The sequence below is a fragment of the Babylonia areolata genome, chromosome 1, assembly GCF_041734735.1.
Source record: "Babylonia areolata isolate BAREFJ2019XMU chromosome 1, ASM4173473v1, whole genome shotgun sequence".
In the NCBI taxonomy this organism is placed as follows: domain Eukaryota; kingdom Metazoa; phylum Mollusca; class Gastropoda; order Neogastropoda; family Buccinidae; genus Babylonia; species Babylonia areolata.
Window position 1 is genome coordinate 43,966,503 of NC_134876.1, and position 72,089 is coordinate 44,038,591.

At 40.8% G+C, this 72,089-nt stretch overlaps 3 protein-coding genes across 4 annotated transcripts in view; all 3 read left to right on the forward strand.

Annotated features, from left to right (window-relative positions):
- Positions 1-12,666: 12,666 nt before the first annotated feature.
- On the forward strand, positions 12,667-42,864 carry LOC143283233 (uncharacterized). 2 transcript variants are annotated; one of them, XM_076589410.1, is made up of 10 exons: positions 12,667-12,815; positions 18,296-18,342; positions 19,329-19,440; positions 20,463-20,710; positions 21,356-21,508; positions 22,134-22,281; positions 22,903-22,982; positions 27,892-28,078; positions 30,234-31,211; positions 32,020-42,864. In XM_076589410.1, exons 1-10 carry the CDS (start codon positions 12,689-12,691, stop codon positions 32,400-32,402), a joined length of 2,463 nt encoding a protein of 820 aa, XP_076445525.1. In that variant the 5' UTR covers positions 12,667-12,688; the 3' UTR covers positions 32,403-42,864. The 2 variants fall into 2 exon arrangements, with proteins under 2 accessions (XP_076445525.1, XP_076445530.1); XM_076589415.1 differs by having other exon boundaries at positions 12,667-12,806.
- Positions 42,865-48,326: 5,462 nt separating this feature from the next.
- On the forward strand, positions 48,327-50,897 carry LOC143282441 (outer dynein arm-docking complex subunit 4-like). The gene is made up of 5 exons (XM_076588116.1): positions 48,327-48,405; positions 49,177-49,278; positions 49,963-50,079; positions 50,456-50,520; positions 50,808-50,897. Exons 1-5 carry the CDS (start codon positions 48,327-48,329, stop codon positions 50,895-50,897), a joined length of 453 nt encoding a protein of 150 aa, XP_076444231.1.
- Positions 50,898-69,247: 18,350 nt separating this feature from the next.
- Positions 69,248-72,089, forward strand: part of LOC143282520 (aquaporin-8-like) — a 5,306-nt gene continuing 2,464 nt past the window's right edge. Inside the window, exons 1-2 of the mRNA XM_076588226.1 lie at positions 69,248-69,558; positions 70,343-70,469. Of these exons, the coding sequence (XP_076444341.1) occupies positions 69,248-69,558; positions 70,343-70,469 (438 nt within the window). The remainder of the gene's footprint in view (positions 69,559-70,342; positions 70,470-72,089) is intronic.

The window sequence follows — 72,089 nt, forward strand, 5'->3', positions numbered from 1 at the left end:
AGTGATTTCTGTGCACAGAAACTCAGTAAACTGAAATATAACAGCAACAACAAAAACACTAAACAAATATGCACGTCTTCCTGTTTTTTATTCATTAAGAAGAATTAAACCATGTCTTTGGTTTGACTAGTACACGTTTTGTGTTTTGGCATGGACTGACAACCCACTGTCACGTACGACGGAGTCCGACACCCCACTACAAGCCTGCCGGTCACGGTAGGGCTTAATGGACTGATGCATAAATAATATGTTATTTATTATGTCTAAGAAGTGGAAGGAGCGTCAAAGAGAGAGAGGGAGAGACAGACAGACAGACTGAGGAGACTGAGAAACAGTTTAGCTTTTTAACCGCATTCAAGTCAAGTTCAGTGATCAGCGCTTGCATGCCGTATGGTTTGGCCGGGGTGTGGTTTTAAAACTTCTCAGTAATTTAACTTAATTTCATTCCTTTGATGCCCAGAGTCAACTGTCTGACCGTTATTGGCATTTGGGGTTGCTAACCGGTGTAAAAAAAAAAATTAAAAAAATAAAATTAAATTAAAATAAAAATAATTTTAAAAAAAGAAGAAGAAAAAAGCTGGCTCAGTGGGGATTTAAATGTGTGCTACCACCCTCTGCCTGAAGGTGGCAGAGGACTGGGCACAGACCACATCCTCGGGAAGCACGTTCCAGTCACAGACTGTCATCGAAAAGAACGACCCGAGTCTGCGATCTGTTTTGCACACAATACGGGCAAAAGTGCGGGAATGTGCCCTCTTCGCTCTTGATGGCTGGTGTAGGAGGTCGCACTTTGCTTTCATGGCTCCCTCGGTGATCTTATAGAGACCACACAGACAAGCAGATTTTCTGCGACGCTGGAGAGTCGGCCACTGCAAGAGCTCAATCATTTCGGAGACACTGTCCGTCCTCTGGTACCGGTTCAGCACAAAACGAGCAGTTCTGCGCTGTACCAGCTCCTGAGTCTGTCGATGTCCCTCTGTGCTGTTGGACCATGATCCCAGACGGAGCTTGCGTATTCCAGTATGGGTCTCAGTTATCAGTGACTTGTGCGCCATCAGTTGCCTTGGCGCTCCCTTGACTGAGGTTACGACTCAGGAAGCCGAGGGTCCTGTTGGCCGCCGGTGAAGTAATAATATTATCCATATGAATGTCAAATTTTGTATTGCTCTGGATGCAGTGGTAACTCCGAGATATTTTGCAGAGAACACTATCTTAAAAGGCTGTCCGTGCAGAGAGTAGGTTGACGGAGACACTGGGGGAGCGCTTGTTGGTGCAGGTCAGGATTGCACATTTATCTGGATGAACTACCGCATCTCCCACTCCTCCTCCCGTCCCGGCACCTCTCCAGTCAAGCTCAAGGAGATCTTCCCGCAGGGTGTCATGGTCTTCAGGGGCGAGGATGAACCTATAGATGATCGTATCATCGGCAAAGAGGCGCCGCGTGCGCGACTGCACTCTGACTCGGCAGATCGTTTATGTAGATCAGGAATAGTAGGCAAGGTCCTAATACCGATCCTTGGGGAACTCCTCAGTGATTTAACTGCCGTGTAGGACGATCTCACTCCATCCATCACCACTGACTGCCGCCGGTCCCGCAGGAAGCTTGCCACCCAGGAATTAATGGACCCACGGACGCTGCAGCGACTATGCTTATGGATGAGCAACGAATGATTCGCTTTATCGAAGGCTTTCGCAAAGTCCATCACCACGAAGTCCGCCTGTCCACCCCTGTCCAGGCTGGCGGTTAGCTCCTCAAAGAACTCAAGGAGTTGGGACTCACAGGAGTACATCTGCGGAAGCCGTGTTGCTCGTCTCCCAGGATGCTGTTTTCTTCCACTACATCATATGATATGTACTCAGGCTCACTCGAACAAACAAACAAAAAAATCCCAGCAGCTGGGCAGAGATCTTTATTATTTATTTATTCATTCATTTATTTTATCTCAGTTAAATGTGTCTCTTAAAAACCAACATCAGCAGACAACTGAAGTTGAAAACCTCAGGCTGACAATGTTCAAGACACGGATACCAGACACGGACGTAACTGTGAGGGCCAGTAACAAGGGACTGTGGTAATAGTCCACAGGGGACTAAAAGGAGTAACGAAATTACTCAAATTACACTGCAATGCACATTGAGCATTACTGGCCAGTTTCCCTAACCAGAGTGCCGGGGAAAATTCTTGAGCACATCATCGTCAGCCATATTATGGCCCACCTCAACAATGCAGATCACAGGCCGGGTAAAAAGTCCGAGAAGCCGGCACTGCACAGTGCGAAACAGCTGTCACTTGCTGCGCATACTAACCGGCCTCCCTTCGGACTGGGGTGTGTGTGTGTGTGTGTGTGTGCGTGTGTGTGTGTGTGTGTGTGTGCAGTGTGTGCGTGCGCGCGCACGTCAGTGTGTGCCGGCGTGATTGACTCGAAGTGTGTGTGTGTGTGTGTGTGTGTGTGTGTGTGTGTGGTGTATGCGTTTGTTCGTGCGTGTGCTGTGTGTGTGTGTGTGTGTGTGTGTGTGTGTGTGTGTGTGTGTGTGTGTGTGTGTGTGAAAGTTTCAGCGCTCTGAAACAATGTGTCCAGTAGCCTCAGAGCCTCGCCGATGATGGACGCCGCCCTGCTGGCGACCTTCCCCAGCCTCTGCATGTCGGCCTTCTTGGTACTTTTAAATTCTGGTAGCACAGATCGAGCCGGCCGGATGAAGGTCAGCACACTTTTGATCGGGGATTGGTCGGAGAGATGGAGATCCGAGTGCTGACCTTAAACTGTACGTCTCAGCTTCTAAGTAGCTCTCTTGCATACAGCTCCCGGCGGCGACGTTGGGCCGGGTCACCAGTTAAATCGGTTGTCGATCAGGGTGCTCAGGTACTTGCAGTACACACAGAATTAAGCCTGATTTTGAATTGCATGCAGATGTTACTGTTGTCCTTCCATGCAAGTTTCACTGAATGTGGACAGTACTGCCCTTGAGAGGATTCCTGGTTTGGATCCCTCATTGCTGCTGATGCTGCATTCATCATCCGCACCTTTGACGAAATGTCGCTAAATCTTCGCACAGTGATCATCGGTTAAATCAGTGCGCGTTGTCAAGGCCAGAACAGAAAACGTTTGCCGTGGTTCTCTCTATACTTTTCACTTTAACATCTGTTTTCAGCTTCATTTTCGGGTGGGGTTGACTGCACTAAATCACCAAAAAGAGACCAATATACTCACGTGGGTGCAGATAAAAATATAAATGATAAAACATGTATTACATTTCATAAGTGGATCAAATATGTCTCTTTTTTGTTTTCATTTTCTAGCGACTTGATACTGCACACAAACATAGTGTGTGCGTGACAAGCTCCAGCCACTGCCCGCTCGCCAGAGAATAGGCCACAACCAGCAGCTCAGTCGCTCTGCCTCAGTGCCGGACCCAATAACAGCATGCGTCCTTCCTACTGCGGACCACCAGAGCCCAAGACCATTGACGTTCGTGTCACGGGCCTCCAGTCTCCCCCAGCTTTGTCAGTGCGTATCCGACCTCCCTTCAAAGTGACAGAATAGTCAACAGGATGACTGTGGTCACTGCAATGGAAGAAGAAGAAATGTGTGTGTGTTATGACCCAGTTCAGGTTCCGGAGATGGCGTTAATTACATTCAAACGGTTACTTCCCGGCTTTAAATATATACCCAGTTAACGACATCTCTGCGCTATACCAATCACTCGTCCTCAGTGTGATCGACTACGGACTTGGGCTAACAACACCATCTCAAAGCAACCTCCTAAAATTAGAAAGAGTTCAAAATGAAGCTATGAGGCTGATCCTTGGAACAACAAAAGACACGCCCACAGAAACCATGCGATACCTGCTTGACCTTCCTTCAGTGCAGGCCAGAAACAAGTTAGAACAGGTTAAGACCTACTTCAAAGCATTAGAAAAACCCCAAAACCCACTGCATGACGCAGTCGAAGAACCAAAAGGCAGCCATCTAGGACGAGGAAGATCATGGATGGGGCAAGCAGAAGACACAATCCAGCTAGTATGCCGACAACAAGACCTGAAAGAAACAAAAGAATGGGAGAAAAACCCCGAAAACCTCAACCATCTATTCAACACAGCCATTTCACCCACTCTAGGAAGACATTGTCGGGAACGGCCAGAGGGCAAAACTGATGCGGAAGTGAAGCTACTCATAGAAGAAAACAGTAAAGAAGAGGACATCATCATATACACAGATGGCTCAGTCACCAAAGACCAATCCGGTTGGGGATTCACTGCGAAACAAAATGGAAAAACAATTAGGGAAGAGAATGCTGCCTACAAAGTCACAACCTCCAGCATAACGATGGAAGTTGAAGCTGTGACACATGCCCTCCAGTGGCTATCGTCCATCCATACCCGGCGCCCGGAAACCAACATGCCATGATTCTAACCGACTCAATGAACCTCATACAGAAAATTGAAAACGGAATGGGAAGCCCAGAGTGGCATAAGGCAATGCGCAACTTTCAGATTAAAAAACTCATATGGTCATACTGCCCGGGACATGCAGGTGTTAAGGGAAATGAGCGAGCTGACAGACTTGCTGGTAACGCAACACCAACGAGCGGCCTACATCTAGGAAAATCGGAAATCCTCAGAAAAGTCAAAGAATATCAAAAAGAACAGGTACAAGGCCATCACACCATTGATTGCCTCAAATAAATAAAAGCAGAGAGAGGGAGCGGCCGTAAGTCTAACATGAAAGGTAAAGCACGATGCTTTGCAAATCAAACAAATATCGGCATAATTTCCAAACCAACATTGCGCAAATTTCTTCAAAACGGAACAGTCTCTGTGGGCTTTTCCAAATACAACAGACTGAGCAACACACTAGACGCCACGTTCTTGGCATCAGAGATCTTTTCCCATTCCTCTTGCGGCCAGTCCGTGGCAGCCTCTGTGCGTGTGTGTATGTGTGTGTTTGTGTCTATGTGTGCGTCTGTGTGTTTTAGTGCGTTTGTGCATGCGCGAGGGTGTACACAAGTGTCAGCGGGAGAGTTCTGTGCACGTGCGGACGTGTGTGTGTGTGTGAGAGGGAGAAGGGGGCGTGTGGGGGAGGGAGGGGGTATAGAGGATGAGGTATGTGAGTGTATGCATGCCTACACTGTGGGAGCAACGGGATATTGGAACGTGCGAGTGTGTATATATATATATATATCTTTGTATATATATGTGTGGGATTGGGGGTGGGGGATATGGGCGTATGTGTGTGTGCTTGTACAAGTAAGTGTTCATCTGTGTGTGTGTGTGTGTGTGTGTGTGTGCCGTGGAAGCTGCGATACGTAGCCAAGAAATGAGTGTGTGGAGGAGGGGGGTAGAGGATGTGCAGGGTAATGTGTGTGTGTGTGTGTGTGTGTGTGCGCGCGCGCGCGCGTGTGTGTTGGGGCTCATGTACGTTTATGTGTGTATTTGACTGCTTTCATATCTGTGAAACTGCATGTTTGGTGCATATCTGTTATGCATATGTGTGTCTTCCTGTTTTACATTTATTTGCTTATTTATCGTCATTGTTGTCTTATTTATTCATTATTATTACCTTTTTTATATTATAATTCATTATTTTATTTACTCATGTACGCTTATCTATTATTTATTCGCCTTTTTTTTTCTCAAGGCCTGACTAAGCGCGTTGGGTTACGCTGCTCGTCAGGTATCTGCTTGGCAGATGTGGTGTTGCGTATATGGATTTCTCCGAACGCAGTGACGTCTCCTTAAGCTATTGAAACTGATCTGCGTGTGCTTGCTATCGATCCGCATTATTTCTTTTCAGTATTCTACACAAGGTCAGCTTATCAGTAGTATCAAATACGTTCCCACACAAATATGTTATAGGAACGAGACAAAGAAAAAGAGTCATCGTCGACTCCGAAGGACAACCACGATAAATGAATTAAGATTATAACATTGATTGCTGAATAATTAAAATGTTTATAACAAAATTCACTTTTAATACCTTAATATAATATTTTAAGCAATTTATTCTGAATGTAGCTTTAGTTATGGGTTTATGTAAAATTTTCAATACAAAATTGTCTTTAAATCTTTTTTTGGAATTTATTAATCATAAAAATAGAGTATCACCGCACGAAGACCTTTTTATTTCCAGTTTTAATCTTAAACGAAGGGGAAATAACTTTTGCCTGGCAGAAATGTCCCCTGTTCACCGAAAATATCTAAATATGCTATTCGCTTGAACTTTTGTAAATGATTGCCACGTAAGTCCCAGATGTGTTTTCTGTGTATAATTGAAATGTTTTTCACAGTTGATTCGATCCAAAGATGTGTTTCACGAATATACGCTTAAAAACGGAAACAGAAAGTATTGACCCGAAAGACTCCTGTCAAGGGTCATCTAGAAGACTGGAACAAACTTCTGTGATAAATTGCTACGCACATCTTATTTTCACACACAAACACGGAGTTCCTTGATGTCACGACATCAAAAAACTGTATTCTACGCCATTGTGTGAGAATGCTCCTGAGATGGTGCGGAAGAAAATAGCCGTTCTTGTGAGCACAAACTGTGTGTTTGTGCGGAGGGAGTAATCATTATCACTGTCGATAACGCTTGCACGTGGGAAGAGGAAGAACAGAATTGCAAATTATTCTGCTTTGATATGCTATTCTATCCTGAATATTCTGAATAAATGCTACATACATATAAACATTTTCGTTTTGGGGTTTCTTGTGAGCTTAAAATAGTTATTTTATTTGCGCCAGCATCTTTTCAAGCAAGAGTATACATAAAGCATCTGCGCCTAACTAACCAAACTGCACCTAGTGGTGTAAAGCGAGAATTTCACAAGAATTAAAAAAAGAAAAGAAAAATAGTTAGTTATATAACAAATGGCACTGTTTGCTTCCACGCTTCAGTGTTTTTTGTCTACACATGTTGATTTTGAAGTACCCCTTTTCTTGTATGTATGTATCTATCTATCTATCTATTTTATAGTTTTATGTCTTTTAAGTATTTAGTAATATCAGGTGATGTATTGTCCCTCTTGTACTTACATGTGACAAATCATTTTCTCATAATTTTTGTTAGGGTACTAGAAAAGTATACAACGCACAACTGCTCAGGCACGAGTCTCGACTATTTGCGAAGGGAGACTACTCTCTCTCTCTCTCTCTCTCTGCCCTCTTCCCATTACGCTTCCCTGGTGACAGTAAAACTACTCGACCAGTTGCTTTTATCTATTTCTCTTACTGTACGCGAGAGAATGATACAGAGCAGGGGGGATCCTGAGCATGCGGGTGTCAGAAGAAGAGCTGAGCTGGCGCGAGGGTATATAAGGATGAATGAGATCAGAAAGATACTGTGGACCAGAAGCCTCAATGGACTTGAAACAAAGAGAGACGACTTTGTAAATAATTCTTTCTTGTACTGGGAGCCAGTGTTAAGCATGAAGAAGAGGAGAGGCATAATTAAATTTAGAGGAACGAAAAACAAGACGAGCAGCATGGTTCTGGACTTTCTGAAGCCTAGCAATGAGGTAGCTGGGTGAACCGACAAGCAGGGAATTACAATAATCCAGGCAGGACAGCACAAAGACACAGAGGAGAGTTCTGGTTGCATCTTCAGTCAAGAGATGACAAATGGAAGCAATTCTGTGAATTTCAAAGTAACACAGTTTGCATATATTTGCAACATGCTGCTGATAGGAAAGAGGCTGGTCGAGTATGACACCAAGATGGCAGACAGAAGAGGAAAGAGGAATGTCAGTGTCACTGATGGAGACTGAGGAAGGAAGAGAGACTGAGTGGAAAAGTCTATACCATGCCACCTGTCACACACCACACACTGTGGGGAATACACTATACTATACCACCTGTCACACACATCAAACTGTATACTATACCACCTGTCACACAACTGACAACACTATACCATATCATAAGATCAACAAATACACGCGCAAATGGCTTGGTGTCCCACCTGGTCTCACTGGCGTGGCACTCTACTGTCATCAAGCAAAGCTAAAGCTACCTCTGAAATCCCTTGTCGAAGAATAGAAGGTAGGGAAGGCAGGACTTCTCAGCATGCTTGAAGAGACAGTGTTGTGAGATCCAACCAACCCAAGCTGAAGAATGGCAGGAAATGGCACACACAGTGGTGTGTGACAGGTGATATCATATAGTGTGTGCCCCACAGTATGTACCCCACACTAGTGTGCCCTGCAGTGTGTACCCCACAGTATGTGGTGTGTAGAAGGAAGGTGGCAGAATGGTTAAGATGCTTACCTGCCAATACAATGTCCGTGAGGGTGTGGGGTTGAATCCTGTTCTTGCCTTTTCTCCCAATGTTTGACTGGAAAATCAAACTGTGTCCAGTCATTCAGATGAGACAATAAACTGAGGTTCCATGTGCAGCATGCACATGGTGGACTGAAAAAGAACCCATGGCAACATAAGTGTGTTGTGCTCTGGCAAAATTCTGTAGAAGAAATCCAATCTGATTGGTACACAAACATACACTCAAGGCCTGATTAAGTGCCTTGTGTTATGATGTTAATCAGGCATCTGCCTGGCAGTTCTGGTGTAGCACACTGTATTATACCACCTGTCACACACACCATACTGTACTATACCACCTGTTTGTCTTGAACAAAATCTATGAACACCTAGACAAATCAAATACCTGTGTCCGCTTGATGTTCTTTGATTTTTCTAGTGCTTTTAATACAGTTCAACCTCACCTCTTAGCAAAAAAGCTGATGCACATGGGACTCGCTTTTCCGACGATTTTATGGGTTTTAGACTATCTTACTAAAAGGCCTCAGTTTGTAAAATTTAATGATTTTATGTCTACTGTCTCTTTCACAAACACAGGTGCACCACAAGGCACAGTCCTCTCGCCTTTTCTTTTTACCTTGTATACGGCTGAATGCCGAAGTCTGACCAATTCGTGTCCCCTCGTTAAGTTTGCAGATGACTCCGCACTGACAGGACTTATTACTGATGACGATGACACTGACTACCGAAGAGAAATTGACAGGTTTGTGAACTGGTGTGAAGAAAATTTCCTTGAGCTGAATGCTGGCAAAACCAAAGAGCTTGTAATCGACTTCAGAAAAAAGAAATCAACTTTAAGTAAAATCATCACAAAAAATGAAGTGGTCGAACAAGTAGACTCATACAAATATCTTGGTGTGATAATCGACAATAAGCTGTCTTGGAATGAAAACTCAACTGCACTCATTAAAAAGAGCAACAGTCGCATGTACTGTCTTAGAAAAATGAAATCTTTTAATGTATGCAAACAGATGCTCCAAATGTTTTCCACATCTGTTGTCTGTTGTGTTTTAACATACGGAGCCGTGTGCTGGGGGGGAAACGTGACCAAACATGACAAAGACAGGCTGGAAAAAGTCATTAGAAAAGCGGGTGGGGTGGTGGGTATAAGACAAGACACCTTTAGTGACATGCACAATAGAAAATTGACTGACAGACTAATAACAATTTTGACCGACGAAAGACACCCACTACATGATGACATTAATAGCAGAAGGTCAGACATAAGTGGTAGGTTTAGAGCTCCACGCGCAAGAACATTTCGATACATTAATTCATTTATTCCTACAGCCATTCGCGCACACAATCAAAACATCCAATACACTAAGTGAACCCTCCCACCCCCCAAGCCCCCTCGCCACAGCGACACCTGAACTTCACCAGCAGACGAGTGTCTGGGAGCAGACATTATGCGTGCATGTGGGACTGAGCGGGTGAGCACGGGCAAGCAAGCATTTCTCTGTGTGTGTGTGTGATCGGAAGTGATTTTTAAATATTTTCGTATTTTACTTGAATTTCATGTATCTTAATGTTAATGTTCTAATCTTATTGGCGTGACATATGTTATGTGCATGGATACGTTGTTTGTGTGTGTGTATGAGTGTGTGTGTGTGTGTGTGTGTGTGTGTGTGTGTGCATTTTACTTATATATACGATTTATTCCCTTGATGTTTTTATTTATGTATTGTTGTACAATACCTCATGGTCTTAACGTGTGTGTGTGTGTGTGTGTGTGTGTGCGTGTGTGTGTGTGTGTGTGTGTGTGTGTGTGTGTGGGTGTGTGTGCGTGCGCGCGCATGTAATTTTTAGTAATCTTATACCCTTTTTTTGTTGGATGTTTTCATTTGTTAATATTGTTGTGCAATACCCTATTGTCTTAACATGAGTGTGTGTGTGGGGGGGGGGGGGGGGGGGGGGGGTGGTAGTATATCGTCAGCTATTGGGAATTCTTATTTGACTAGTTTTAATCTCTTCTTATGTTGCACATGATTTTATGCCAGTGTTTACAATGAGCCTGTGATTGCACAACTTAATTTCCATGTGGATTAATAAAGTGTTCTTGATTTGATTTGATTTGATAGCATATATGAATTTGTCCAAATGCAGTGACACCTCCTTGAGCAACTGAAACTGTGTGTGTGTGTGCATGCAATAGACTCTGTGTGTGCATATACTAATCAAATTAGAATCTTTCCACTCTTAGTGATATTAGACATGTGTGTGAGGGGGTGGGGTGGGGTGTGTGTGTGTGTGTGTGTGTGTGTGTGTGTGTTGGGGGGGGGGGTCAAAAGAAACCTATCACTTACCTCACTAATTTGAAACTTCATAGATAATGAAACCATGAAAAATGATTGTTCACATATTTTGTGAATGCAGTTTCTTTCATTTCTTGCATCTGTATGCATTTGTTGCTTTGATACCACAACATGAGCAATGTGTTGTGTGTCCTTGTATTGTATTTTCCCTGGTGACGATTGATCTTTGGTTGTTTTCAGTTTTCAGTTGTTTGTAGTTGCATTTCCTGTTTGTTGTAACAGTCCTTGTAGTGTGTGTGTGTGTGTGTGTGTGTGTGTGTGTGTGTGATATATATATATATATATATATATATATATATATATATATATATATGGAGAGAGAGAAAGAGAGAGAGAGAAAGAGAGAGAGAGAAATCAAATAGATAAAAACTTAAAATAACATTGGGAAACCAAATGAAAAATATAGGAGTAAAATAAGATAGAATAGAAAGATACAGAAAGACAAATGATCAAAAGAAACAACAAAAACCCAACTGTGGGTGGGTTGCATTCAGTGAATTTACACACACACACACACACACACACACACACACACAGAGATACATAAAGCAAATGCATTAATTCCTGGGCTCCACACTTCATCAGTAAACACATATACCCAGGCCCCACCCTCCACAGACATTCAAACACATATACTGCCCATTATTAACTCTGGAGTTTTGGGCAATAATTAAGAACCACCACTCTTGTCTGTTTTGGGCCAGTCTCTTAATTGTACCACCATAATCTTGAGTTCTTTCACTGTTCTGTGCTGGATGTTTTTTTAGCCTTCCTCTCATGCATCCTCTTTGCTTATTTATCATCATTGTTTTTTGCTTTTTTGTTTTTTTTGGTGCGCTTAGAGTTCACTTCATCAAGATTTTGCACCTTATAAATATTATTATTTTTAGTAGTAGTATTTTTTATCTTTTTTTTCTTCTTTTTAAAAATTTATTTATGAATTTATTTTATTTTATTTTATTTTTTTCTCAAGGCCTGACTAAGCGTGTTGGGTTATGCTGCTGGTCAGGCATCTGCTTTGCAGATGTGGTGTAGCGTATATGGATTTGACCGAACGCTGTCCTGTGCACATGCATAAATGTACACATACCTGTGTGTACATTGTCATCTTTTCACAATGCATTGCTCAAATAAAATGAAATGATAAATATTTCAAGAAGATGTGTGTGTGTGTGTGTGTGTGTGTGTGACATTGACACAGACATATCTTGTTGTCCATTCAGCAATTAAGACTTTAAGACTAAAGGAGCCAAATTCAGTCTATTTAGAGATAATGCAAACAGAACTAAAACTCTTAAATATCACATACACCGATGCGTGCATGCATACATGAATGAAATGCATGTGTGTGTGTGTGTGCACGCAGGTGCGCACACACGTGTATATGTGTCTGAGAAGGGGAGACTCAGGTAAACAGAGACCCTGGGGACATTCAGAGACAATGTGAATAGAACTGATAACCTACTAAAGATCATATACACTGGTGCTGGCATGTGTGTGTGTGTGTGTGTGTGTGCGCGCGCGCGCGTGTGTGTGTGTGTGTGTGTGTGTGTGTGCATGCTAATATGTGTGTGTGTGTGTGTGTGTTTTCAGAATGGGAGACTCAGGGAGAGAAATATACAGAAAAGATTATGACTACAGATAAATCAGGGTCCTCAAATATTTTCATTCACATTTAATCAATACTTTCATTTCATATCATTCCTTTTTTCAAAATGTATTAATCATTGAAGTGTTTGTTTTGTTTTGTCATCTATACACAATGCATTTTGTTTTGTTTTTTCTTTGAAAACGTACGAAACTGCTTTGCATATAAACTTGTGTTCTTACTTTCTAAACTTGATAAATTTATTTTCAAGCCGAGTTCCCATGATATGAATGAACAATACATAGCCAAACATTTTTGTATTGTGAACTGTCTGCTGTACATGATAAATCAAAGCTGAATATTTTTCTTTCTTCTTTTTTTTTGTCTATCCATGTCAAATAGTCACGTGGTGATAACGAACACTCCACCACCGCACATGCGCAGTTGTCATTAAAGCAACGAGACGGGAAGATGGAGTCGGACAGCGAAAAAGATGTAAACGAACCGCATTTTAAACGTCAAAGGCTTGATATGGAGAACGGTGAAGCTGCTTCATCATCTAGTCTACCAAAAGAACCAGATGATTTAGGTAAGAAAGGTAAATACCTTTCGTTTCATGAATTTTTGATGCATTACTTCCACTTCAAAATGGCCGAATTTCTCACTTGTGAAACGGAAGTCTTGGTTTGCCGATACTCTTGGTAAAGTTACCGTAAACACATGGGAAACAGAAACAAGGGAATGACGAAACGCACATTGTATAAATCACCCATTTTAACACCCCCCACCCCCCCTTTTCCCCCCAATCCACGCACAACGTCTGGCGTTTTACTTGTTAAATTCTTACTGGAGACAATTGCGGAGACCGCTGAACATTGTGTAAAGATTCAAGTTCGGGTTGGAAACAATTTTAGTAGCATTTAGTTTGTTTCGAATGGGCGTAGAAAGTGCAGACTTACATTCAGAACAATACATTAAAGCAAAGCAAACAAGGCATTGCTAAGATCGCTCGTGCAACCAAACCCACATTTTGGTTGACATCACTTTCTGTTTGCGTTGTCATTATCAGTGAAGGCTGCTTGGCTTATGTCAGTTCTAGAGTTTACAGCACCTCATTTCTTTTCTGACAGGACATCCAGAGCACTGCATTCTGGGAATGGCCTACCTTGTTGGTTGGGAGCAGTCCAGTATCTAGTGTAAACAAATGAATGAGAAATAATTTTTGATAGTGTTGTTCATTGTTAGTACTTATCTGGGGTAAACGTTTCGACGTTACCCAGGTTGTTCAAATCAGAATAGCTTGTTCGGCATCATGTACTTCCGGATAAAAGTTTTCAGGACTAGAGTTGATTTCTGGATAAGAAAAAATCAAATTTTCTTTGGGTTGTTTCTGGATCACTGAATAATGAGCAAAAATAGTTTGGCAGACTCCAGTTTGCAAGCTAGGGATTTGTCTGCTGATCCATGATTTTTATTGGTTAAAATTTCTTATTAAAAAAAAAAAAAGGTTTCTGCTGGGAAGGGAAAACACCCATAAAGAATCAGTTGTTCTCATTGGTTATTCTCTCTTGGCTGACTCCTCTCAAATGTATCTTTCATTTTTAGTGGTCAGCATTGTTTTCACAGAAATCAGCATGTGGTGTGAGTTGTTTTGTCATGTCTTCGCTTGTACAGATTGCAGATTGAGGAGATCCGGATGCTGGTTACAGATCTGCTTACCCTTCTGTTCTTGGCAGTCAGTTGCCTTTAAGCCTGCTCTTGCCAAAAGAACATTCTGCTATAACCAAACAAAAAAGGAAAGAAAGAAAATGAAAACAGAGAGGCTGTTTTTTTTTGTTTTTTGTTTTTTTCCCTACAGTAACAGGCAATGCCATTTCAGAGATCTGTGCAAATATGGGGAGAAGATTCTGGGAGAGGGAAGTCAGGGATGGCAGGCTTTGACTGTTTGAGACTTAGTTGTGCCTGCTGTCGCCATCCCCCACATAGATACATACACAGATGGGCACATATATGATTTCCTTCACAGATTTGCAAGAAGTAGCATCTGATGTCAATACTATGAAATTACATCAGCTGATGATAAAGCAGACTTCATTGCTGTAGGTTATATGTTGTCTAGATCTGGGATCTGAAGCCAAAGTACCAAAGATTCATCCACATAATGTGCATGAAATATTTTGTCTTGTTCACTGGGATCTGAAGCCAAAGTACCAAAGATTCATCCACATAATGTGCATGAAATATTTTGTCTTGTTCAAAAGCATGTGCAGCCTCTGACTCTCATATGGACATCACTACATTTCATAGTCACTATTGTCCTGTTCTGGCATGGCAGTATTTCTCTCTTCCATGACATCATTCCATGGGTGGGCTTTTGATCCGTTAGAACTCTGTGTGTGCGTGTGTGAATGTGTGTGTGTGTGGCCGGCATGCGTACTCATGTGAGTGTGTGTGTGTGTGTGTGTGTGTGTGCGCGCGCGCGCGTGTGTGTAGCCAAGAGTTGAAGGAGTGGAAGGACAAGATGTAGTAGGGGGTCATTGATTCAAAAATTATAAGTACTAAATCAAGTGTGTCAAGTGTGGCCCCATCCCTCTCTCCCTCTCTTTCTCTGTCTGCCATTTTTCACTGGCACTGCACACACACACACACACACACACACACACACACACACACACACACACACACACACACAGTGCGCACACACACACTCAATGGCACATGGTTATGTCTTAGTTCTTACCATCTTATTCAATTGAGAAACAAACTGCAAATGGCAAGGATGTCATTACCAGTCTCAATGATTGCTTCACAGATATGAAGTAAGCATAAAAATTAAAATATCTATCAAATTGTTCTTTACTTTAAAATATACATCAGATGTGTACATATTGTATAATACTTTATTAATAGAATATACTGTACATTTTTGTGAGGGAAAGGAGGAAGAGTAAATTTATAATGAAGCGTGAATACTGGATATTTTTTCCATCAGATTGAACTTAAACACTTTGACGCTGGTACTTGTCTGCCCAGTCCTTGCTGGCCTTTTCACATTGGTGGATATTTGTAAGTAGGAAAAAAGTCAATAATATTTTTAAAAGAAAAAAAAGATTAATGTATATATTTTTGTGTACATTTAGAGAGCAGAGGATGCCCCTGTATGTTGCATTCATTGACCTCACCAAGGCCTTTGACCTAGTCAGCAGAGATGGCCTTTTCAGGGCTCTTCGAAAGATCGGCTGCCCCCCCCAAACTGCACAGCTTGATTGAGTCCTTCCACTCCAACATGAAAGGGACGGTGCAGTTTAATGGTAACCTCTCCAAGCCCTTTGACGTACGCAGCGGTGTCAAACAAGGCTGTGTCCTCACCCCCACCCTATTTGGAATCTTCTTTGCTCTTCTCCTGAGACATGCATTGAGCACAGCGCAAGAAGGGATCTACCTGCGGACCAGATCAGATGGCAGGCTCTTCAATCTCGCCCGCCTCAGAGCAAGGACAAAAGTCTGCAAAGCCCTCATTAGACATGCTCTTTGCTGATGATGCTGCAGTTGTGACCCACACCGAGCAGGACTTGCAGTCACTAATGAACCACTTCTCCCAGGCGTGCAAAGATTTCGGTCTGACCGTCAGTCTCAAGAAGACAAATGTCCTAGGCCAAGACACGCCATCTCCACCAGCCATCACCATTGATGACTACGAGCTTGAAGCCATCCCTCAGTTCACCTACCGTGGGTCCACCATCACCGACAACCTCTCCCTTGACACCGAGATCGACAAGAGGATCAGGAAGGCAGCCACAACGCTAGCCCGCCTCACACAAAGAGTGTGGACAAATCCCAAGCTGACCACGAAGATAAGGATGGCTGTATACAACACCTGCGTCCTCAGCACCTTGCTATATGGCAGTGAGGCGTGGACCACACATGCTCATCACGAGAAAAGGCTCAATACCTTCCACCTGAGAAGCCTACGGCGCTTACTCGGCATCTCACGGCAAGACAAGGTGACAAACACCGAAGTCCTGACTCGCGCAGGCCTCCCGACCATGTACACCATGCTGAGACCGCGTTGGCTGCGCTGGCTGGGCCACGTTCGCTGCATGGAAGATGGTTGCATCCCAAAAGACATCCTTTATGGAGAGCTCGCCATGGGGCAGAGAAGCATCGGCCGCCCACAGCTGAGATACAAAGATGTTTGCAAACGTGACATGAAGGCACTTGAGATCAACACTGAGTCCTGGGAGGATCTTGCAGATGACCGCAACAAATGAAGAAGCACTCTCAAGAATCAGCTACGGATTGGTGAGGACAAACTGTCAGCTGCTGCAGCAGAAAAGCAAGCTCACAGAAAAGGGACAGCAGCCGACAGACCAGCATTAGCTTACACATGTGATCGCTGCGACAGAGACGGTCTCTCTCGCATCGGTCTCTACAGTCACAGACGACGCTGCTTGGTCAAAGCAGACAGCCCAATTAGACATTAGGTCGGATATAGTTCTACTCTATCCATGGTCAGCCATGACTGAAGGAGGCCTACTACTAGTTAAATGGCCCAAATTATTGTCTGGAGGTTCTTTCAGAAATCAGTATTATCAGCCAGGAAAAGGCCTAATGCCTTACAGATTGGAAAAAAACTACTTTCTGCAGTCCCCCCAGCAGGGTGTTGCCCCTGTACTGCACCAGGACATAGGCGGCCCCTGGACCCCGGCCTTGTTTTCATGGTATTTTTCTCTTCAGCTGTTCCCCAGCCTGTTTGTAAAGTTGTGGTTTTACATTGGGGAAAAAAAACAACCAATCACCTTACCTTCATTATTGACATCATGTTTATTACATGCCAGTGAGAAAAATAGTATTAGATAAACAGGGAAAACTTGCCGAAAATTTGCGTCTGCAACATGTTTTACAACTGTATCAGTCTATGTCCACCATCTTGCCTCAAACTCAGTTTCTTTGGGAAGCATGTGACATGTTTAGCTGCTTTTGTTATGGAGTACTTTGCTGTAAAATCATAGAAGAGAAGAGAGAAGGTTAACAGTTTGGATTTTAGCATTTAAGTTGTTTGGAAATGCTGGTCTGATACGGATAGGACTTGTCATCATTGGGAACATATATTTCAGCACAAAAAATTTGGTTCTGTATAAACTTGTTTTCTGACAGTGAGTTCCTGGATGTTCCCACGCTCAAATGGCCTCTACTACTAGTTGGATGTGATGCTAACAAGAAGAAGCAGTGTGTTTATTTGTTAATGAACTACTCTGCATGTTTGGGACTATACGTTTTGTCCTAAAATCTGAAGAGCACCAGTAGGGCTTGAAAATTTCCTGTTAAATCTGTTTTTGGCTTTTGGGTCCTGTTTTGTATTGCATTACTTCTTGTCATAACAGATTTGTCTGTGTGAAATAATGCAGGCCACTCTTCCTGGAGAGAGCCCATTGTCATGTGCACTGTTCAGTACAGCGTCACCTCCTATTTTGTTTGTATGTTTTTGTTAGTGGATTTATTTCTTTTTGCTGTCAAATTAGATTTTTCAACAGAATTTTGCCAGGGATAACTCTTTTGTTGCCATGGGTTCTTTTGTGAGCACTTAGCTCATGCTGCACATGGGAGGAGAATAAAAATTGCAGTCCATACATTATTTCATGGGATTCAAACTCGTGGACACTTGCTTGCTGGTCAGGTGCATTACTACTAGGCTACCTATGCATCTGTTAAGTTCAGTAATTCTCTTTCTGACATGGCAAATAGGATGAGGGGTTAAAGTTCAATGTCAATATTTGGATAAATAGAAGGCATATACTAATTATAAAGCTTATTTCTTCAAATTCTTGCATCCACTTTTCATTGAATAATGACTGGCCATGATGGCAGCAGCATCTGGAATGAAATTCAAAGTCACAACATGGCATATGATGAATAATGATAATAATTGATATATATTACTTGTATGATGCAAACTCTTCATATAATGGACTCTAAGCACCTCAAAGCACCAATAATACTACCACTGTCAGTTGTGACAAAGTCATATGGATATTACCCCAAAGATGTATGAATTTGGTTTTTGATTTTGGTGTGCAGATGACGCAGGTTCTGAAAGTGATGATGGCAGCACTGAGGACCATCAGGTGGGTATATGTTTTGCCTGCTGTGACGGAGAGACATTTGAATAAAAAAGACTTATCACCACCAGTCTTAGTAACACTTCTTATTTTCCTGATTTTAAAGGATTAAGCTCATCATTGCTCAGCTTCAAAATCAGATCAACAATTGAGCAAGGCAGAAAACTCCAATGACTGGGGCACAGAAGGTAGCTTCATGAACTGATCATTGGAAGTTGTGAATCTGACATGGTCAGATGCATAAATATCAGTGTGGGATTAATCTATTTTGCACCCAGAATCAAGTGTGCTTTAGGCTCAGCTTGGATGAGATGAACACAGTCAAAAAAGTCTCACTTGATGGACGCTGAGGACTTCTGAAAGTATAGCTCAACTTTTCTGACACTGCTAATAAAAGAAAACAACCCAGGATATATTTGACTCAAGGCATTTTAGTTTTACAAACAATGGACAAAAAATAAACTGTATATATGTTACACACATTGTTACATGAAGAATAAGCTATGCAATATAAAACATTTCAGCAAATTACAAAGCAGAACTGGTACCAAGACTACCCGTTTGGAAATCCCTATGCTAGTATGCACCCCCCTTCCACACCTACACACAAGCCGCAGTCCCCATTCCCCCCCTCCCCACCAATGATTGCAGGCTTTTGGTTGACTTGGGATGTTTAATGACAGAAGTATATATTGTCTCAGGTTTAAATGGATACAACATGGTGATTACCATCATGAGTACACATATTGCAAGGTGTGATATTGTACAGTTTGTGCAAAAGATACAACTGGAAGCACTGTTTAGTACATTTTTTGTGGTGGACACTCCAAACTGATCTTTTGTCAATTATTCAAGGGTATATAAGATGAAAAATCAAAATTGGGACCCATGCAAAACATCAAATTTACAGGTAAAAATATATGTTGGGCTAATAACTGTAGGGATAAAGATTGTGTGAGCAGAATGTTTTGAGTATACTGATATTTTTGCAGGGTGGGGAAGTGGACCGTGAGTCGGTTGTTAGTGGAGATGAATTCAGTGAGTTGAGCAACTTGTCTGGGCTGGATGACCAGTGTGATGAGGCTGCGTGGCTCCCTGTTGCTGGTGAGTTGCAGGACTGATTCATTTTGACCATAGTACATACTGGAGTTTGTAAATCTAAGCATTTTAATGATTCCTCATGAAGAGTTTACTTTGATTCCTTTATAGCTATAACACATTTACAGGAAAAAAAATTAGCATTTACCCAAAACTGAGCTGGAGAATTGCAAGGTAGTATATTTTGTATATTCAGACAGAACTATCTTGCGTGCAGTATGTGGATGGTTTGCACGTCAGGTCAAGGGCTAGTTTCACTTTATATGTGACTCGGAGAAGTAGCCATTCTGAAACAAAATACTTGTGGCCTTATAACCCACATTTCTAATTTGTTTAAAAGTCATGCAGTTATGGAGTGAGACAATCTTTCAGGTTTAAATTAGTTTAACGTCACTTTGTCAGTGATAATATACAGTCAGCTTCATTTAGTACAAGTCATATGAGATGTAAGTTCTTGCCCCCTAAGAGATGTGACATGTCAGCAAGAAGTAGACACTGATGGAGCTGAAGACTTGAGGATCTCCAGTTCAGAAACAGTCTCAGAGAATTTGTTTCTTTGCAAAAGACACAGCAGCACCAGTTTCAATATTTATTAATCATTTAAGATTGGTTTCTTTAGTTGAAAAAGCTTTTGTGGTTAGTACATTGAAGTTCCATTTCATGGTGCAAGAAGAGATAGCAACCACAACATTTGCCAATTATTGAAAATAAGTGAATAAATTCCACATAACATCTGTTAAGTTTTCGGAAAGATTCATTTGGTTATGTAGAACATGTCATTAAGTTGATTAACGATAGGAATACTGTAGTGTATGTTCATGACTTCATCTCAGTTGATTTTGTAGAATGCTTGTAAAAAAAACCCGCAAAAACCCCCCAAAAAACAACAAGAACAAAAATAAAAAAAATAATGCAAAAGGAATTAAAGACACTGATGTTCATTTACTTCTGGTACATTTGTTTAATGCAAGATTGTTTTGTTCATAGATCTGTGCACTTTAATGCAGTGTTTTGGTACTGTTCTCCAGGTCCCATAGCCTGGGTTCAGCGTCAGATGTCTTTGGGAACGGATCCACGAGATGTTATACAGTGCTACTTGGGTGAGGATGTTACGATCCCACCTGACGCTGATCAGTTAAACCTGTGGGAAATGGTCCTCACCTTGCTTTTGGAGACAACAGCAAACCGCACGAAGCTAAGTCACATCAACACTATGCAGGATGTTGTGGAACTCTTAAAGAAGTGCCAAAACATTATTGTGCTGACTGGTGCTGGGGTAAGGACATTCTTTCTTTCTTTCTTTCTTTCTTTTATTTGTGTGGATAAAGATAAAATGGGCAGTTTATGGTGTTCTCTATAGATATACTTAAAAGAAAAAATGTCCTTTGTCTGACACAGGGAAAATTGAGATGATTGTTGAGAACTAGATCACTTATTCAAAAACCTGTGGAAAAAAGGGTATGTTTTTTAATTCATTTAATTTCTGTAATTCATTCTTTCACGCATTGTGTAATATACAAAATACATGCACACAGAAAGAGGAAAAAACAAAAAAGTGAAATGAATTGTCAAACCTTGAACTGTTTCCACTATTGGTCTGTTTTGACCCTAATTCTTTACACCCATGTAATATGACTGTTTTCATTTTCCAGTCTTATGTTCTTCTAATCTTGAAGCAGAAATATTATGATAGCATTTTCCACCACCAGTTTAGCAACATCTGTATTATTTTTGTGATGATTCATATTGACAGAAGATGTATGCCTTGACAGCATTGTTTTGGCCATGAATATATTATTGATTCTTCTATGTTTTCTGCCTTCAGATAGAAAACAGTTGTCTGTATTAAATGAAAATCAAGTTGTAGTTATAAGTGGATTGCCATGACAGCATCAGAAATATTATGCTTTGTTTTTTTCAGGTCTCTGTGTCATGTGGGATTCCGGACTTCAGGTCCCAGAATGGCATATATGCTCGCTTGGCTGAAGATTTTCCTGACTTGCCCAATCCACAGTCAATGTTTGATATTAATTATTTTAAGTCTGATCAGAGACCCTTCTTCAAGTTCGCTAAGGTGGGTCTCATACTTTGGTTGATTTTCATTTATTTGCTTGTTCTCTTGTTTCTGTCTGTCTCCCTCTCTTACTTGCTGGTCAGTTAACGTGTCTTAGGTGTGTGTGTGTGTGTGTGTGCGCGCGCATGCGCACCTTTGAGGTATGAGGTATGTGAGAGAGTGTGTGTGTGCATGTGCTGTTGGTGCCCATGAGAGAGAGGGAGAGAGAGAGAGAGAGAGTGTGTGTGTGTGTGTGTGTGCATATTTTTAGCAAGGTTGTTGAGGAAAATTATGTGAGAAATTTTTGTAATATATTTTAAGCATAAGTATGTATAAACATAGAGAGAAAAGCATATAGCCTGTGATGTTTTCATTGTCAGTTGGTACAGGATGTGTGAAAACTGCCGATAATGTAGAATTTTCCTTTATATTTTCTGTTGTTAAATTTCACTGTCTCTGTTTGGTAATACATATGTATGGGTTATGCACTTGAGGTCAGTTGCGCTGAATAATTAGAAAAATTTGAACTTGCTTTTTTTTTTTCTTTCTTACAATATTGTACATGAACCGTTTTTCAATGTTTATTAAGGGACCATTTTAAGGCAGTTCTTGTGCCATTTATGTAATTCATTACTTTTTTTTTCAGGAGATATATCCAGGTCAGTTTGAGCCTTCACCATGTCACAAGTTCATCCGACTGCTTGAGACTCATGGAAAGCTGTTGCGAAACTACACACAGAATATTGATACCTTGGAAAAAGTAGCTGGTGTGGAACGAGCTATTGAGTGTCATGGTATGTGCACATAGCTGTTTGGTGGCTCGATGACACCTTTTGTGTTTCCTTGTTTACTTTTCATTTCTGGTTTAATTCTGTTCTGTTTCAGATGTTTTTGTTACATCGTCAAAACGAAATGGAAGACAGTGAAATCTGTATTCTCTGTCTGGAACTGTTAATTGTGCATATTTGTGAGAAAGTCATCAAGTGAATTGGTAAACTGGGGTCTGTGATAAGATGTGAAAATTATAAAAACATTCTTGTCAGCATGAGGAGGAAAGCCTTTGAATTATGTTATCCTGCTTGTCAGAAAAGTTGTTGAAATCTGAAAGAAATGATTAAGTCATGTTCATAGTTTCAGTGGCTGAATGTTCAAGAGTTTACATTATTATATATTGCTGCATGGTCAAAAACATAAAGAAAACTCATTGCATTGGCCTACATTCTCTTAACATTTCTTTGTGTCTTTATTAATTTCACTGCTTATACAACAACAAAAAGAAAAAGCATAACTTCAGAAGATCTTTATATTGCAAGAAAACCTGAACTATGTAATAATGCTTTTTCTCCTGTTAATATTTATTTATTGTCTTGTTGAAATATATTTTACAGATGTTTTGTGTGTGTGTATGCTTTCAGGGTCTTTTGCCACTGCAACGTGCATGGTGTGCAAATACAAGGTGGACAAAGAGGCAATTCGCAAAGACATCTTTGATCAGGTTTGTGTTCAGTGTTTCTTGTTGCACAAGAGTGAAGATCATAAATATTTTATTAATGGCTCTACATTTTTTATATTTGAAAATTAATTGACACTTTCTTGGGAATTGTATGTAGTTAACTGCCACTGTTAAGTATGTATTACATAGACATATGTATATATATCTATGAACATGTTTTTCAAGCTTGTCTTTTTAGCAGATTTTGACTTACATCTTTGCAACATGTTACCAGGTCACATTGACATAGGTTTTACCCATCATCAGTTACAATATGGATATGACTTGACATCAGACATAGATTGAAAGAATACTGTCAAATAAATCTATCTCTAATGATTTGAATTTACAGGGGGAGATGTGAATACAGAAGTTTGAAACAAATAGGAGATGTAGTGTCTGGGTGTCAGATGGAGGTAATTGAATAGTAACCCTTTTGCTGCCAGGAAAATAAGATTTAAGTGAAATCTGTTTGCCAGGGTTTTTTCCCCCCAAACGGGTACAAATTCTAAAAAAAATTCTGTGCTCTTTGTTATTGGAGAAAGACCCATAAAAGTATATATTTTCTGAAATGTAAATGCATAAAGAATACAAAACACATGATATTTTCCCATTTTATATATTTTTAGTGACATGCTGTTGTTTTGAAATCAGTGTTTTGTATTTTGTCACATTTTCAACTTGTTCATTACAAACATTAGTCAGGTAATTTGCACTAAAATACATTTTCTGGACAAATGTATATCTGCACACAAAATCATACTAGGACAACCACAATAAAAAAAAAATTGAAAAAGAGATAGATACACAATGCATTGTGACTTCTCCAAGTGATAATAAGATGGATGTGAGGCCACGCCCCCTCAGTCTCCACCCCTCTCCTCTTCACCCCTCTCACACGGTCACTTGATCCAGTTCTCATCAGACCCCATTGGCTGAGTGCCAAGAACATTGCTCACACTGTGTCTTGCTAATAATTCGGTCAGTCTGTCGTCTGCTTCGACTGTACACCCAGCATCACTCACTGATAGTCGTATCTTGGCCACTCTTTTGATTGCTCCCTTTATTTTCTATCAAATCATCCTATAAATGTTCATCACTGTCTTCTTCTTTGAATTTACGCTTCAATTCTTTCTGAGTATCAGCTAAAGAAAGCAATCTTGGTTGATTTAGTTCGCCATGATCGCATGTTTTGAGCACGGCGTCAGTCCGACATTTTGTTGAGTGAGCGAGGAAAGGAGCCAGGCAAACACTGCGGCCAGTAACCCACCCAAAATGTTCAAATAAAGGACTGCCTCATGATGTTGATGGTGTTTCTGGCAATGAATAGAATCTAGAGAGATTCCCCAAGCTAAAGCTACCAGCATTTTTGTCATCGGACTGAATGCAAAGCAGGGAAAAGTCAGAATATTTGTGGCAGCGAAGCGTACATGCTTGCCATGATGAGTTATCTCGTCATATAGGCAGCCTAGGGGTTAAATGAGTCATTTGTTGTTGTTTTATTGTTTTTGTTTTTTGCTGCCCCATCATCTGCACCATTTCAGTGGCTTTGCTCCCGCGCCACTCGTTTAGATTCCCCCATACACGGCCACACCCGCGTTTGTCCGCCACATTTCCAGCGTCGGCAGTCCGCAGGGAACCATCGATGTTAGGTCACCAGGAGGCCACACACCAGAGGAGACCCTGCACTGCTGCTGAGTCACTTCGCAGTGGTGCCTATTCTGATTCACCGTACTTAGGACACCACCTACTAAGCCCCCTACTAACGACAATAGTGGCTTAGTCGTGGAGCCAGACTGAGTGAGCGTCCCTCCCAGAGTGGAGACCACCACCACATCCCTCCAGCAATAGCCCCTCATGAATCTGTCGACACTGAAGACATTGACAGGACTGACCCCAAGCACAGAAGTGGAGGGGCATCGAAACTGAGGTCACCATGAGAGCAGGGCATGAAAGGCCACAGAGTTTGAGACTTTTTTGTTTATATTGATGGTGACAAAGGAGGATGACGATGACAGTGTTGCTATGGAGGTCCATTTTGGTTTGGGACTGCGTGACAAGGCTGTACTATACGCTTCCTGTCATAATGATATCCCGGCGTTAGCCAGGCCCGAGAGATACAGACATTTGCAGTGTTGATCAGGTAATTAGAGCAACACATCCAAAGACGCATCTTTGAAGTGGATGACACTTGACTGTGTGGTCCCAGTCTCCCCATTTAAGTCCACAGCACACTCAACTCTGGGTAGGAGCCGGCCACAGGCCGAAAAACCCACCTCTGCTGGGATTCAAACCTGCGTCCTCCCAGCCATCAGTCTGCGACGCTGACCACTTTGCCATGGCGGCTGGTTGAATATTAAATGAGTTGATTAAGATGTATTTTCCTTAATCATGAATTGCAGGGTGTTTTTTTTGTGAAATTAGTCACAGTAATTATATAAAAACACTGTTTATTCCTGGCCCTGTGTGCTTAAAAAAAAAAAAAAAATTTACTGAAAAATAAAAAAAGAATAGTGACAGTAGTATCATTGTTGTTAACCTAGCTCATTTTTGACTCACTTGTGTAAACAAAGTGAGTCTATGTTTTAACCCGGTTGTCGGTGCATGTGTGTGTGTGCCTGTGTGTCCGTGGTAAACTTTAACATTGCCATTTTCTCTGCAAATACTTTGTCAGTTGACACCAAATTTGGCATAAAAATAGGAAAAATTCAGTTCTTTCCAGTCATCTTGTTTAAAACAATATTGCACCTCTGGGATGGGCACAAAAAAAAAAGCCAAATTATATGCAAACTGGATTTACTGTTATATTTATATTTTTTTAATTCTCTAAACTTGGCACTTTGATCTGATATTCTGACACAACAAGAGCAGTCATCTTTATCATGTTTTGTTTAAACAGGAACTTCTTTTGCTAAGCATGGAAGTTATATTTATTTTGCATTTTGTTGGTACAGATAGTTAAAAAAGGGAAATTAATCTGTAATTAATGCTAGGGGGCTTAATTTGCTTTAAACTGATCTTTCTCATCTTAAACATTACATATTGAAATTATACTCAATACATAAAAAGCTTGTGTGTTTTACTCTCAGTGTACAGGGCTTTCACTATGTTCATTCACACCCAAGTGGTCTTTTTCGGAAAATACTAAAATCAATACGAGTGGATTTTATAGATCTATTGGCTGAGCCCTGAAGGTCATGGGCAAAAATCAGTTGCGTACACATATTCAAAGCGCATGCTCCTGTTCTTTGCGAACGCGAATGACACCATTTTGGTTCAAGTTGTTGACCTGCCCGTTCAATCCTACATTCAATTGACAATACACGATAACATGTGATGGAAAGTTGGAGAAGGAGGCCGTTAAATATTTTTCAGAGACACATTTGTGAACGCCACATCACTTACTGGATTATGCCCCAAACTGCCATAAAAATATCCACAGAATCGGTCGGAATTCACAGTTAAAAATAATAAACCATGAGAGTTAATACCCTTGAATTGATGAAACGTAAAAATTTCCAGACTTGACTTTTCTCAAAATGAAGTCCTTTTCACTTCATACGATGTTTAGAAGTACTTGTACTTGGCTCTACATGTTATTAGTTTAACAAAATACTCAATTTTCATATCAACTTTAAAACTATAAAACTAGAATGAACATAGAAATTGAATCAACCGTGTCAACCGGGTGTAACTAAACTTGTACATCTATCTAGATCCAGAGAAAACGGCTAAATGTTGCAGTGTGATTGCGGCGATAGCCACGTCTCCTTTACCGCTGACTTAAAAAGAATTTTTAATTGCCCTTAAAGATTTTTTGAATGCCCAAGATAAACCAGAATAGTATGATTTAAACAGTGTTCTCACTGCGAATACCGCAATTGATTTATCGCCCTTTAAAAAAGCATGTTTAAATATTATATTTCTGAACATCAGCTAAGAAGCCACGATAGTGTAATGGGTAAGACAGTTTCTTCTCACCCAAACACGCGGGGTTCGAATCTGCCGTTAGGACTTTCTTTTTCTTTTTTCTTTTTTTTTTTTTTTTTTAATTTTTTTTTTAACTCACTCCATGCCAAGAGTTTTTCCCCTTGCAAATCCCAGAAAACCCAGGGTTTGTATAGGATGGGAAAAAAATTCTCAAAAAACCAAATAAACACCCAGACAATTGAAATTTAGTATGTGTATTCAGTGAATGTTTTACATATTTGTGCAAAAAATTAAATTATTTACTCACCATCTTGTTGTTGATCACGGTATCCATTTTTTGTGTATTTTGTAGCATTTTTGCACCCATCAGAAAGGTATACCAAGTGTCCTTGAGCAGCTTACAAATGTTCCACATCACATCCTAACACTGAGGAACTGAAGACCTAGTACATGCAATGAAGTATGAACAGATGGTGGAGAAAGTTGAAATTCACGCACACACAAAAAATATTGTCTCTACATGAAAAGAGTTCACTGTACACAAAAACCTGATGTATTATCACTGACAATAGTCTTGTCTGGAGTGAAAAAGCTCATGGCAGGTGATGTTGAGTCCTGGGCACAGTTTCACACACAGTGGAACTTCACATTTTGGACACCAGTTGGCAGTTTGGTGTCTTGGTGTGTTGTGGCGCTTGAACAGGTCTTCACAGACCTTGCACTTGCAGTAGCTGGTCACTCATATCCACTCCAGCCATGTTGGTGATGTAGTCTTGTACTGCTGGCTTCTGTCTTTCAGGACAGTGCGGACAATGGCAGTGAGTGAGTTAACCCGAAGCTTTATAATAACAAATACAGAACACATTTTAACGATTAGATTTTTTTTTTTAAGTGTATCACAAGTGAGTCTTGAAGGCCTTGCCTCTCTTGTTCTATGTGCAGTTATTAGCTGTCTAAAAGTGTAACATACCTGGTGTTTCAGGTCATACCACGTTGTCCACAGTGTGGGCCTGATGTGGAAGGGGCAGTGATGAAGCCAGATATTGTGTTCTTTGGGGAAAGCTTGCCTGACGAATTCCACAGACAGATGAGATCAGACAAGGATGTTTGTGACCTTCTCATCGTCATTGGATCTTCCCTGAAAGTGCGGCCTGTCTCTCGCATTCCAAGTAAGTCCTTTGGGACATGTGGCTGAGTAAAACTCTAGTGCAGAAGTATCAAGTGGTTATGGCATATTTTCATGTTGACGTGGTAATAGTGCTTTAAGAGCAACAAAAATGGACTTGTTTTCAGTGGATTGACTGTCCATAGTTTATCAGTTGTAGGGTTGGTAGTGTCATTCCACTGTGTGTTTATGTCTGTGCACATGAGTGCACATGGACACGCTTCACTCAGTATACATATGTATGTGCCAGGTGTGTGTATATTTGCTTCTCGGGAGTCTGGAAGAGAAGAGCCTTGAGTGTTTTCATGACTCCTCAGTCTTAAGAGTTTTTAAATCGGAATACCTTCTCACAGATGAGGTCAAAGAAACGGGGACCAGTTACTGAATTAATATCATATTCACATGTCTATTTCATTATTGTCCTGCACATTAATTACTTCAGTAGAGATCCGCAAATTGGAAAATTAACCCGTTCAAGGTTCAGTGTCAGAGAGTTTGTAAAAAAGTGCCTAAGAATTTTGTGGATTCAGAGTAATAAATTATGAAAAAAATCAAGTGCAAAAACTATAGGAGTGGAAGCAATGTAAGCATTATTTGAAGGAAAATGAACAGGGATTTTCTTCTTCGTTCGTGGACTGCAACTCCCACATTCACTCAAATGTACACGAGTGGGCTTTTACGTGTATAACCGTTTTTACCCTGCCATGTAGGCAGCCATACTCCATTTTTGGTGGTGGGCATGCTGGGTATGTTATTGTTTCCATAACCCACTGAATGCTGACATGGATTACAAGATCTTTAACATGTGTATTGGATCTTCTGCTTGCATGTACACTCGAAGGGGTTTCAGGCGCTAGTAGGTCTGCACATATGTTGACCAGGGAGATCTGAAAAATCTCCACCCTTTACCAGCAGGTGATGTTACCGAGATTCAAACCCAGGATTCTTAGATTGAAAGTCCAATGCTTTAACCACTCAGTTATTGCGCCCTTCGAACATGGATTTTGAATCTGGGCATTTTACCTGATTATTTTAATTGCAGATTACTATTTGGTTATTTCAAAGTGATGATCATTTTATAGCATAAAAAAACTCTTTATTTCCACCACCACAGAATTTCACCCAAAAAGAAAATAATCAACCTACAGCTGGAATTAGCAGGCTGATTGTCAGATTATACCTGCAGATGAAATAAAGCAGGTTATATCTATATGATGATAATCACAATGGTTGTAGACATTACTAAGTAAGTAACTGTCCCAACAATGATAAACGTGAGTCCAGTCAAGATAGAATGTTTATCACATTCTCAGAAACTGTACCCCTACTGTCTTTATCATCTGCTGAAAACTGATGTTTAGATAGATGGACTGGACAAAGCGTTGAATATCGCTATCACTATCAGTTTCATCACTTGTTGTCATCACCTTCGAGTTCAAATCAATCATCAGACAAGATAGATACATCTCTCATCATTATTACTGTACATTGTCATCTGCATAGTCTGCAAAGGTGTGTAAATCTGTTGACTGGGAACACTGCCTTTGCAGGGCAGTGCTTTTGATGCCCATTTAGCATATGACACAAACCCACTTTCCATGCGCATTTCCTGTTGTTCAGTCAGCAAAACATTATTGAGAAGACAGTATTCCTCCACCTGATATATGCTCATGTGAATAGTATGTTTATGATCCAGATACATTAAACTAACTGTTCAGAGTCTGTTTCATTTTTTGTTCATTGAACCAAACTTTGACAAAAGTAAAATTGGAATAGGTGCTGGATATCAGTGGCTGGCTAACAGGCACTGTGGCAACAATTTTTGTAGGAAATTAGTGGATGTTTTGTAGGCACTGAGAGGGTTGATAAACAAACCTGACAACCTCACCCCCCCCCCCCCAGCCCCCAAAAAGAAAAAAAGGGGATAAATACATGCATTCAGTGTACCTTTGTTTTTACCCCTTAAGCCCCATCTCATACTTTTTCTCTTGCTCACTCTGTAGATTTATCCAATAGTCTCAGAATTATATACTAATATAGCTAGTAATCTTAATCTCCACTGAAGACCTGAGACAGTAATGATGCTTAGTAGTTGTTTTGACATATCCTTTCAGCTTCTTGTTAAATTGTTAAAGTGAAGCCTCATTTGCCTGTTGCAGGTTCCCTTCCAGCTAATGTTCCACAGATTATCATCAACAGAGAACCTCTCCACAAGCAGTACACATTTGATGTGGAGCTACTGGGAAACTGTGATGATGTTATCAGTGAATTGTGCAATAGGTTGGGAGAAGGCTGGGAACTGCTGGCCAAGGTGGGGCCCCCAGCAGAGGAAGTCAGTTACAGTGATCTCCCTCCTACTGAGCCCTCAGAGTCATCCTGTCATAGTCAGGAAGCAGCAGTGCAGGGAAAGAGGGAGGATGTGGTGGAGCACAATGCAGACAGTGGGATGGGAGACTTAGAGACGGGGACACGTGCTCCCAGTGCTGAAGGTCCAGCTTTGTGTTCAGGCAGCACATCTGAAGGCAGCGGTAGCAGTAATGGTCGGAGTTTCCGAAGCAGTGAACGACTGGAGAGACTGAGTTCTTCTGACAGTGGAGCAGAGTCCAGCACTGCTGTGGACACACAGGGACTGGTTTCATTGCAGCCGTCGGTGGTAGCACTTTCTAAACCACATTCTGAGGATGTGTTTTCTTCCTCGACACCTCATCAGAACAATCTTTGTGGCTTGGGCAGCAGCTGCATGGAAGTTTCAACTCAGGGGATATGTGCATGTGACACCAGACCAGAATCTAGAACTTCGCAGCACACATGCCCTGCTGAAAGGCAGTCACACTGTGCAGAAGGTGACCCTTCACTGACATTACATCCTTCACAGAAAGAAGCAGAAGCAGCATCTGGGCATAACAGGCAAAGTGCAAAGACCACAGGATGGCATGAAAGTCTGTCAACTTGTCAAGGCCCCATTGAGCGGAATGTGCATCCTCACAGTGGCTGTAGTGCTGGCTGCGGAGGTGAAAAAGAAGATGGTGAGAAAGAAATGAACAAAGTAGATTCTTGCTTCTCTTCCATTGACAGACTTGAAATGCAGCGGATATGGGAAAAGAGAAAACGGCAGAGTATTGCACACAGGTGCAAGGGTAAGTTACTTGGAATTCTCTCTTTTTGACACACATTCACACACAGTTCATCACACCAAAAGCCCACATGAATGAACTTAAAACATTATCTGCCTCAGCCATGAGATATGATATCATTGAGAGAAAGGCATGGAAGTTTGATTTCTAATGCTTAAGCCAAGTTAAGGTAGACTGTGGAGTCACTAAAACTATGTTAATAAATGCAGATAAAAGCTTTTGTCTTCCATTTGATCAGATAAAAACTCTGCATGGCACATTATATTCATTGGCATTATGCCATGTAGAGTGATGGTTTCAAGCATGTCTTTATCATTTTTTTTCAGTTAAAACTTAAAAGAGAGAAAAGAATTATGATCATGTGTCTGGATTGTATAGAAATTTGTCACTTTTTTCCAGGTGTGTTTAGTTTAACCAGGACTTTAAGATTTGAAAATGTTTTGCCTTGTCTTGCAACAGCCAAAATGTAAAACTGTTACAGTGTTAGACCACTCCACCCCCCCCCCCACCCCCACCCCCTGAACCCTCCATTTTAGAAGTCCAGATGTTCTGTACTCAGCAAGAACAGGAATTCTGTTTGTAAGCATTTCTTATTTTACCAACAACCTTTAAAAATATTTTGATATTTTGGAAATCAGTAGCACTGGCATAAGCACACCAGTACTGCTATTTAATTTATTATGACATGTGATTTTGTATTTTATATTATACAGCTGTTCTTCAGACTTTATCATCTTATGTTTTGCCTTGTCTTGGGTTTATACTTTATGATTTGATTACCTTGTTTACTCAGACTTTTTGGTGTTGCCAGATAACCAGATCATCTTTATCTCACCGAATCGTTACATTTTCCCTGGAGCGGAAGTGTATTCGGATGACAGCGATGACTCAGACAGTGATGACAGCTCCCACCTGTCCATCAGCCCCATCCCAGCAGAGATGTGTGATGACACCGAGGAGAGCCAAAACACCACAAACAGTTGTCTGTCCCCCTCGTCGTCAGCACCATGTGACCCAGCTCACAGTCAGGGCAGTTCAGGTCATGATGCCCAGAAGGGGAGTCCTTGTAGCACCCCTCCGGTGAGCCCTTTTGCAGCCAGTGATGATGGTCAACCAGTGTCCTCTGGTGACAGCCAGGACAAGTCTGAACTAGATGCAGACCCTGTTCAGGGCACGGAGAGGACGAAACAGTGAAGGCGCTGCTCTGAGTTCACATGGTTGGAAATAGAACAGGGCATGGTGTGTGTGTGACTTTAAACTAATTGGCAGACAACTATGATCAAAATGTGTGCACTCAAGCAGACACACTCACATGCACGAAAGAAGTACACACTTGCATGCACACATACATGCACAACCATGCTCAAACAAGTAAAAACATACACACAACACACTTAAACTGTAATGGGAACATCCATAAGAAATTCAGGGACTTGAAGTGATCAGTTTTTGTGTGAGATCAATACTTGTTTTATAAAAAAATGTTATTGCTGCTCAAAGCTTTATGTTTATTATTACTGATTGATGGATGTACATTTTTAATGCAAAGAAAGGCAGTTAAAAAAAAAAAAAAAAAGAACCCCCCAAAATTTTAAAGAGATAAAAATCAAGGCTGAGTTATATTGGGCTAATTTTTCTCTTCCCATTCCTTTTTAGTTTTACTTTCAGTGATATTTCTGTTTTAGATGACAAGGTGTTGAAACTGCCTCTAGGGCAGGACTAAAAAATAATCATGCCACAAACTGAATGTCATTTACATTGATCATCCACTGATTCTTTTTAAAATAATCAATGTTTTTTTTTGTCCTGCTGAACATAGAGGTCAACCATGCAGCTTAAGAGTGAAGTTAAGTGTTTATGCAACTCAAAAATGGTCAGAGAAAGCTAGAAAATGTTTTTTATGATTGTTGATGCTGATAGTAAGGTACTAAGATAGGTGAAGGTTGCTGATAGATTACTTCTTTTTTTTTCTTTTTTTCTTTTTTTATTACTTCTCCGGGGCAGCTGCATTAGTTACAGAGTTTGATGATATAGCTAGGTTGCTTCCCTTGGGAAATAATGTTATTACATTTATAATCCCTCACAAAATCATATCACATGAGTCCGACAGAACAATAGGAAGCAGGAAGAATATTCAGTAAAGAAGTGACAACAGCTGAACTGCTTGGATGCAGATTTTATGTATATATTTTTTTTTAGAAATACTATAAATACATACAGACGTTTGAAAGACTTCAAGAGAGCAGAGCATAATGAAAAGAACTACTAACTCCCGCGTGTGAGCAAATTAGTCTTTGCATTATTTGTATTTTGGTTGTCCGTGTATTCGCTTGTCTGTCTTGTTTGAAATGAACTTTGTGTGTGTCCATTTTAACATTGGCATTTGCTCAGCAACTGAGGTGTAAGAGAAATGAAACTTCTAAAATTGATAAAACTTCTAAATATAATAGCTATAGTGCACTGAGTGCAAATGAAACTGCTATAGGCGACTTAGTTAACACTGAGGTCATGTCGAATAGACAGTGTTTCCATATTATATTTTTATAACAAAGCTTGACAGCTGCAGCAAACTTTCGTGTGTATTAGAAAGTTGACTATCTTACCTCCCTGACCGAGTTTGAAGTGAACAAGTCAACTGTGTTTTGACATGAATTGTGTGACTGAAAGCTTTGGTGCTGGGGAGTGTTTTTCGCACAGAAAGTTGGTGGCAAAAGAGTTGTGTAAAACCTGTAAGAGATTGATAAAACAGTATATAGCTGTCACCATTATGAAGATGTTATACATGTGCAGAACGCAGAAATCTCAGTAACAGCTTTCGCAAAGTATATTTGAAAATCACCATTTTCTCAGAAATGGACAGAAATTACAATTATAATTTATATCTACTGCTCTCTACGCTGTTAATATAAAGTGAGCTTTTCTTTGACACATTCTACAGTGATGGAAAGGAGATCCTATCACATTCACAGTGTCAGTATTGGGTTAGATTTTTTGTATGTTTTTTGTTGTTGTTGTTTTTTCAGTATCTTAGATTATAGTAACTGAGACATGATGAGAATTGATACATGTACAAATTTAAAGGAAGCAATACTTAAATAACATCAGTGCATTAAAATTGCGACATTGGTGACAAAAAATAAATTTACAAAACCACTACAGAAGAAATTTGATGATACTAACAGCAGTGTTAGTGTGGCAGTGGGTCTTTTCTGTCTGAAGTTGAAGTGTGATAGGATCTTGGTCTGTAAAAAGGAAAAAAGTGAAGACGGTTGCAGTTGTTAACAACCTCCCATCCAACACCTGACCATAGTACATAGATTGTATCGAAAGATTTTGCAAGTACAGTTTTTGCTTTGCTTTGTTTTACCTTGTATTTTAGAGTAGATATTGTGATACTCCTGTATATTTACTTGATTATGCTTCCATAATCATTTCATCAATCACAAAATTTTAATTTCCTAAAATATAACAGTACAGAAAGCTTCCAAGATAATGTTGTTCCACTACAGCTCTTCAGATACCATGACAAGAAAGTGTTTTTCCTTTTTTTTTCCCCTGCAGTAAGTTGGAATCACATGTGAGTCAGGTAAGGCTTTGCTGCTCTTCTAAATTCTTCTTGTTTGTACATAATAATTGAATTATGATTTATGTAGCATTGTATTCCTGTCGCTGTATAGATATAAATGATTAGCATAACTTTTTTGTTGTACTTTTAAAAAATAATTCCATTGTCTTTTCCAATCTGTTTTGTTTTTGTGATGTATGTGTGTGGGAGGTCTTTTCAGAATGTGTGTTGGCATTGTTTGTTTTTACTTTTCAGTTGTTTTTTTTATGCTTTCTGTTTTTGATTTTTTTTGTAATTCTTATGTTTTTCGTTTTTTGCTTTTTGTTTTTTATTATGTTTGTTTTTGATCCAGATGTTCGTTTTCTTTTTTGATACTGTCTGTGTGTTAACCTCACACTTGGTCAGTTAGTGACTTCTTTTCCTTATTCTAAAGACTTGACCAGGTTTTCATGAGACTGCATGGACACAAGTTAACAACTGTGATTGTGTGAACAATATGAACAAAGGTGAAAACCGTTTTTCTTTGGCACATGTCAGTGTTGTTTTTTGTTGTTTTCAGAATAGTAAAAGGAAAGAACCAACACCCACCACCATTTCCACCCCCAAAAGAAAAAAAGAAAAAGAAAAAAGATTAAACAGAAAGAAAATTTGTGAAGTTTTAAAACAAACTTTAGGAGACAGAATGTCAGCCAGAATAAAATTTTGACATGCAGAATTTATGAAAACCATCCACTTGAATGGCAGATGAGTGCGGTATTTTTCATCATAAAAAAGGCAAGACCAAGCTGTAGCACTGTCTCAAAAAAGAAAAAGAAAAATGCATATTTATACAAGGTTGTAACTTAATCAGTAGCAAACCAAATTATCTGCTTGATGTGAGGCATCAGGTATGTCTTGTTCATTTTACCTCTTTTTTTCTTCTTCTTTTTGCTTTTGATCCATGGTTTCATTCATTCCCCAGTTGGAAAAAAAGCCTGTTCATGATTTCTTCTGTATCAGGAGATGCCATGCTTTTGTTGTCAGCTTAGTATCGAAAGAATCTCTGAATATAGCTGATGGCAAATAGTTTGGATGTGAGGTGACTTATGCATATGAATCAGTGAAGGAAGTTGTAAACTGTGCTGTTGTCATTTTACTTGTAAACTGTGGTGTTGTCATTTTACAAGGGTGAGAAGTAATTATCAGATGTTTTTTTTCCTTTCAAGTCCGTTTATTATAATCGTATTCTAGATAAACATGAGAAGTTTTAAAAGTGCCTTGTAAGCAGGCATAAACGATAAATTACAAGGATGATGAAACTTGTGCAAGTGTTATATTCCCCGAAAAGGCCTAAAATGATTTACTCCGCAGTGATGTATTGTTGATACAGACTTTTCAGCTGGTGCTCTTTTGCAGTCAACCTTTAGGGGACTTTGATTTGTTTCAACATTTTTTTGAGTGTGTTTGGTCAGAGGATATTTTGTGGCTGTTTCTGTGTTCCGTGTACTGTATCTTCTGCCTTTTATTATATTTATATTGATTATATGACTTTTGAGATAGGTACTGTTATTTACATGTAATACATGTATGGATCACATGTAATGTATGGATGCCTCTCTTTTTGTCAAGACATTGCACAGACAGGCATTGCGTTGTCTGGAACATTTCATAGACAGTTATTTGCAAGTTAGCTTGTTTGTATGTACAGTTTTGTTGTTTCTTTTTTCAGAAGATGGTTGTTATTGCACATGATGGGATGTATGCATTTTTTTTCTGGTTTCAGTTGAAAAAGTCTGTGTCTGTTTGAGATGGTTAGCTTGTCCTAAGTAGTTTATAAATGAGAAGAGCAGAAAAAAGGACTTAGGCAAGGTAGAGCCAGAATGCAGGACTAGGCCTGTCCTATGTGTTTATACTGAAAGATCAAGTGCTTTTTTAAGTTAATCAGTTTTTCAGTTCATCTTCCTAACAGGCAGCAGGTCAAAGACTGCTGTACTGTTGACACTTTATCAGCTAAAAGATTGTACATGGTCATTTACTGTGTGTGCTTTGTGTATGGCCCTGTCGATATTGGGGTTAAAGAAAAGGCCTCCAAAGACAGTGATAGTGTAGTCTGTATCTATGCTGGTTCTTCATGGGTCGAAAGAAATCCATACTTTCCCCAGAGGCAATATGCAGACTGTAGTACTTAGTGCTTCAAAGGTCAGAAATGAAGCATATATGTTTATTTGTCACTTTGAAATGGATGTTTTCCAGTCTGTGAAGCAAAAGGTTTTGTTTTTTTTTTCTTCTTTTTTTTTTCTCTTCTTTTAAGACCTTGTTTTGAAGAGAAGCATTATGAAGTCATTCCACTCATTGCCTTTGAACTAGATTGAAGAACAAAGGGACCTCCGGGAGTTGCAAGTACATGAGTCCTGGAGCAGTAGAATGATGAGCTTCAGGTGCAGAAGATATCCAGTTGTTTTTTTTAAACATATGTATGGCTAAGGCTGAAAGAGCATGGACAAGGCCACTTACTTTGGTCATGTCCATTCCATGAGTCACAGCTTCCCCAAATGTAACAGAAGCTGTGCTAAGACATTTTACATGTATGGGTTTAAGATTTCACAATAATAGCCATAGTGCACTGAGTGGAAAAAGCAACTGCTTGAAATTGATTAACCTTAATCTTCAAATTTGAAAGTGACGCATTGACTCACATCTTCTCCCTCCACCACCACTCCAATTGTAGGTTTGTGTGGTGAGGGTTATGTATTGTATTGTATTGTATCGTATTACTCTTTTTGTCACAACAGATTTCTCTGTGAAATTTGGGCTGCTCTCCTCAGGGAGAGCGCATCGCTACACTGAGAGGGCTACCCTTTTTCATTTTTGAATTATTTTCTGCCTGCAATTTTATTTGTTTTTCTATCGAAGTGGATTTTTCTTCAGAATTTTGCCAGGGACAATCCTTTTGTTGCCGTGGGTTCTTTAACGCGCCCTAAATGTGTGCTGCGCACAGGACCTAGGTTTATCATCTCATCCAAATGACTAGCATCCAGACCACTCAAGAGTCTAGTGGAGGGGGAGAAAATACTGACAACTGTGGAACTCGAACCGGTGTGCTCAGTTTCCCTTGCTTCTTAGGCGGACGCATTACCTCTAGGCCAACACGTATGCATTCAAGGATGTCCGATCTTTAATTATCCGCCCAGTACTAGTCATAACACTTCACAGGTATAGTTAGTCAGTTACTTTGGTTATGATTATGCTTTAAAAAATATTTTTTTACGGAAGCTAGAAAGGGAAGAACAGTGTGTTACTGGCCTTTTCTTTCTTAATTAACCAAAAAAAAAAATTTTTTTTTTAATGGATACCAGTGTTTGTTTGCCCTTGTGATGAATTTTGATCCTATGATTATTAATGTTGATGGAGTTTTTTTGTTTTTGCTCAGGAATTTGTGCTGTTGTAAGTAATATCTTGACTGATGATCTCTCCCTCTTTTCCTTTGCTTTGATTTCTCTTCATTATTTTTATGTCTAAAATTGATTGTATGAAACAATATGCATATAATGATATGTATATGGTCCCAGTCCCAGGAATACTGCTACTTAAATCAGTATGGTATCCCTGTACATATTACAATCCTGATTGTTTGTACTAACACAGATTGGTGATCGATAGAATATTTGCATTGTGGCGTTATGGATAAACTGTTCTGAATGATTTGCTGAACACATATTTGTTATAGTTTTTTACATTTTATTTTCAATCAGGAGATTTTATGAAAGAGTTTGAAACTGTCTTGAGCTCATACTTCATCACTTTTCACTTTACGTTTTTTTAAAGATACAAAGACAACTTGTGTAATTCTGGTTTTGATATGTTGCATTTGATTACAGTGTTGTGTCAATGTGCATTTCTTCTCATATTAATGCACACAATAACACAAAAGTGAGGACGTGAATGAATTTTCTTGGAGATTTGATATTTGTTCATTGATGAAGACACACGGTTTTCTGCCTTCATCGGTTGCAACTTGTGTGTTAACTCATGTCTACAAGTAGGCTTTTAAGTGTATGACCTTATTTATTTTATTTTCTTTTATACCCCGCTGCATACTAGATGTAGGCATTTTCAGCAGTGTGCATGCAGATATTTTCATTATTTCCTAACTCACTCGGGACAAATAGTTTTCTCCCTTGCTTTTCCCTACAAACGACCCATTTGTTAGGGTTAGGAAAAAAATCACAAAAAATAGAAAACATAAAGTAACTGAATGAAACCTCGCAGTACTTGACCCACTCACCCCTCTCCTCACGTCGTGTGTACGCCCACCCCCCTCTCTCTTCACTGCTCTCAGAAGCTGAGTCACTGTCAGTACCTTCTTGCTGGTAGCTTTCTTCACTGCAGATACTTTATTCAACACCTTCATCATCCTCGTCGATGTCAAAACCTTCAGTTTGAAGCATTTCAGTCACTTAAGCAGCAGTAAAAGCCGCTGTCGTGATCTAGTTTGGTCCAAGAATTTCCACTTGTATTGCCTGCGACGCCATTTTCGATACATATGCAGATTAGCTTGTCATGTGGGGTGCTGAACTCAATGGCTTGCCAGCGAGTATGTTGTTATGAAATCTCACGAAGAAACTTTCCATTCGATCCTTGACATGTTTGCAGTGCCAAGTGTAGCTGCGATTGTTATGCTACCTCATAAAGAAAATGTGGAAAAAATTTTAATTGTCGAAACCGCTATATCATTCCATTGTCTGGACTGAGTGAACCCACCATACATGGACATGGATTACAGGTTCTTAGCTGTGCATATTTAATCTTCTGCATGTGTAGAAAGTGATGAAGGTATAAGCAGATCTCCACCCTTAACCACCTGGCACTGGTACTTGGATTTAACCCAGGACCTACAGATTAAAAGTCCAAAGCTCCAACCACTCAGTTATTGCGCCTGTTTGCTTTCACAATAATCAAAAATGTTTTGTTTGCTTGTTTTGTTTTAGAACAGTTCAAAGTCTGATGTTATGGGAAAAGTGTTGCAGAACAGAGATGCAGTCTGCTTTCAGCTCTGATGCAGTTTCCCAGCTATACAAAGACCTCTGTATTTGGATTCATTATTTACTATATGCATGGTGTACAAATAACAACCAGAAAGATTTAGATTACAAAATATTTTGAAACATATGACATACAGACTTGTACCTGACGCAGTCAGTCACCATTTCATATTGTAATAGTAAATGTTTTACAAGAAAACAAACAAAACAGAACCAAAAAAAAACCAACATTTTTTAATGTTCAACACTTAGAAGGCTTTCCCTTTGATGATGATGTCTTATAAAAACTGAACTTCTCCAGTCTTTTGCGCTAAACTGAACACATAAAGTCCAGAAGGAGCATTCACAAAAGAAGATTATATACAGCAGACAAAATAAAACTCCAGAGCCTGGATACACAGACAAGACTACATTAAGTGGCCACTGGCAGTCTCCACTGCCTTCCACGGATCCATGTGTGAAGTGTTGGCTTAGTGAAGCAAGAAAATCTGAGTGCACTTGTTCAAATCCCACACACGCCAGTGTTTTCTCCGCCTCCACTAGACCTTGATGTTAAGTCATTTGTATGAGTAACCAAGATCCCATGTGCAGCATGCATTTTGTGCACATAAAAGAACCCATGGTACCAAAAGGGTTGTCCCATGCAAAATTCTGTAGAAAAATCCACTGATAGAGAAAAACAAATAACACTTGCAGGCAGGAAGAAAAAAAATCCAGTGGCACTCTCACTGTAACAATGTGCTCTCCCTTAGGAGAGCAGCCAAAATTTCACGAAAAGATATCTGTTGTGACAGTGATGCAACACAATACAAAACTAAATATTAGCATGATACTGCTGAAAATTCCACCTTCCTGAAAGACAGATCTTTTTCCACTCTGCAGAAATATCTACTCACGGAACTACCAGCTGCACCACAGTTATTCATTCGGATCACCACTGACAATTTTCCTATTATCATCACAGGGAAATATAAGTTACCAGTGACTCAACTTGTCTCCTCCTGCAATTTTATTATCTCCATGATATATCTCGTGTTATTTCCTGGCCTCTCCCTCTCCATATATTTTTCCTGTTTCCCTGCTGCTTTCCTGCTTCTTCACTGGTGTCCTAATGCAAACCATGAGGATGAATCCATCTATCCCAACAGACAGCACTATTTAGGGCACCAAACCCCCCAGCAAAGATTTTTCTCCCATTTTGGGGAGCTCAGTATTTGGGTTTCAGTACTTTACAGACTCTCAGTTGTGCAAATGATATCCTTAGTTAATGCAAGTTCATGAATGAGACCGTCCACCGAAATTTTCCACAAAGCACACATCACCTCTATGCAAGCAAAGTATCCAATCGTGAAAAAAAAAGAAGAAGCAGCAAGAAGGGCTTTGTAACAGGCATTTTCTTTGGAGGCATCTACTTCATTTTGACCACAAGAGAAATGACAGGTTTATAGTCCTTAAAGCAATAAATCTTCAGGGAATTAATTAAGATGACTGCTTGTCATGAGTTCATCATTTCATTTTTTGTTTGTTTGTTTGTTTGGTTAACATCTGAAAATTATAAAGAACAACTTTGTGTGTGTGCGGACAGAGATTTTCTTTATTCTCCCAATGTGCATATATGGAGAGATGGAGACAGAGAGAGATTCTTGAGTTTTTCCTCTTTTACTTCTGTTTGATTTGTAATACAGGTTTGAAATGGGAATGTCAGTGTTTAAAAACAGTTGTGAAGGACAAAGGAAATTCTTTCACATCTGCCCTGTTCTAAACAAGGGCATGTAAGGTGTTTTTTGAAAACATAGGAAATGAATGTATTGCCTTTTATTTGCAGAAATTTCAGGGAGCAGGTCATTTGTCAACATATTTCTTCAGGTTTTACTTTGTAATGCAATTCAGTCAGCCAATATAATGTTTTTTGTTTATTTCTTTAACAAATTTTCCTGTTTGTGTTGAAGCTGCATTATCATGTACTCATCAACATTCCTTTCATACTTGCAAAAATACAGGCCATGTGAACAAGTTGGTCTGAATGGAGGCAGCAAGTTGTGTGTCACTTTTTGGGGTGCAGTTCTGTTTGGATAACACTCAAACCACATGATCAATTCAGTTGGTATACCTATAATATGTACAACCATAATTGGATGTAAACAAAAGCAACTTTTTCTATTTTTTTAATATTTTTTTTATAACACTTGTTTCCCTTTCCAGTTCTGCCCTCTTCTAAAAGGTGTTTCTTGGTATCTTTGATAAAAGTTAACATTTTCTTGAATGGTGGATCAAGAGCCTTAGAAAGATAAAAGCTAAACTACCAAGTACTCTCTTGGTCTACCTTTGTCCGTCTGTCTCAGATCAGTTAACCATTCTTTCTCAGCTAAGAATTACCTAGCATTACCTGTGTTCAGATTACATCGATAGTTCTTTCCAAATGTGTATCAATGTGAGTTTGTGCATGTGTTTGAAGAGCATTATTAGAGATTGTTCAGTTATGTGATTAGTTAAATGTGCTATAGACTGACAGTTTGTTACAGACTTATTGTTATCTGCCAGTTTGTAACAGTTTTCTGTGTTCATCTTTGTTACTGTACCAGATTTTTGTGTTCCATTGAACATAGATGTTTTCCATTGTGTTCCATCGAACATAGATGTTTTCCTTTTCGCCAGAATGGTGTCCATTCCTTACTGCTAAGGATAATGCATTAGTTTTTTTTAACCAGACATTGGCGGGGAATTTAATACTTGTCTGTGTTGATTCAGGTACCATGGACTGTGTCCAATCCTTTGTTTTCTCCAGTGTGATGTGACGGTGATATGTAATGTTTGGAATGTTCTGTCACATGTGGAGCATGATTGCAAACACTTTTTTTTTTCCCTCCCAATGATTGTAAATTTTGTGGTACAGGTACATGTTTGAAAAAGAATTCAACTTTTTTTTGTGAGTTGTTTCATATGTATTTGATTGTTCAAACTTTATTCTTCTTCTTTCTCCCTCCATCTCTGTGTCTTCCTGCTAATACCTGTTTCTGACTACTCTCTTTGTCTTTCTCTCTGTCTTTTTATTATTATTATTGTTATTATTTCTATTGTCATTATTATTATTTTTTTGTGTGTGTGTGTGTGTGTGTGTGGCCTCAGTTGCATGCAAGTCCTTGGAGCACGTTTTGTCTCTCTCTCTCTCTCTTGTTTTTTTTTTGTTTCTTTCTTTTTTTTTCTTTTTTTTTTAAGTGCTTAACACGAGGCTTTCTTCATTGGCCGAAAAAAACAACAACAACAAACAACACCAAAACATACATATTAAAAAACAAAAGGTGGGGACAGAAGATCGACGAAACACATGCCTGACCCATACCTGGATCCACTATCTCCACCACCCGCACACATATGCACTGTGTCTGTATGTTAGTTTCAATGGGCAGTTTATGGGTTCTTTAGTGTTTGTCATGTGTCTGAAGTGTCTGGGTTTTTTCTTGTCCTTGTTTGCGTTGCAACACGCAGCATGTGACTCTTTCATTCCCCATACTGATCATCTCTCTCTCTTTCTTTGCTATTCATTGATTTTGGTTTCTGCAACTGTTATATTGCATATTTAACTTTAATGTAACACACATACACACACATATGCACACACATGCACACACACACACACACTCATTCACACACACACACACTCACACACACACAAGTACTCACCACATGTTAACTCCAAAAGCGACTGCATGTGCCTTTGTGCAAAATCGCAGTTATAGGTGCTAGAAAACTCTGCAGCTTGGAAGCCTTGTCGGCAGCAACGGCTAAGAAAAATGTTGTTCAGATGGATGTTTGACAATGTATATTAATTGAAAATGATAATATTTTAGTATCCTATATTCTCATTCCTCTGTCCTAATTGTCATGCAAAAAATTTCTGTGCTTTCAGTATTGCAGGTGTGTGTATGATAGTTGTGTTCGACTATGACCATCAGAATAACAGAGAAGGTAACTGCTGTCCTGACTATCTGGGCTAGAATTTGATTATAGTGGAGAGTGTCTTGCCCAAGTTACATCCCCACTCTCTCGGCCAAGAGGGTTTTTAGTACAGTTGGCATTGGGATGGTTGGGTCCTAAAGGCCAAATAGCCCCCAAGGTTGCGGCACAAAGAGGCAGTGCAATTTCGCCTCCTAGTTTGACAGTCATAGTCCTTTGCAAAAGACAAAGCTGTAAATGATTTCCCATTGCAATAGAGAAACCATTGATAATACAGCTCTCACTTTGCTATTGGCCCAACTGTAAACTTATGTCAGTCTGTGATATGAGCAGAGTGTTTGGCATTCATTGCAGGCATATAAGAAATCACATGTTGCATGTAATCAGAACTAGGTATCATAATATGACACGAAATGACCCATATCAACAACACAAACCAGCACTCAAGCCGCCTTTTTTATTTTATTTATTACCTTTGAATGGTTTGGTAGGCCGAAAACGAAACAGGGTCTGATTGGCTTGAACTGAAAGCAGACGAATTTTCGGACCGAGCGAGATGGCAGCATGTTAGTTAAATGACTGATTCTTTATCTAAATTGAATACAACCACCACCGAAACAGAGTCAGAACCACAGAAAATGGGTATCAACATCAAGTTATGATAATATGGTTTCAATGCACGGAAATTTACGTAAAAAATAAAATGCGTCCCTGAAATAAGGATACTGAAATAGGACCACCAGGAAGCAGAGAAACAGCAAAACAGACATAAGAAGAAAAGAACAGACGAAAAAAATCAGTTCAGACATATTTAATCGCCTCAGTAGTGGCAGAATATTCAATCCGTGTAAATCCGAATCTGTGGCTGCTGGGTACTCGACAACAACAATGATACGACTGTTACAAGAACTGACCAGGAATGCGAAGAACCCAAGCAATCATATAACTTTAAGAAAGGGAACTTTAAACAAATGAGAGAAGAAATAAAGATGATAGACTGGCAAAAACTAAATGAAGTCAGTGTGGAACAATGTTGGAAAGAAATAAAAACCACTCTACATTCTACAATAGAAAAAAATGTCCTACAGTAAACTACCAAAAGTAATAATAAAGAGAAACCAAGGTGGATGAATGCAAACACATTGAAATTTGTAAAAAAAGAAAAGAAACGCAAATTGTACCAAAAGTTCCTAGTTACCAAACAAAGGAGAGACTATCAAAAATATATAAAGGCATGTAATGTATGTAATTAAAAAAAAATAAGGGAAGCCAAAAAAGAATTTGAAAAGAAACTGTCATATGAATGTAGAGACAACCCTAAAGCTTTCTGGAGATATGTACAATCAAAAACTAAAATGAAAACAGGAGTGAGTCCATTAATAACAAAGATGGAGACACAGTAGAAACAGACAGTGGAAAAGCAGATATTTTGAATTCATTTTTTTCTAGTGTTTTTACAAAAGAAGATATAAGTACTGTACCTTCTCTAAGTGCAGCTTCAAAGTCAAATGGTAAGATTTTGGATAGTGTAGATATTTCAGTTGAAGCTATAAAAAAGAAACTTAAAACTCTGAATCCAAACAAAGCTTGTGGTCCTGATGCCATTCCTTCAAAAATACTAAAAGAGATTGCAGTCCCATTATACATACTCTTTAACAACTCAATTGAGGAGAAGACTGTGCCCATAGACTGGAAAACAGCAACAGTTATACCAATTTTCAAAAAAGGAACAAGAACAGACCCAGGGAATTACAGGCCAGTGAGCTTAACATGTATCATATGTAAATTATTAGAATCATTCATAAGAGAGGCTATTGTTAGGCATATGACTGATAATAAATTGTATGCTGAGTGCCAGCATGGATTCCGCAAAAATAGGTCATGTGTGACTCAACTTCTGGAAGTGATGGAGGACTTTATAAAAGAGATAGATAAGGGAGAAAACATAGATGTGTTATGTTTAGACTTCCAAAAACCATTTGACTCTGTACCACATGAAAGACTACTAAAGAAACTGGAATCTTATGGAATAACAGGAAACATACTTGGGTGGATAAGGGACTTTCTAACAAAAAGAACTCAAAGGGTTAGGATTGGTAGTTCCTTCTCCGGTAAAGCTGATTTTTGTAAATGGCATACCACAAGGTAGTATATTAGGATCTGTACTATTTACTTTATTCATAAATGATCTCCCTTGTGAACTAAAGAGTACATGTAAAATTTTTGCAGATGACACAAATTTATACAACTCTCCAAAATTCTATCAGGATTTACAAAAAGATATTGAAACATTGGTAAAATGGTCAGACACATGGAATCTATATTTTAATGCTAAAAAATGTAAAGTACTTCATATTGGGAAATCAAACCCAGAGAAAGAATACATAATGAAAATCGGAGACAAAGAAATAAAAGTATCAAAATGTGATGAGGAAAAAGGCTTAGGTGTCACATTTGACAAAAATTTAACATTTGACAAACATATAACAAATAGTATAAACAAAGCGAACAGAATGATTGGAATAATAAAAAGAGCATTTACATTTATAGATAAGGTTACTTTCTTACTGTTATATAAAACATTAGTTAGATCTATCCTAGAACATGGAAACACTGTATGGTACCCAACGCAAATAAAGCAGTCACAAGCCATAGAAAGGGCTCAAAGAAGAGCAACAAAGCTGGTCTATAGCATAAAAGATTATTCATATCAAGAAAGATTAAAGTACTTACAACTACCATCACTTAAAGCAAGAAGAGTAAGAGGGGACTTGATACAGACGTACAAAATATTAAATGGGTTTGACGATGTAAACAAAGCATGCTTTTTTTGTACTCCCAAGGGTAGACACTACAAGAAACTGTACAGACAAAATATTTAAACAGTATTCCAGAACAAATCTCTGAAAGTTTACATTTAGTAACAGAGTAACAAATTATTGGAACAAATTAACAAACAATATCAAACGTGCACCTAGTATAAATACTTTTAAGAACCTCATAGATAAACACGAGTTATTGACAAAAGCGAAATATGACTGATGGATAAAATGACTGAACTAGTCAACGACCTGACCAACAATGTAAAGGAGTAAATTTGAAGGGGCATAAAAAGCCAAAAATGGCTAAGTTGTGTAAAACAACGCCCCAAATCCTGATCCTGAACTGACGAACAAAATCAACTCAATCTTTTGTTATCTTTCACCCAAAATGCCGTCAATCTGTGTAAATCCGAAATTGTAAGATGCACAGCAGCAGCAACAACAATGATAACAAGGACAGACCAACAAAATCATTCAAATCTTTCACAGATCTAACCGCCTCAATTATGACGAAATTCCATCAATCCGTGTAAATCCGAAACTGGCAGGTTGCCAAGTTGAACGGAAGTTGGCGACATGCTGAAAAGCTCGCTGGAAAGTCGGGTAGAGCGAAGGCATTTAACACTGCAACGTTTGTGAGTTTTACAAATTACACATTGCTTAATCAAAGGCTGATAACGTTTTGGATCTATTCTTTCACAGCAAACAAAAATGCCGTTCATCTTTGAGAAAACCGAAGAAGAAAAGAAAAAAGAAGAAGAAGAGAGAAACAAAGTCCCACCCATTGACTTGGTTTATTACAAGGCCATAAAAGATGAGGGCCACCATTTTGCTAAAACTAAACGGTACCATCAAGCTGTTGGAAAACTGTCTGAGGTATGTATTGTATCAGATCTTTAAGTATTTTGTTGTTAAGGGTCGACTTCACCTGCTCAGTTCTATTATTTCCCCGAGTATTTACTATTTAGATTCGGAACGGGTTACCAGCTGTGCATGTCAACTGCTCCATTTGTGCTGGATGATGTAGCCGGATATCGGCCTTTCTTTATGACAGAACATTTTGTCTTTTGCAAACTTTGAATTTTATGAGAGTGTTCATCGTTTACATTTCAAGAAGGGAAATCCGAAACATCGTTCTCTCACCTGACAAGAAATTGTGTGTGTGTGTGTGTGTGTGTGTGGCTTTGAGAGGGGTTTGGGAGAGATGAGGAGAGGGGTAGATGGTTTTGTTCGAAAAACCTGAAGTGTGCCAGTGTAAATGGTTGCACGACCATAGACACAGAGTGCTACCACTAACCACAACCACGCATGCACGTTTTAGAACAGTGACGAGCCCAGCAGAACGGCAAACAGGCCACTACCAGGCCTCAAGTGTCTGACAAGATAAGATCAAGTTAAAGAGTTCACGTGTCGTGATGTACAGGCTCAGTGTGTGTGCGTTTGGATTAAATTGCTCTTAATGTATCGATTGGAATTCTGTAGGTCTTGGTGAGTGGCCTGAATTGAGCATTGCCCAGTCTCCCCACCCCCTCCTCTCTCTCTCTCTCTCTCACACACACACACACACACACACACTCGTGCAGACACACAGACATGCACATTCGCGCTGACACTATAATTTTTACTATAATAATCGCATGCACACACACTGACACATGCACATGCACGCACGCACAAACATCGTGCGATCGCACGCGAAATATTCGTTGTGCTGTTTGACGTATAATCCACATCGTCATTAGTTTAGCGCATATTAATGGTGTTGCAGGCATTACACCTGATTCCCACAGACTTTGACTGTCTGCTCAAGAGAGCCCACTGTTATCTGAATATGGGTAGGCCAAAAGATGCTCTCGCTGACTCCATAGCTGCTTTAAAACTCAAGGAAAGAAGCACGTCAATTGAAAATGCACGGGTATGTACATGAGTGTATTTGTGTGTGTGTGTGTGTGGCATTGCTTTCGCGGCACTCAGTTTCGCTGTGCTCTGCCACGTCAAACAGCTTTTATCACAAACCCAGTGCCAGCAGTCCACTGGAAGCTGGCCCAATTAGGCCGCCTTTGGGCTTCGCAGACACGAAGCACTCACTGTCCGTCAGTGGGATGGTGTTCAGTGGCGTCTGGCCTGATTCAACGTACGCAAGACGCCACAGATCTTTTTTAGTTGTCCTGCTTTGGGGAAAAAATAGTCGCCCGAGTCAGTCTGAATAAGTGACTCCTTTGGAGGTGGTGACAGTCAACACGGCCTGCTTATGACAATCCCCATAAATTCCTCAGGGCCGAATACTTGGTGTGAATTCACTGCCTGGGTGGACATGGAGGAGGAATAGAACTGAAGAGCAGGACCTGAATGGCTCAGACTCCTGGTTTGACTCTTTGAAACAGTTCATCTTCCTTTCACGATAATCAATGATGATAATCATGTTTTTCTGCTCTCAGAGATCCATTTTTAACGGAAACAATGCAACAAAGCTGGACTCCATTCACAATGATATTTTGGCATCAAACGCGCCCGAGAGATACAGGCACATGCATGTTCGTCTGGAATTCTAAGCGAGTCTCGGTGCAGATGGACGAATTGGATGCGTGGTATTTGCGTGGTTTCAGTCTTCTTGTTCGAGTCCATAGAGAACGCATTTTACAGGCAGGAAACCCCCACAGTGACAGTAACGCCCCTGATGGGGTTTGATCCCAAGACCTCGCGACTAAGTTGGCAGTCAGTTATACTAACTAGACTAGCCATATTTCGTTCGGGTTTTCTTTTAATGTTGCACGAAGTCTTTATAAATTCTATAAATGGCTGACTTCAAATAATGTATACAGAACAAAAATTCTCTAAATCATTGTTCTCCACATTTAGGATATATGTTCCATTTTATTTTGCGGCAGGGCATGCCCCTCTGTTTTATCCATTAGTAAATGAACCGATGTGGATGAGAATGGGATATGATTTTCACAGTTTTTCCAGATAGGGTATATATCTTTTTAGGCAAAAGTGTTTGTCAACCAAAGATGACTGAACCACAAGGATGATGGGAGACTGATATTGTGGATTTGAAGAACATAGATTTGAAAAAGTGTAACTCTCTCTCTCCCCTCTCTCTCTCCCCTCTCTCTCGCTCTTTCTCAGATCATTTTCCTCCTCCGCCCCCCTCCCCTATGCCCCCCCACTCCCATCTACGTCCAGCGGAAAAGTTTTGAAAAGAGACCTTGAAGCTTGTTTTAGTTTTCTTTGGAACTGACTCTTTAGCCGTTGTGTGTGTGTGTGTGTGTGTGTGTGTGTGTGTTTTGGTGTGTGTGTGTGTGTGTTTTGGTGTGTGTGTGTGTGTGTGTGTGTGTGTGCCCTTCGATAACAGGCACTGTACATGAAAGCCGAGGCCCTGTTCCACACAGGGGACTTTGAGAACGCCCTCATCTGTTATCACCGTGGGCGCTGTCATCGCCCATTGGACAATGCCATTGCTGTGGGCATCCACAAATCTCAGGAGGCCATTAATAACAGTATTGGAAGTAAGTTCATGCATCGGGCACGACTTAACACACTAAAATGCGTATCGTACAGAGTGCGCTCACACTGTACGTGCGTACGCACGCACGCACCACACACACACACGCACACACACACACGATAATACAAAGGATCGAAGGACGAGAGAGAAATTTCAGGTCATTCGTGGGAGGGATCGAGCTGCCTGGAGGGGTTGTAAACTAACATGGAGATTATGGCAGTTTTGCGACCATACCTGAAAGATTCATAAATAATTATGATACAGTTCTAAACAGAGAAAGCTGACAACGGCTGATTTAAAAACAACAACAAAAAACCCCAAACAAACACATCCAGTATGGATGATCAAGGACTTGTTGATCGTGTGTATGTTTGCAGCACGTAAATCAGTACGTCTCTGCGCCACAGGAGATCTCTCCTATTTCAACGAAGGTTTGCCGATGGTAAGATTTTATTTTATTTAATTTGTTTTTTTGTTTTTTTTTTTTTTTTTTTATTGAATTCATCTATTACAGTTCTTTTTTCTTTTCTTTTTTTCTTTTTTGTTTTTCGGGAGACGGGGAGGGGGGCGATCGAAAGGTTCATTGGCATTTGAGTGCCGGGTTGTCAGTTTGAGTAATGGGTTTGGATCCATATGTCGGAACCTGATGGGTTTTTTGTGCTTTTTGTTGTTGTTGTTGTTGTTCTTTTTATCTCCCCGTCTACATAATTATATTACGCTTTCTGCCAGTGCCTTCACTCCCTCGTGTACATGCGCGTGCGGAAGATCAACCTCGTTCAAGATCATGCAGTCATTGTTAGCTATCGGTGGATTGTGTAATTGTGGAAACGCGAAGACACCCACCATGAAAACGTAGTATAGCTGCCTAAACGGCGGGATAAAGACGTTACGGTTATACACGAAATACTCGATTCGTAGATGTGACTGAACCTTGTAAGCCGACGAACGCAGAAGAAGAAATAGAAGACTGCATGACGTTCATCCTCGGAGTTAAAGTGAGCCATACCGTTTACGTCTATCGTCCTCACGACCGTCACCAGAAGGCCTATGGTTATTAAGACAATATCATGCATGTTGACGTGATCATCATTGTTATTGTCATCAATGATTTATTGTCTTTTTTTTCATTGTACTATTCGTGAGTTGAGATTATTTTTAAACACGCACAGTCAGATAAACACACACACACACACACACACACACACACACACACACACACACACACACACACACATATATATATATATATATATATATATATATATATATATATATATGCCAACACGTATTTTTTGACTCGCACACTGGTACAAACAACACACATGCATAGATGGACACTCATACACGCATGCAAGCGCATACACACACACACATACACACACACACACACACATATATATATATATATATATGTACGAACGACCCCTCCCGCTCCAACTATTCCCACCCCCACCTCACCACACACACATACATTTTAGCAGATCTTTGTTGTTTGGTCAACAGGCGAGCATAACAGATGGATGTTTATGGTTTCAAGTTGTTGTTTTTGTTACAATGTACGGTTCTTGCTGTTTCTGCCGCTGCTTGACCTGGCAAGCACAAGTTTACACTTATCCCAAACCGAACTGGGAATAGATTGGTAAACCAAAATAAGTCGAGAGAAGAGCACAGATTCACTTTTTAATTTTTTTTTCTTTTATTCTGTTTATTTCTTCTTCTTCTTTTCTTTTTCTTTTTTAGTCTTCGATTTTTCCTGTCGTTCTGGTTCGAATGTTTCATGCATTGGATTTCATGATGCGAGGGTGGTGACAGTTTCTTTGTGGCTACTTCTTTTTCTTATGGTTGTTGCTTCTCTTTTGTAACACATAATTTGTGGAGCGCCATGAGTGACAATTGTTTGTTAATTGAATTTTCTTGAGAATTGTTGTTTCTTTATTGTTATGTTCAATTTATGAAGCGCTTTGGGTTACGCTGCTGGACAGGCATCTGCTCGGCAGATGTGGTGTAACGTATACGGATTTGACCGAACGCAGTGACGCCTCCTTGAGCTACTAATACTGATACTGATATGAAGCGCCGTGCGTGAGCCTCTCTGTGAGGGAACGGCGCTATAGAAGAGCACTTCATTCTTCTTCTTCTTCTTCTTCTTCATACTGTTGTCGTTGTTGTTGTTGTTGTTATTATTATTATTATTATTATTTCATTCCCACGCCAGCATCACACAGCGTTGGAGAAGGCGACCAGGCTCCGCAGAATGTCCATGGGGCTGGGTCTGTTGATGAAAGTGGCGAAGGAGAAGCCGAGAAGCAGCATGACAAAGATCCCACACAATGCTTTCCCTCGGCTGCTAGGGCCCTTGTACAGGGACCTCGTTTTCTTGGAGTCGTTGTACAGCAGTGAGTAGTAGTACATCCGTGTCCTCCCCCCCCCCCCTCCTCCCCCCCTCGCCCCCCCCCCCCCCCCACACTCCCCCGTATGTTTAAAAAGAAGTAATTATTCAGCCTTTCCACTTTACCCCTGACCCCTCCTCAGCCCCATTTTTCTGTGTGGGTATGTGTTGGGGTGGGGGTGGGGGGAGGGGCTGTCTGTTTCAGTTTGAGTGTGTGTGCGCGCGCGCGTGTGTGTGTTTTGCATTCCTTCCATTTCGTCTGTCTTGTTTTTCTGTCTGTCTCTCTTCGTCTCTGTCTCTTTCTCTCCCTAAAATCTTAATCCTCAAATAAAAACACTTTTTAAGTTCTGAGTTCCCCCCCCCCACCCCCTTCTCTCTTATTCTCCCTCTCCCTCTATCTTTTTTTCTTTTTTCTTGCTTATCCTTCTAAACTAAACCACTTTAGTTTCCCCGTTCTTTTTTGTCTAAAAGACAGTGTCATGATAGCAGTAACAATGACAAGAAAAAGAATAATGATAGAAATAATTCTGCAGGAACCGTGCTCAACGTTACTTTTACACGTAATCGTATTTGATTGTTCAGTTGGTATTGGAATGGCCTGTATCACTTTGATATATATATATATATATATATATATGTGTGTGTGTGTGTGTGTGTGTGTTTTTTTCTCAAATTTGTTTTATTTTCTTTATGTTGTTTCACCAAGAGCATGCCTATAATGGACCGCGATTTTCGTTCGGTTCTTTATTGTTATCACGTCCACTTCTGTTTGTCAGTCTCTGTCAGTTTGTCTGTATATCTGACTGTCTGTTGTTCAGTTTTAGTTTGAGAAAAGAGCTCCTCTGAAAAAATAATACACATCTTGGCAAAGGTATTTTGGGTAGGAAAGGGAGGAGAGGGTGGGGGGTGGGGGGGGTGGGGGGGGGAGAGGTGTCCTTTGGGCTCGGGGTCAGAAGGGAACTTAGAGAATTCGAAACTTTCGCATGATTGTTTGTTGTTTTTTTTATCCTGCATTTAAAAATATTTATCAGAACTTTATGTCTCAAGTTTTGGTTTTGCTTGTTTTAAGTGAATTATGGAGATGCGTGTTAATTGTGTGTAGGCATGTTTTCAAACAGCACGTGCACATAAGGACTTTGGTGGACCATTTTTGTTTTGCTTGGTTTTGTTTTGTTTTGCTTGCCTTTATGATTGTTCAAATTTTCAAACGCACAGTCTTTTGAATGACTATTTTCCCCGTATAATTAATACTGGCCATTGCCTTGGACGTGCGTGTACATCCACGTTCAGTTCAAACATATATTTGGGGGGAAAAAAAGAAAGAGGATCGTGGGTTTGTGTGTGTTTGTTGTTAATTCTTTCTGTCTGCCTGTATACCAATCTGTCTGACGCTGTAAATGATTCACAGGGACACAGAGTTACATACACACATACACAACACGCGCACGCGCAAACACACACGCAAACGTTTACTCATGCATGCACATTTAATCACACACTATCATCATTATCATCATCATCACTATTGTCATCATCGTTGTCATTATCATTATCGTTATTAATATTCATTTTTCATTTTGGTGCTTTGTAAAGTCTTCCAGCATTTCCATTTTCCAACATCAAAGCAGTTGTGTTGCTTCCACCGAGCAAACTTTTGTACTGATCCCCAAATATACATGTCACAAGAAAAAAAAAGCAACTGTTGACTGCTCCCTGACATTCATATAATATGATACCCTTTTATATTAAAAAAAAAAAAAAAAATCCAACTGTTTAACTAGTCGTTTCTTATACATACACCATTCCAACCAGTTTCACTTCAGGCCCTTATGAGTAAAAGAAACCCACCCAATAAAGTTATTCTTATATGAGAGAAGAAAAAAAACAATAACAAAAATCACGCAAATGACATTGTCCGTGAGACCTACAGGGTAATTGTAGGCTACACACAACCAAACAAGCGCCACGTGTGGGTTTTCCTGTGTTTTCTAAGACCTGCCAACCAACCAACCAAACAACTAACATAGATAGATAGATATAGATAGACGTGTGCAATGTGTTCTTCCAAGGACTGAGACACAAAAGAAAACTCGTAATGCCCGATGTTGACACGAAGACCCACGTGTCAGACGGGTTAAACTACCTGAAGAAGCGTGCTGAGTTCTGGCGGGAGCACCAGCCCATCTACGCCCGTCATCGGGATCTCCACAGGGCACACCGGAGCTGCCGTACCTTCCTCACCCCGGGGGACCCGCTGCAGTACCTGCTGAAACAGGCGGTGGACGTTGATAAGGGTAAGTGAGCGAAGTCATGCACCGGGCTGGGTTTGTTCAAACAATGGTTTAAACTACATAACTATTATTAACTCCCCGGACTGGCCGTCTTTTTTGTGTGTATGTACATCAATGCGTGTGTGTGTGTGTGTGTGTGTGTGTAGAGAGAGAGGGCACACACACACACACACACACACACACACACACACGCACACAAGATGAGCAAAATTAGTCCTAAAAGCACAAAAACGGTTCAGGAATTAAATGATTCGACGACTAAGTATCTCGTCATTTGATAAGAAGCTTTTCCCGCTGGGTAACATATACATGTATGTACTATGTTACTAAGAACATCTGCCTAAAAGATAATACATGTGGAAACTGACAGGAGTGATTAGCATCAATACGTGCCCTTTATGAGTGAAGTGACAGCAGTAGTCAGCGATCCTGACCCGAACTTACAGCCTGGTTTCGTCACACACCGAAACTACCAAAGCAAACAAGAACACGCTATCACACATTTTCGTTTTATGTGTTTGTGTGTTTTCTTGTTTGCTCCCCCATCATCTGCACCATATCAGTGGCATTACACCTACTGACAAGCTGCTCATTCGGAGTACGAGTCCCCCATGCACAGCCACACCAGATTCATCTATTGGCAGTCTCAGCGCGGGCAGTCCAAAGGGAACAATTAATGATAAGTCGCCAGGAGGCCACATACAAGAGGAGATCCTGTGATTCGGCTGAGTCACTTTGGTGGTGTTCAGCAGTAACCTGTTCCAATTCAACTTGCTCAGGATACCACCTACTGAACTCCCCCGGCATTAAAATGTGTAACATTTCGTCTCCCAGGTTTCTGGTTTTCTGTCCAAAGCTCAAGACAAAGGGGACTACAGGACCAGCCTGAAAATAGCTGAGAAGGCGCTGTCCAGGCTGGAGTCGTACGGGAAAAAGTTCATGCAGGGCAGGCTGGGCCTTGTGTCTAACTTGTACAGTTCTATGGGCAACGCCTCTCTGGAATTGGGGCTCCTGGAACAGGCCATGGAATACCACCAGAAGGATCTACATGTTGGAAAAACAAGGTGAGGAGGAGGAGGAGCAAGACAAGAGAAATACATTTTTAATTAACAGTTGGAAGTGTGTCGTTTTCTTAGCAGCCCCGGCCCTCAAAATACATTGTGATAGACTATCCGGTCCGTTCATAAAGGATCACACAGAGAGAGGGGTGGGGATGTTTGGGGGAGGGGGGGGTGGAGTTGGGGGGGGGGTGGGGGGGTTATGTGGTGGTGGAAGAGGAGAGAACGAAACTTATGTATAACTGTGGTGGTCGGGGAGAATGGTAGGGTTGGGAATGGTATTATAATGTTGACATGGTTTCCTCATCGTTTATTCTTTTTTCTTCTTTTTTTTTCTATTATTTCTATTTTTTCTCTGCATTGAACAGGATGGCGTGGTGGTACGATCGGGAAACTAGGGAGATTGGTTGTTGTGATACATGATTGTGTTTCCATTGTGCTCTGAGTGTTCTGAGTTTTTTCTTTTGTTCATGATACATAATTATCCTTTTTATTCGTCTTTTGGGTGGGATAGGGCTGGGTGTGAAAGAAAAAGCATGCATGCACCTGTTCGTCTTCGCGGCACAGAACAACTGTTTGTGTAGCATGTCTTGGGCAAGTCAAATCTAGCGGAGGCCATCTCTCTCCAGGTTGGATTTTCGTTTGGGGTTTACTCCCCCACATGCGGCAGGTAGTACCTGGTTGCACGATTACCTTTAACAAAGGAGAACCCTTGTACTTGTCTACTACCCTCGTTAATAAAGAATTTTTCTTGTCCATGTTGTTGACATAGACGGGTTTGATCTGTTGACATGTTATGTTCCAGTGGCGTGGCGGAGATAAAAACTCGAGCATTGGACAACATAGGGAGAACACTAGCTAGAATGGGGCGCTATGAAGAGGCGATCAGTGTGTAAGTTGATGCCACATGTTTTCTTCTCCCTCATTACAACTTCGTTGTCTTTTTTTGTATGTTTTTGCCATTTCGTCTATTATGTTTCTCTTGCTTTTTGCGTGTCAGTCTTTGTTTTTTTTATTAAAGTTTTTTTTTTTGGTGCTCATTCATATATATTCTGTTATCTTCCGACTTTTGGCATGGTTTTTTTCGTTTTTTGTGTGTTCACTTTACTGTCTTTACTTTCTTTTCTGTCGTTTTACCTCAGTCCCAATTCCTTTGTTCGTTTTGGGGTGCTTATTTGCTCTTCTTTCATTTTGTATGTATTGCCGTCTCTGGGTTTATGTTCAGTCACTGACACACAGTTGATAGAGTTAACTCGTTTGTTTGTTCACATTATTTGCACGCATTCATAAGACGTGTTCGTTTACGTTTGACCGCTGGTCATCAGTTACTTTCTAGGTGCTGTGCTGTACTGTTGAGACAGGTCAGTCAGTGTTGCCATCAGCAACACTACTGTGTGATTGACACTAAATTGAGGACCTACATGAACACACACACACACACACACACACACACACACACACACACACACAAACATCATACACACAAATGCATGCATGCATGCATACATTCGCACACAGACGCACATACCCTCACAAATATGCATGTGCGCACACACACGCACGCGCATACACACAATCAACACGCTCACAACGCTTCTTGACGAATAACCACTGCTTACTCACCTGTCTGCCTCCAAACTGTTGCGAGCAGGCTGACGAGAAAGGTGGGCCAGTTACTCCTCAGAGTTAAGGGAGAAGAAGAAGATAGACGCAAAGATTGACAGACACACACACACACACACACACACACACACACACACACACAACCACCACCACCACCACCACAACCACACACAAGACACGCATGCGCGCGCGCGCGCGCACACAGACACACACACACACACACACACACACACACACACACTCTTTCTTTCTCACTCTCAACATGCTCACAACGCTTTTTGATCAATTAATAATCACTGCTTTCTAGCCTGTCAACGGTCAGTTTGTATCACGGATCGACACAAGCTTACAGTCAGGCCAACAGCAAAGTGTATGATGAATGGTTTCTCCATTGCTGTGGGAAGTCATTTACAGCTTAATCTTTCATGAAGGACTATGACTGTCAAACTAGGAGGCAAGATCGCTCTGGCTCTTAGTGCTGCAGCCTGGTGCCAGTTATCCTTTGGGAACCATCCCAACGCCGACTGTCCTAAAACCCTCTTGGCCGAGAGAGAGGGGATGCAATTTGGGCAAGACACTCTACACTATAATTAAATTCTGGCCCAGATAGTTGGGACAGAAGTTGCCTCCTCTGTTGTTTTGATGGTCATATTCGGACACGACTGACTATCATATGCTGCGAGCAGGCTGACGAGGAAGGTGGGCCAGGAGATGACAGGGATACAGTGGGCGTGGCGGCACCACGAGGTGGGCCGCTGTCTGCTAAAGCTGGGTCGCTGGCCGGAGGCTAAGGAGGAGGGGCTGAAGTCCCTGGTGGCGGCCGAGGACATCAACAACCAGCGCTGGCAGATGCACGCCCTCGTCCTGGTCGGGGAGGCTGAAGGTGTGTGTGTGTGTGTGTGTGTGTTTGTAGAGGGCTGCACGGGGCACCGTGGGGAGTGATGCTGGGGGGAGTTAGAGGATCGGAGTCAGTTGTTATGTGTGCGGGCTGAAGGGAGGTGGTCGTGTTGTGGGCGAGTGAGAGTGTGTGAGAAGGGGGTGTGTAGGGCGGGCTGAATGGGGGCTTGGGGGGAGGCGGGGGTTGTTTGTGTGGGCAAGTGTGTACTTTTGAGAGTGATTGTGTTTTAAGCGTTTGTGTGTGTGAGTGCGCGCGCGTGTGTGTGTGTATTAGTGTGTGTGTGTGTGTTTGTGTATGTGTGTGCGAGTGTGTGTGTGTGTGTGTGGACGCTCACGCGCCCTCTTATGCAAACACATACTCAACACAAACACACACACACACATACACACACAACCATCTCCACAACCTCATCCCGCCCACCACACACACACACACATACACACACACACATATATATATATATATATATATATATATATATCAACAACAAACAACAACAACAAACCCACTAAAAAAACTCAAACCACACAACAAATAACGGATGCCTTTACTGCTACTACTACCACCACCACGGTGACACACCAGCGGGTATGGAGAACACCGAGGGGGTGGTCAGCGCCTTCGAGAGGGCCTGCGACCTGGCCAAGACTCTGCAGGACGGGACGGCACAGGCCGCCATCGACGATGCCCTGCTGGCGCTGAACGGGCAGCAGGAGAAGGAGAAGGAGACGGTCCACCACGTGAGAGTGAAGGAGCTCCAGGGGAGGGAGGACGACGAGGAGGGGGAGGAGGAAGAGGAGGAGTGCAGGAGGGGTGGGGCTGATGCCCTGGGGAGTCGCAGCAGGATTGAGGAAAAGGGCAAGTCTTTTTGTGTTGTTGTTGTTGTTGCTTTTAGAGAGTGTCTATTCTTCTTCTTTTTCTTCTTCTTCTCTACCTCTTTCTCCTTCTTCAGGCCCTCCTTCTCCTTATCTTCCTTCTTCTTCTCATTTTTCTTCTTTTTCTTCTCCTCCTCCAGGCCCTCCTTCTACTTCTTCTTCTCCCCATCCTCCTCCTCCTCCTCCTCCAGCCAGATGAGACCTCCCCTTCTTCTTCTTCTGCTTCTGCTCCTCTTCCATCTCTGCCCCTCATCCTTCTTCTTTCCTTTTGTCTCTCTTTCTCTGCCCTCCATGGTGTCCACCTTTCTGTTTGTCTGTCTCTCGCTGGTTTGTCAGTAAGTCCCAAGTCTGTCATGTCAATCAGAACGAAAAAAGGAGGAAGGTATCGGAATGGTTAAGACGTTTATCTGCCAATACAGTGTCTGTGAGGGTCTTGGTGTGATTCCCACACTCGCCCTTTCTCCCAAGTTTAACAGGAAAATCAAATTAAGCATCTGTTTATACGGATGAGACGATAAAACGAGGTTCCGTTTGCAGGTTGCACTTGGCGCAGTGAAAAAGACCCCATGTCAACAAAAGTGTTGTCCTCTGATATAATTGTATGCATGTACGCAAGACCTGTCTAGTGCGTTGGGTTTTGCTGCTGTCAGACATCTGCCTACCAGATGCGGTGTAGTGTGTATGGATTTGTCCGAACGCAGTGACACCTCTTTAAGAAACTGAAATTCAAACTTCGTCTTTTGTCCTCCTCTTCATCTTTCCTTGGTCTCTCTTTGTCCTCCACGGTGTCTCTCATTCTGTTTGTCTTTCTCTCACGGTTTGTCAGTATGTCCCGAGTCGTTCATGTCAATCAGAACGAAAGAAGAAGGGAAGGGGGAGGGGTGGGGGTGGCGGGAGTAAAGTGAGAGAGAAGCATTCTTGGTCAGTGTCTTTGTTGCATCGCTCCCTGTGCTCAACAGTTTGTATCGTGACGTGTTATGATGGTTTCTCTTGTGCCAGATGAGACCAGTGTGGGAGGTAGCTCAAGCTCTTGAGGGCACAACAGAAGACAGTGCAGAAGATGAGGATTACTTCTGTATGTCCAAAACCTGTATTTTGTTTGGTCATAACTTGAACAGCGTTAATTACTTACCCTTAACCTTTGGTAACGCGTCCATGATTCGACTACATTCTGCTTTCATCGGCTGTTCGAAAAGTTCACAATCATTTAGTATGAGAAACCTAGTGATTTTTATGATTATTTCATGGACGCTAACAGAGACATTTGGAAATAGTCTGTATTTTGTTTTCAGTTCATTTCTGCCTCGGAGAGTTGGGTATTTTTGGTGCTGTTGTTACAGCTTTTGGCAGATGATCAGTTCAGCTTCTGTTTTTTTGTTGTTGTTTTTTTCACTGTTTTCAGTTTTGATAGCAGAGTATGTTTGTGCTTTGTTGTTGCTGACTCTATGTGAAATGTTTACCTTAACGGAAAGCCAGTGTCATGTATAAACAGGGAGAAGCTGTTATCACAATGTATCAGGAGCAGAATACCGTTTTTACTGGAGCACAGGAGACATAGTCATACCATTCTTACTACTGAGTACTTCTTGTCCTTTGTTTTACGCAGTGTTATCCCGGCGCTGCCTGTTACAGCGTACCTTTCTTGTCTACAGTGCCAGACCTTACTCCGCAGTCTGCTGTTGGCATGTGCACTCAGAACCCTGTAGCACTTGTCACCTGCAATCGCCTGCCGTTTGTCCAGTTTTCAGATCCCCTGTGTCCTTTTCTTGTATTGGAGGGAGAGGGGGTCGTTTAGACACTTCCAGTTTTATGTGATTGTTTTCTCCCTGGCAGTGGACGGCTGGATTACATACATGCTTCTTACTTGTGTTTTCCCTGTCTTACCTCGTTGACTGCTTTTCGTGTGTCTTTGTGGAATATAGATGGGCCTTGGTCAGAATGTGTGCATGTACGTTGTATATTTTTCAACGCAAGTTTTAAGATAAAAAAAAATGTGTTATTCAAATGTCTTCATATCGTACAGTTTTACTCACCACCGTGGAGAAAGAGACCCATGAAGATGGTATATCGGAACCTGAGCAGAGGCCAGAAAGCACGCAGCCTGATACACCTTGTGAGATTGACAGTAACGCTCCTAAGAGCATCATAAGCGTACAGACTGGGAGAATAAAGTCTACCAAGAAAGTGAGAATACAAACGGGCAAGGTTCTTGAGAATGAACACACCACAGGGGCATCTGAGGCCTTGCAGAGCAAGAATGAGGATACTTCAGACGTAGAGCCACTCATGCTGGAAGAGTCCTCCTCTGCTGAAGACGTTTCCCAAACTGGCTCCAGTTTATCTGAAGACAGGAATAACTCAGTTCTTTGCGCTGTCGAAGATACTCTGCCTTCCTCCACAGAAAAACCAACCAAAGTACAGAAAGATGCGAAGATTAAGTCTATGACAATGGGTAAACAATATTTTAGCCGGAAAAATCCACCACCAACACTTCGGTCTAACAGAGTTTCCAACGAGGAAACAACAAACATCAAATTCCAACTAAAACGAGTTTCAAGACCACAGACAGCAAAGCAGTTCAGACCAAAGCTCGTTATCAATCCAAGGCCTGATACAGCCACGTATCCCAAAAGGAAACCTGCCAGAACCAGAAAGTCTCACTTGTCAAAGTCTGTTAAGTACACAGGAACTGGTTATACTGAAATACCTAAACCTCGAATGTGCTGGACGACCGGGAAGACAGATGTGATAACTTATAGAGACCATGGAGTATCTCCAGATGCTGACAGCAACTCTGACAGCCAGTTGTCAGACTCATATCAACAAGAAAACAACAGCAACAGCAGCGTCAGCCCAAATTTATTTAATGTCTCTTCCTCCGAGTCTTCTGGTGAAGCGTACTTTATGACTAGTGACTACTTTCATTCTGGCATCACATCATTTCCCAATGCATCCGTTCTGAACATGAACTCTGATGACAGGCGCCACTGCACTGACAGCTTCGAAGATGCTACCGACGAGAGTAAGTTGAACACGCTTTGCAGTATGTCACCTGCAGATGCTGACCTTCTATCAGATGATATTGTCCAGACTGTCACGTCTTGGAGTAACGTGCCCGAACTTGGTCAGGCCTTCACAGGAGAGATGTCTGCAGCCACCCGCTCCTGTTACTCTCTGCCACACTCTCCGCTCTGGGCAGGATCAGACACTCAGTTCCTGCAAGCAGCCCGCCCCGCGCCTGACAGCAGTTCAGATGCGTTTTACTCAGACAGCCGTATAAAGAGCTGGGTGGCTGACGTGCAGGACAGTTTTAGCTCCCCTGCCGTTGTCAGCGGCAAGTCCCAAGGCCGTTCGCCGGGAGGTCAGGACAGTCGCCCTCAACACCATACCGTGCCGCACAAGCCACCCAGCAAAGGAGCCAAGCAGAAGCGCGCTGTACAGCACACGGCTCTTGCTGAACGCATTGTGCCGTCAGGGAGGGCTTGTATCCCTGTTGCTGCATGTCCAGCTCCTAAACACGTCACTTCCAGTCTCCTTCAGCAAGTGTATGACCCACGCAGACTCAGTGTCCGATCAGCTGCTAACGAGACCGGAAGGTCAAGCGCACAAAAGAGACCACTATCCAGATTACCAAACTCTTCGCCGTTTAAAACTGACAGTTCCAGTACCTATGGTCGCTCAAAAGAGTGATGCTACCGTCATTGAGACAAATGTGCCCATGTGTCATTTGAAAGGTACGCGTTCACACTTGTTGGAGACATCATGCAGGAGGTACTTTGTCAAATTTCACCGAAGACCTCAACATGCACAGATTCAGCAAGCACCGAAGACTTCGAAAGACAGATTCTTCATTTTGTGGCGAACTTCAGTAGACGCATGTGTCCGTACTTTGAATTGTGATACGTCTGTGACGCCAAGACACCTGTCTGTCTCAAAGTGGATCTCAAAAGACAGTTATCCTTCGCCAGTACCTCATCGACTGCCAGATCTCTTTATGATAACTCTTAGAACTACATGTCAAAAAGCTTATAACCATCTTCCAGCGTGGGAGACATTTGATGTACACTGAGAGTGGATTTTAGAAAGGACGGAAGGTGAAAGTCTGTCAGCTCACAGAGTGGAAAGATGTGGCGAACTGGTTCACGGTCAACGGCAGCTGGATTTCATGAGTGACATGTACAGACCAGTACATAAAGAATGTGTTGGCTACTTGTATGAGGACAGAGGATTCGCTTCAGCATTTGTTGTGACTATTTGAATATTATCAGTTTAACTGATATCCTCATCTTGCTCGCTCTATCTTTGTCTCTCTGTCTGTCTGTCTCTCTCTCTACCCCATTCTCTTTGACGTTTCATCATTGTCCTTTATTTGGGAACACTTCCTGTAAAGTCTGATCCAGTAGCAATTTAATTCCTTTTTTAGTGGTGAGTGAATGAGGAAGTTCGTATTTGGTATCCATGATCACAACTTCCCAGATCATACAGCCCCAGTGATTGAAAAAAAACACCTATCAACTTAAAATGAAGAGATGTTCTTTTGTCATTGCCGTCTGACAATGATTTTAAAATCCAGTCGGGAATTGAATTGTTATTAATTAAATCGTAAGGAGATATGAACGACTCTATGTGTGTGTCTGTGTGCGAACGCGCGTGCGCGCATGCGTGTGCGTATGTGTGCTTACGTGTGTGCGTGTGTATAAAGGTGGTGGGGAAATGTCACAATGTCAGAGCCTGTTGATATGTGACACAGATACAGTACCTATTGTTGAATGGGTCTCAGCTTGTTTGGACGTATCAAGCAACAATGCAAATTTAAACACAGATGATATGTGAACTAATTTCAGATTCGTAATACTCAAAAGAAAAAGAAATGATAATTAGCTGGTTCTGATTTTAAAAGTGAGAGTTGAACTGGTGTGCACGTTTTAGCTGCCCGGCGAAATTTGATCAAGTATAAAAACAAACGAACTGAATGCAGTTTTACCTGCCAGAATTAATTAAGTAGCAAAACAAACGAGGTGAGTGCAGTATATATGAAAAAAAATGATAAAAAAAGAAAACTTTTTTTTTTAAAAAGAAGGTACATGCTTCATTTTTACCGTTCCGTGCATTCTTTGTACGAGTATATCAATTCTTTGTTGTTGTTTTTACCGTTCTGTGCATTTCTTTGAGTTCATCAATTCTTTGTTGTTTTTGTTGTTGTTGTTTGCATTTCACCATCTTCGTTCATTTCTTTGATTAGCTGCGCTTGCCTGTTTGATTTTACTAAATGGGTGCTTCTCTAAAAACGTTTTTGTTAATTTCCTTTCTAAATTTTGATGTTCTACTTTTTGAATTTGCATTACTTCATATTTAACTTTGAATGTGCACGTATGTTTAGAATTATATGATTAAAAAACAACAAATGAATGTTTCGGATTTTCTTTCCAGTTTCAATTTTTCAGCATCACAGTCAGGGATGTTACAGGAGTGTGTGTGAGTGTGTGTGTGTGTGTAGGATTGTTTTTAAACATAACAATACCTTTAAGACCTGCAGTGTAATAGTATATTTGGGGAAAAGTGTCCAGCGTTTTATTAGTAAAGGTGTTTGTGCATGAAAGTGAAAAAGAGAGAGTGCGGTGTGTGTGTGTAATCTTGTGTGTGTGTGTGTGTGTGTGTGTGTGTGTGTGTGAGAGAGAGAGAGAGAGATGTGTAGAGAAACAAATGTGTGTGTGTGTGTGTGTGCGTGAGAGAGAGAGAGAATAGCATGTTACACAAAAATATATACACTGCTTTAAGATTTCGATACATTACACTTACATTTTTATCCACATATATTGCTAAAAGAAAGAGAGACAGAAAGTGTGTGCATATGTGTGTGAGAAAGGTAGTGAGAGAGAGGTACGCATGTATTCATGTCATGGACGCATGCTTTACAAAACAAAAAAACGCGAGCTGTATGTCAGTATTGTTATGTGTGTCTATGTAAGCGTGTGTGCTTTTTTGACTCACTTGTGTAAACAAAGTGAGTCTATGTTTTAACCTGGTGTTCGGTTGTCTGTGTGTGTCTGTGTGTCCGTGGTAAACTTTAACATTTTCTCTGCAAATACTTTGTCAGTTGACACCAAATTAGGCATAAAAATAGGGAAAATTCAGTTCTTTCCAGTCATCTTGTTTAAAACAATATTGCACCTCTGGGATGGGCACAAAAAAAAAGAAAAGAAAAAAGAAGCCTAATTATATGCAAACTACATTTACTGTTATATTTATGTTTTTTGTATTCTCTAAACTTGGCACTTTGATCTGATATTCTGACACAACAACAAGAGCAGTCATTATTATCATTTTTTGTTCAAACAGGAACTTCTTTTGCTAAGCATGGAAGTTTTATTTATTATACAAACGTTTTGGTGCAGATAGTAAAAAAGGGACTTCTCATCTTAAACATTACATTTTGAAATTTTACTCAATACATAAAAAGCTTGTGTGTTTTACTCTCAGAGTACAGGGCTTTCACTATGTTCATTCGCCCAAGTGGTCTTTTTCGGAAAATACTAAAATCAGTACGACGAGTGGACTTTACAGATCTGTTGGCTGAGCCCTGAAGGTCATGGGCAAAAATGAATTGCGTACACATATTTATACATATTCAAAGCGCGTGCTCATATTCTTCGCGAACGCGAACGACGCCATTTTGTTTCAAGTTGTTGACCTGCCCGTTCAATCATATATTCAATGGACAATACACGATAACATGTGATGGGAAGTTGGAGAAGGAGACTGTTAAATATTTATTCAGAGAAAGATTTGTGAACGCCTCATCACTTACTGGATTATGCCCCAAACTGCCATAAAAATATCCACAGAATCAGTCGGAATTCACAGTTAAAAATTGTAAACCATGCGAGTTAATGCTCTTGAACTGATCACGATGAAACGAAAAAATTTCCGGTCTTGACTTTTCTCAAAATGAAGTCCTTTTCACTTCTTACGACGTTTAGAAGTACTTGTACTTGGCTCTACTTGTTATTAGTTTAACAAAATACTAAATTTTCATATCAACTTTAAAACTATAAAACTAGAATGAACACAAAAGAGAAATTGAATCGACCGTGTCGTACTACATTCCCGTCGGGTGTAACTAAATTTGTACATCTATCTAGATCTAGTGAAAACGGCTAAATGTTGCAGTGTGATTGCGGCGATAGCCATTAAAAAGAATTTTATATTGCCCTTAAAGATTTTTTGAATGCCCAAGATACACCAGAATAATATGATTTAAACAGCGTTCTCACTGCGAATACCGCAATTGATTTATCGCCTTTTAAAAAAGTATGTTCAAATGTTAAATTTTAAAACGTCAGTTAAGGAGTCACGATAGTGTAATGGATAAGGCAGTTTCTTCTCACCCGAACACGCGGGGTTCGAATCTGTTTAGGACTTCTTATTTTTCTTTTTTTCTTTTTCTTTTTTTATAAACGCGAAGCTTTATAATAACAAATACAGAACACATTTTAACGATTAGATTTTTTTTTTTTTTTTAAGTGTATCACAAGTGAGTCTTGAAGGCCTTGCCTCTCTTGTTTCTTTTCTTTTTCAAAACTAGACATGTGTTTCCGTAGTAACGTGTGTGTGTGTGTGTGTGTGTGTGTGTGTGTTTATGGAGAAACTGATATTTATCCAGTGTGATAGTGAACATGATATTACTTCGATTTTGGACCAGCTTAGTGATATTTAGCGCAGAAAAATATTCTGGAAAAATATATTTGATATTACTTGACTTATATGGAAATGGTATTTATACTTCAAAATGGATTCGTTGTATCAGACAAATTTTGATAGAAGTAGGGTATGACTGTGATTGGGCTGCTCAGTTCTTCTTGGAGAGGGAATCTTTCTGCAAGAATGTCAACATTGCTTTGAGAGATAGTTTTCAAAATCAATGGAGACATGCTCTTGAGGCGAGTAGTAAATGTTTGTTTTATCGAAATTTCAAAAGTGGATTTGGTAGAGAAAAATATATAAGTCAAATGCCTGATAATTACGTTATCAGCTTCTTCAGATTTCGAAGTAGTAATCATAAGCTGGAAATAGAAACAGGGAGACACAAAGGCATACCACGAGAGTTACGGCTTTGTAAGGTTTGTAACATGACTGTGATTGGTGATGAGTTACATTTTATAATGTAATGTCCCAATTATGATCAGTTACGAAATAAATATGTTCCTAAAAAATATTTGTCTCCAAAATCGGTTTTTAATTTTTGTAATATGCTCAAAGGAAGCAAAAAAGTCGTTTTAGCTGTAAGTAAGATGATTAGATTTGCAAATGTTGCCCAGTTATACTTTTGGAGTTGAAAGACATTTGTGTTTTCTCAACTTTTATGTGACATTGTTGTGTATTTGGAAATGTTTGTTCTGGGCATGAAAAGTTTATTTTGTAGTAATCCTCCATACTCCAATAGGAGTGAAAGGATAATTAAAACTTGAAACTGTGTGTGTGTGTGTGTGTGTGTGTGTGTGTGTGTGTGTGTGTGTGTGTGTGCTTGACTGTGTTTCAGAGAAGGGAAAGAAAAGGATGGAGGTGGGGGTAGACAGAGCCCATCTTGAAAATTCTCCACATTGTTCTTCACGACCAGACCACTTTCACGAGTGCATGATTGTTGCCCTTTTTGTTTTCCAACTGCATCTCTTATTCTATCTCACTGTCACTGACTCACACACACACACAAACACACACACACACACACACACACACACACACACACAAACACACGAGCGTACACATACATACACATACTCACCGTGGCGTTCACACTCTTCACAAACACATGCACACACGCACATTCACATGTGCGCCTTTGCACTCCCCAAACATTTTTTCTTCCAGTTGTTTGAATTTCTGACACAGGTAGGCAGATAACAATCGTCTCTCAGAGTAAGCTGTTGATGGCTATTTTATAGCTGTCGAGAATAATTTCGTATACCCGATGCTTATTTATTGCTAGGATTTTTTTTTTTCAGGTTTGTGCGGAATATTTTTTGCATTTTCAGTGTATTATATTTTTGAGGGGACTTGAACTTAGAGCTCATTTATACTACCACGATCTTGGTATTGCATTAAACATGTATTGTTGTGTATATACATGTAATTGTGTTGTTTTAATAAGTATAAGCTTAAAGTTATTTTCTTGTATTTTATTGCACATTTTTATCACAGTGAGGATTTTCTCATCTGAATGGTTTTCAGTTCAAGTGCCTGGAACTGATTTTTTTTTTTTTTTTTTTTTTACTCAGCGATTCCTATGGGTAATGCTTTATATTCGATTAACGTCAGTGAAAACATATTGTGCACCCGGCTGAATATTTATGTCTCTGTGTCCATCTTGCCTGCCTTCTGTCTGCCTGTCTGACCGTCTCTCTCACACACACTCACACACATGCACACACACACACACACACACACACACATGCGCGCGCGCGTGTGTGTGTGTTCAGTTTGTGTGCGCTTGCCCGTTTGCGTATATGTAGCCCATTTCTTTCAGAATTAAAAATAAAAACAACAACAAACAAGCCAGCACAAACGAAGAATTAAAAGCTCCGCCCTGGGCCAGAAGTCACTGACTATTTATGCCGTGTGAATAAGACGATCCACAGTTATGTTACTTTCCTTTCTCTGTGATAGATCAGTGTCGCACATGTGTCAAAATAACGAGGCAAAGGGGCGGAGTCTCTTATCTTGAAGGACACTTCACGTGGACACACTGAGCTGGTCACATGAAAACATCCTGTGACACTCTTGCACTCTTGTCATTCGTTGAACCTCATGTCATTGTCGATCACTGCTCGTCAGCACGACTCAGCGGACTCGGCATTACATCGTCTCTCTGCCACTGGCTTCATCTGCGTTCATGGGCTGTAGTTCCCAGGTTTACGTTCACTCGTAGGTCTATCCAGGGTGAGTTTTCACGTGCATCAGTTTTAACCCTTGTCCTCCCGCCATTTTAGGCAGCCATTTCGGGGGAGGGGGGATCTCTTCGGGTCTGTTTCCGTCAAAATGTCGGCTGCAGCCACAGAATTTTCCCCGCTCATTTCCTCATCACAAGAACACGTCAGCGTCAATTCCGGTGCGGTTTCGGATTCTGGCGGAGGAAGAAGGTATGAGGAGTACGTGCGGCCCGTGTTAGCGGAACTGGTGGGTACCACGCTGTTCGTGTGTGTGGGAGTGCTGTGCGAGCAGTACGCCGCCGCTGCCACCACTTCAGTGCCGGGGATGGGGACCAACTCTGTGGCTGACAGTTCCATGTGTGTGGCTGTGAGCCAAGGTTTGCTCATCACCGTGCTGGTCACGGCTTTTGGGGACATCAGGTGGGTACCAGAGGGGCTGGGGGAGGGGCGCGGGGGGAGGTGGATGATAATAGGTTTTACCGTGTCTTCCTTCCTTCCTTCCCTCCTAGCTTCCTTCCTTCAATCCTTCATTCCGGCCTTTCATTTCCTCATTGTTTCTTTGCTTATCGCGGTTTCTCCTTGAAAATCTTGTTCCTAGATACAAACACACACACATGCGCGCGCACGCAAGCACGCACACACACACACACCGACACAAGCGCGCACAGCACGCACAGACACACACACCCACAAACGCGCACACACACACGCACGCACGCCGGCAAACACGCATAGTATTTGTGATTTTAGTTAATGTGATTTTTGTGACCATATTTTCGGCTTGACTGTAAGTGGATTGCGAACACGCACAACGATGTTTTGAAGATGGTTTGTGTGCCGTGTGTGTGTGTGTGTTTGTGTGTGATTGCATGTGAATGTGCGTCTGGACGGTATATATATATATATATATATGTGTGTGTGTGTGTGCTTGCACGTAAATGTGCGTCAGGAATACATATATATATATATATATATATATTATATATCGGTACAGACAGAAAGATCTGTGAGTATGTGTGTGTGTGTGTGTAGACATTCTGCGTGCTGTAGTGAGTGTGCATACAATAATGTAGCCTATGTGTGATTCATACTGCTCTGCTCACCGTAATGCCATGCTCGGGCGGTTTTCGCCGTCATTCCAGTCATGTGCAAGAACTGAACTAACCCGTGTACAGAGATTCTCTCCTTCCTGTCACCTTTGCAGCGGAGCGCACGTGAACCCTGCCGTGACGTTTGGAGTGCTGTTGGCAGACGCCGTCAGTGTGGGCAAGACTGTGCTCTACGTCATCGCCCAGCTGGCAGGCGCTCTTCTGGGGGCTACTCTGTCCAGGGTGAGGGTGGGCGACACAGTTGTGGGTTTGGTTGGTGGTGCTGGTGGTGCTGTTGTTGGTTTTCATTATACTGATACCTACACATAGAGAGAGACAACTATATATATGACAGATATATATATATATATATATATATATATATATATATATATATATATATATATATATATATATATATAAGAATGATAAAGATTTTTTAAAAACAACAACAACAAACTATTCTCGCTTTGTATGAAGCTGTCTTACTGGTAAGTGTGCAACTGTTTATTCGTATGCTCGAATCTTCCTTGCCCATTTTTGTGTGAAAACTGTTTTGTCCTTTCGTATGAAACTCCTTTATGTCCAGTATAATATCTCAATGATGATGATAATATTAATACTATAACAACAATAAGAAGAAGCAGAAGAAATGTATCTGTGTAACGCAGTGTAGCGACAATCAAGGCGCTTTCACATTATAATCATATTCTCACGCATGTTTAACTCTGAAGCAAAGCAATGAAAGATAAAAACAAATGAATATATATAGAAAGAAGGCTCGAGGAAGTACATGCGGAGACATAAAATGGAAGGGGGTTAGTGGAGGAACTGTTTCGGTAAGAGGCAGGTGAAAAGAAAAGAGGCCAGACCTGATAAAAGAGTTGAGTGCAGACGCCTGACGAAACGAAAGGGGGAGCTCATTCCCATCGTTACCTAACCACCTGAGACAGAGAAAGAGCAGTGGCTCTTTAATTGGGTCTGGAGCTGATTGTAGAGAGCGAGTTGGGATGCAAAGGTGAAAGCAGCCATATAATTTGGATGGACAGATTCGTTCATACATTTGTGACAGAAAGTGATGAGCTTGTACTTGATCCGGTGTGAGACAGGGTGTCGGTTGAGATATTGAAAGAAAAGAGTGATCTGTTTATAATCTTTTATTTCTGAAGAAGAGTCGAGCTGCAGAGTGCTGAATGCGCTGAAGTGAGGGAATGAATAAAGCAGGTAAGCCAGAAAACAGAGAGTTACAGTTGTCGGGGAGAGAGAGAGATAGGTGTCGAGTTCAGGTGTTGCGTCAGAGGACAGATATTTCTGAACTCGAGCAGATAACCATTCGCAAAACCAACCAGAAACATCCGCATGAGAAGTGTCCAACAAGACTCGACGCCTGTACAGTGGTAACACCGTTCAGTACAGCTGAGATTGAGAGATCAAGTCCTTGAAAGCAGGAGAACATCACCAAGGAAAGCCTTAACAGGTGTTGACCCATCTCGATTAAACTTACCCATGCCATCAGCAGTTGGCAAAGTTAATAACTGAGATTGTCGTTGAAGGCTACTCTGTATAAATTGGTGTGTGGAGGGAAGTGGGGGGAGCGCGGGGGTTAGTGAGAGCGAGGTTATGAACTTCCCATCTTCTGCTGAAACGTTTCTTTCATTCCTTCAACTGACCGTTTCCATCGCCATCACTATACACACAACACTACTGATATGTCATAGAGGAAACTTTTTTTTAAAAACCCTAGCCCAGTGTCAACACACCGAACAAGAACAGTTCATCCAGTCAGGCCACTGTCATCAATATTTATCGAAACAATTAAGGCAGCCGACGATCGATAACAAACTGACGTATGGTCACTTGATA

Bases quoted from the DNA above. Each gene is read 5' to 3' on its own strand.
- LOC143283233 (XM_076589410.1), top strand. From the start codon at position 12,689: ATGGAGTCGGACAGCGAAAAAGATGTAAACGAACCGCATTTTAAACGT. The intron at 20,711-21,355 runs GTAAGGACATTC...TGTTTTTTTCAG, and splicing joins TTGTGCTGACTGGTGCTGGG to GTCTCTGTGTCATGTGGGAT. The intron at 31,212-32,019 runs GTAAGTTACTTG...TGGTGTTGCCAG, and splicing joins TATTGCACACAGGTGCAAGG to ATAACCAGATCATCTTTATC.
- LOC143282441 (XM_076588116.1), top strand. From the start codon at position 48,327: ATGGTGTTGCAGGCATTACACCTGATTCCCACAGACTTTGACTGTCTG. The intron at 48,406-49,176 runs GTAGGCCAAAAG...GCGTGGTTTCAG, and splicing joins CCACTGTTATCTGAATATGG to TCTTCTTGTTCGAGTCCATA. The intron at 50,080-50,455 runs GTAAGTTCATGC...GTATGTTTGCAG, and splicing joins CATTAATAACAGTATTGGAA to CACGTAAATCAGTACGTCTC.